Source organism: Rhinatrema bivittatum, chromosome 13 (assembly GCF_901001135.1).
Source record: "Rhinatrema bivittatum chromosome 13, aRhiBiv1.1, whole genome shotgun sequence".
Taxonomy (NCBI): Eukaryota; Metazoa; Chordata; class Amphibia; order Gymnophiona; family Rhinatrematidae; genus Rhinatrema; species Rhinatrema bivittatum.
The window spans coordinates 1,870,560-1,942,648 of NC_042627.1; the positions used below are offsets into that span (position 1 = coordinate 1,870,560).

General features: G+C 40.0%; 4 protein-coding genes and 1 pseudogene across 4 annotated transcripts in view; 3 read left to right on the top strand and 2 right to left on the bottom strand.

Annotated features, from left to right (window-relative positions):
* Positions 1–723, top strand: part of LOC115075272 (olfactory receptor 1020-like) — a 936-nt gene extending 213 nt beyond the window's left edge. The window contains exon 1 of the mRNA XM_029575566.1: positions 1–723. This exon is cut by the window's left edge and continues 213 nt beyond it. Within this exon, the coding sequence (XP_029431426.1) occupies positions 1–723 (723 nt within the window).
* A 5,826-nt stretch (positions 724–6,549) lies between these two features.
* Positions 6,550–7,424, top strand: LOC115075274 (annotated as a pseudogene).
* A 5,062-nt stretch (positions 7,425–12,486) lies between these two features.
* LOC115075276 (olfactory receptor 1052-like) lies at positions 12,487–39,320 on the bottom strand. The gene is made up of 3 exons (XM_029575568.1): positions 38,736–39,320; positions 25,820–25,830; positions 12,487–13,459 (listed from the first exon to the last, which is right to left on the bottom strand). Exons 1-3 carry the CDS (start codon positions 39,318–39,320, stop codon positions 12,487–12,489), a joined length of 1,569 nt encoding a protein of 522 aa, XP_029431428.1.
* A 16,489-nt stretch (positions 39,321–55,809) lies between these two features.
* LOC115075277 (olfactory receptor 1020-like) lies at positions 55,810–56,760 on the bottom strand. Its single transcript, XM_029575569.1, has one exon. It carries the CDS (start codon positions 56,758–56,760, stop codon positions 55,810–55,812), a length of 951 nt encoding a protein of 316 aa, XP_029431429.1.
* Positions 56,761–65,254: 8,494 nt separating this feature from the next.
* On the top strand, positions 65,255–71,499 carry LOC115075278 (olfactory receptor 1020-like). The gene is made up of 2 exons (XM_029575570.1): positions 65,255–65,621; positions 70,475–71,499. Exons 1-2 carry the CDS (start codon positions 65,255–65,257, stop codon positions 71,497–71,499), a joined length of 1,392 nt encoding a protein of 463 aa, XP_029431430.1.
* Positions 71,500–72,089: the final 590 nt, after the last annotated feature.

A 72,089-nucleotide genomic window follows, 5' to 3' on the forward strand; every position in this document is an offset into this window, starting at 1 on the left:
TGTTATTCAACGACCATCACTCCAAACACATTGGCCAGTTTCCTAGTAGAGGGAAAAAGCATCTCCCTGATTGGCTGTGCTACCCAGCTCTGCTGTTCTGCCATGCTGGCCACTGCAGAGTGTTTCCTGCTGGCGGTGATGGCCTATGATCGTTATGTGGCGATATGCAACCCCTTACTCTATACTGTGGTGATGACTAGAAGAGTGCGTATTCAGTTAATGACCAGTGTGTACATAGGTGGCTTGGTGCATTCATTGATACAAGCTGGTTCTGTATTCTCATTGTCATTTTGTGGTCCTAATGAAATTAATCATTTCTACTGTGATGCTCCTCCAATGTTAAAGCTGTCCTGTTCTTATACCTTTCTCAATGAAATTGTGCTGTCTATCTTTTCTTCTTTTGTTACTACTCTCCCCATGTTAGTGATCATTCTTTCCTACAGTCATATTATATCTGCTATCCTGAGAATCCATTCTGCAGAGGGGAGACGCAAAGCCTTCTCCACATGTACCTCCCACTTTGTCACAGTAACTTTATTTTTTGGGACAATTATCATCATGTATGTAATTCCCAACTCCAGTTTTTCCCAGAACAATGATCGGGTAGTGTCTTTAGTGTACACAGTGATAATCCCAATGGTAAATCCCATGATCTATAGCCTGAGGAACAATGATGTTAAAGAAGCCCTGAGAAAAATCATAGTGAAAAAATTGATTTTTTAAGTTGGTCATTTGCTAATTAGATTCCATTAACAAATAAATAAATAAATTGGAAAATATATATATATATATTAATGGACACAGCATATATCGTACAGAATTATCCATACAAAAATGCATGCACACATTTTCATGTACCATTCTTTTATATAAATAGTGTGTGAAAAAAAAATCTCCAGAAACATAGTATGAATGATTACTGTATCTTTCTGTTTAATATTAGCTAAAGGAAGTGTGGGCCTTTTCATAGTTGCATATGCTCCATCCTGAGATCCCCAATGCTAAATGACTTAAAATGTAAGGAACGCTTGGCATGGAGGATCTATGGTTTACCATTTCAATAGAGCTACAAAATGTACACAAGGCAGTAATCACTCTCCCCACTTTATGATATAGAAACATAGGGCATCTCACCTCCAATCACTCCTTTCCAACTTCCTAAAATAAAACTATGCATTTAATTCCATTCAATTCTCTTCCCCATCCCAAGATCCTTCCTCTGACCTGCCCCCATGACATCAAAGACTTGGACCCCCTAATCTCATAGTCCACGTCATCATAAAATATTTGCATGAGTAACCATCCCTTGATTGCCCCCCTCACCCTTCTGGAAAATTTACTTACCCATCTTTTTTACTCAACGCACAACTAAACTCTGGAATTTGTTGCCAGAGGATGTGGTTAGTGCAGTTAGTATAGCTGGGTTTAAAAAAGGATTGGATAAGTTCTTGGAGGAGAAGTCCATTACCTGCTATTAAGTTCACTTAGGGGCGGATTTTAAAAGCCCTGCACGCGTAAATCCTTCTGGATTTATGCGCGCAGGGCCCTCGCACACCGGCGCGCCTATTTTGCATAGGCCGCCGGTGCGCGTAAAGCCCCAGGACGCCCGTAAGTCCCGGGGCTTTCGAAAAGGGGCGGGAGGGGGCGTGTCCAGGGGTGTTCCCGAAAGGACGTGGCATTTCAGGGGCGTGCCGCTGCATTTCGGGGGCGGGCCTGGGGGCGTAGCGCCAGCCCGGGGGCATGGTCGAGGCCTCCGGAGCAGCCCCCGGGACTGGAGGACGGAGCAGGGCTGCCAGCTGGCACGCGAAAAGTTACGCCTGCTTTCAGCAGGCGTAACTTTGCCAACAAAGGTAGGGGGGGGTTTAGATAGGGCCGGGGGGGTGGATTAGGTAGGGGAAGTGAGGGGAAGGTGGGGGGAGGGCGAAGGAAAGTTCCCTCCGAGGCCGCTCCGAAATCGAAGCGGCCTCGGAGGGAACAGGCAGCGCGCACTGGGCTCGGCACGTGCAGGTTGCACAAATGTGCACCCCCTTGCGCGCGCCGACCCCGGATTTTATAAGATACGCGCGGCTACCCGCGTAGCTTATAAAATCCAGCGTACATTTGTTTGCGCCTGGTGAGCGAACAAATGTGCGCGATAGCGTATTTTTTAAAGATCTACCCCTTAGAGAATAGCCACTGCCATTAGCAATGGTTACATGGAATAGACTTAGTTTTTGGGTACTTGCCAGGTTCTTATGGCCTGGATTGGCCACTGTTGGAAACAGGATGCTAGGCTTGATGGACCCTTGGGCTGACCCAGTATGGCATTTTCTTATGTTCCCCTATGAGGGGAGATTGTACTTGCCAGGTTCTTATGACCTGGATTGGCCACTGTTGGAAACAGGATGCTGGGCTTGATGGACCCTTGGTCTGACCCAGTATGGCATTTTCTTATGTTCTTATGTTCTTATCCTGTAAACCTGTAAAAGTTCTGCAGCAGAAAGAAATGCAGATGTCACCTGCTAGCATTGCTGTTGATCTCAAAATTGCACCATCTAGTGGAGTTTCATAGTTATCACACTATTAAGGGAGGAAGGAATTTGCTACATTCTTTAAATGACAGGATAGGGGTCTTGCCACCGGCTTTATTATTTTCTGTCATAGAAGAGTGGTAGAAGAAGGGATTAGGGGCTAGAGACCCATATTGTTCGAGGTTGAGGGTTGAGGGGTCTGGAAGACCCCAAGCTCCCCTCTGTTAAATACTTATATTGCAGCATTGCTGGCATTCTATTATTTCATAAGACCCAAACGTAAATAGGATGATAATAACTAATAAGCTTATTATTACCCTTTTTTAAATATTTTGCATGTACATGTACACAAATTTTCACTTTGAAAGCAGAGCACAAAATTATTACAATTTGTTGGGACTTTCAAGCTTAAAATTATTAATTTAATAAAGTAACAATATGGGGGTAATTTTGCAACAGCTTACATAAATTTGCATAAGTTCCACCAGTTTCCAAAGAAAACATATGTGTGTAAGTTTGCTTTGAAAATGACCCTGTCAATGCTACCAAATACACAATTATACCTGATGTTTAGTGCAAAGAGATTTGCATGAATATTTACTTGCATACTTTTTTCCTAACATGTTTTATTGAAACAAATAAAAGAATACTACATGAAGTAGAAGACAAAACTATGGAGCAATGAGGAAAATATAGGACCAAATAACTCTAAGTACAAAAAACACATCAGTTAATTCCCAATGATAAACAGAGGAAAATTATAAAAATTCAAATATAAACACACAAATGGATATCACAAGGCCTACTAAAGAAGTCCCAAAACTACTATTTCCAAAACCCAAGAAAAGTAATCACATAGGGCCTGATTTTCAAAAGCATTTATATGCTTAAAACTGAGTTTTAGATGTGTATATGCACTTTATATGTGTTAATGGACTTTTGAAAATTGTTACAGTATATGCCATTTAGTTGTCTGTAGATTTTACCCACATTAAGTGCACTCTTTTGAAAATCACTTCGATAGTATCCTACATTTACAGGCGTATCTCCTTTAAAAATTCACCTGACAGCAAATAAATTCATTGTGAAAGAGAAAGATGAAAAACAAATAACCATGGAACAAGGGGCTAAAGAATCCACTGAGGCTTGACCTCTCCCTATAATTATCCAAAAAAGGCTTCCATATTTTCAAAGTATCCACATAAAAATCTCTGACTTGCTGTGTCAAATGCTTCATGGCATAAATGTGTCACAGATTTCAGAACCACAAAGTTAAGGAAGGTTTGGAAGAGGATTACTACTATAAAGCAATAAGGCTCTTATCCACAACTAACAAAGGAACCACCAACAGAAGTCTTAACTTATGACCTATCAATTTTAATGCAGGATAAAGGTGAACCGGTAGATGTAGTGTACTTGTATTTTCAGAAGGCGTTTGACAAAGTTCCTCATGAGAGGCTTCTAGGAAAAGTAAAAAGTCATGGGATAGGTTGGCGATGTCCTTTCGTGGATTGCAAACTGGCTAAAAGACAGGAAACAGAGAGTAGGATTAAATGGTAAATTTTCTCAGTGGAAGGGAGTGGGCAGTGGAGTGACTCAGGGATCTGTATTGGGACCCTTACTTTTCAATATATTTATAAATGATCTGGAAAGAAATACAACGAGTGAGGTAATCAAATTTGCAGATGATACAAAATTGTTCAGAGTAGTTAAATCACAAGTAGAATGTGATAAATTGCAGGAAAACCTTGTGAGAATGCAAAATTGGGCATCCAAATGGCAGATGAAATTTAATGTGGATAAGTGCAAGGTGATGCATATAGGGAAAAATAACCCATGCTATAATTACACAATGTTGGGTTCCATATTAGGAGCTACAACCCAAGAAAGAGATCTAGGCGTCATAGTGGATAACACATTGAAATCGTCGGTTCAGTGTGCTGCGGCAGTCAAAAAAGCAAACAGAATGTTGGGAATTATTAGAAAAGGAATGGTGAATAAAACGGAAAATATCATAATGCCTCTGTATCGCTCCATGGTGAGACCGCACCTTGAATACTGTGTACAATTCTGGTCGCCGCATCTCAAAAAAGATATAATTGCGATGGAGAAGGTACAGAGAAGGGCTACCAAAATGATAAGGGGAATGGAACAGCTCCCCTATGCGGAAAGACTAAAGAGGTTAGGACTTTTCAGCTTGGAGAAGAGACGGCTAAGAGGAGATATGATAGAGATATTTAAAATCATGAGAGGTCTAGAACGGGTAGATGTGAATCGGTTATTTACTCTTTCGGATAATAGAAAGACTAGGGGGCACTCCATGAAGTTAGCATGGGGCACATTTAAAACTAATCGGAGAAAGTTCTTTTTTACTCAACGCACAATTAAACTCTGGAATTTGTTGCCAGAGGATGTGGTTAGTGCAGTTAGTATAGCTGTGTTTAAAAAAGGATTGGATAAGTTCTTGGAGGAGAAGTCCATTACCTGCTATTAAGTTCACTTAGAGAATAGCCACTGCCATTAGCAACGGTAACATGGAATAGACTTAGTTTTTGGGTACTTGCCAGGTTCTTATGGCCTGGATTGGCCACTGTTGGAAACAGGATGCTGGGCTTGATGGACCCTTGGTCTGACCCAGTATGGCATGTTCTTATGTTCTTATGGAGCTTCACTTTAAAAATTCAGCATATCTAACAGAGTATTTGAGAGCAAATCAAGGGGATGGAACAAGTCTACCAAAAATGGAAAAATTAAATCTCCAGCAAAGAGGATCCCTTTTTATGTCTCTTTCTAAACAATCTCACCGGCATAAGATACTACCAATACAAAATTTGAAGCCCATTCTTCTGAGTATATATACAAGTTCCCTTTATTCATTCTAAAAAGTGTCTGCTTATTTTTCTTCATTAATTTGGAAAGAAATATTTCTTTCTCAAATACTTATAATGTGATCCCCTATCAATTAACAACCTATAAATGATAGATATCAGGTTTTTACTAGCAGGAGTATGCAAAATCAAAACTTTCAAGTTCCGAGGGCCCTCTATCACATAAAGTTTTAATCAGTTCTTGAAGAGCCCACCCCTTAATTTGCAAATATTGGAAGACCAGGGTACTGGTGAAATGAAATCTGTCTCTCTCTGTGTCCCAACACTGGAGGGGCTTTGTAAAGCCTGTTGCTACCTGTTGTTTCCTGTTAACCGAGGAGATGTTCCGAACGTTCCTCGGCATATAAAAACTGTTAAATAAATAAATAAATAAATACACGCATAACCCGAGAAAATCTGCTCCTGCATGCGCCAAACCTATTTTGCATAGGCTCGGCAGCACATGCAAGCCCCGGGACACGCATATGTCCCGGGGCTTGCAAAAAGGGGCGTTCCGGGGGCGGGGCCGGAGACAGGAGTAACATTCGAGATAAAGGTCAGGAGCGGGTTTTAGTTAGGGCTGGGGGACGGGTTAGATAGGGGAAGGGAGGGGAAGGTGGGGGGGCGGAAAGAAAGTTCCCTCCGAGACCACTCCGATTTCAGAGCGGCCTCGGAGGGAACGGGGAAAGCCATCGGGGCTCCCCTAGGGCTCGGTGCACGCAAGGTGCACAAGTGTGCACTCCCTTGTGTGCACCAACCCCAGATTTTATAACATGTGCGCGGGAGCACGCGGATGTTATAAAATCAGGTGTACATTTGTGTGCGCCGGGTTGCGCGAGCAAATCTACGCCCTTGCGCTGTTTTTAAAATCTGGCCCTTAGTGTTTGGGTACTTGCCAGGTTCTTATGGCCTGGATTGGCCACTGTTGGAAACAGGATGCTGGGCTTGATGGACCCTTCGTCTGACCCAGTATGGCAATTTCTTATGTTCTTTACTGCAACTATAGCAATTTTCAACTATTAGAGCTCATAGCCTATGTTTCTATCACCTGGTTCAAAATTAAATATTAAATAATAAATATTTGAATATCAAGTATTAAATGCATCATCAATAAAGTTCTGTGTCATCACCCATTCTCCAGATAATAAGATATGTATATTGAGAAACAAGTAATGGAAACATTAAACCATACTTCAGTGAATGAATTCCTCCTCATAGAATTTACCAATGATCCAGAGCTACAGAATATCCTCTTCCTGGTATTTTTTTGTTGTACATCATAATCCTAATTGGAAATATTGGCAACATTGAACTGATTAAGAGTAATCCTCAACTTCATAGTCCCATGTACTTTTTCCTTGGCAATTTGTCTTTTATAGATCTTGGTTTTTCATCTACCATTTCCCCCAAAATGGTCATAGACATTTTATCTGAGAGAAAAGTCATTTCTTTTCATGGATGTGTAACACAAACATACTTTTTTGTTGGCTATGGGAGTACAGAGTTATTTTTTGACGGCAGTGATGGCCTATGATCGTTATGTAGCAATATGCAATCTGCTGCTGTACACTGTCATTATGAGTAGGAGACTCTGCGTTCAGTTGGTGATTGGAGCATACAGTATTTAGGTGGCTTCCTACACTCAGCAACACATGTAGGCTTTATATTTTGATTTCCATTTTGTGGGTCCAATGTAATCAATCACTTTATGTGTGATTTGCATCCACTTTTAAGGCTCTCGTGCACAAATATTAATATTAATGAAATGGCACATTTTACGTTTGCTTCATTTGTAATTTTGAGCTCTCTTGTGATAGTTCTTGTTTCTTACACTTACGTTCTTATCACTATTGTGAGAATGGATTCTGCAGAGGGAAGATGCAAATCATCCTCTATCTGTGCCTCCCACTTCACTGTGGTCACTTTGTTTTATGGAATAATTCTTTTTATGTATATACGACCTAAATCAAATTACTCACAGGAACAAGACTGGCTGGTAACAGTAGTTTACGTAGTGATAATTCCAATGAGGTCAAAGGAGCTTTGAGAAGGAAACGTAGGAAATGATTTCATTGTACGAAATGCTATGCTAATAAATTCCAATTATACAATTAATTTAGCAATTGATATTATTTCTTATTCCTCAATCTTATCACCCAATCAGAGTTCTGATTCAGTGTATTACCTCATCTTAAAAGGTCTTTGGAACCCTAATAAAAATCCCCTGCTTTCTTTAGTACGACAGTATCTGTATTGTTTATTTATTTTAAAAAATTATATACCTCATAACCAAATAGTTCAAGGTGCTTTAAAGAATAAAAACATACTGAAAATCAAAATACAATAACATAACAAGAATGAGCAGCAACCAGTAAATCTATGTGAATGGCATAAAAGTGACAATCAATAGTTTCCTCATGTGAAATCCCTAAATACTTCATTAATTAGGAAAGCTTTCAAATGTTTCTTTAATGATTTGTAACAAGGTTTCCCTGTGCAATGACTCTGGTAATCTGTTTCACAATAGTGATTTGCAGATGCAAAATTCTCTCTCATATGTCTACATGCCTATTGCCTAATATTTTTATGACTGAGTACTTCAAGAAAGCACTGATCATTGGATTGCATATTTCTTAAAAGGTGATAGATTCTCAGCAGGGAGCTAATGCAAGCTGATACATCTGAGTTCAGAGGTTTATGGATCATTAATAAAACTGAACATAAAAGTATAAGACTTGCCTTACTGGGTCAGACCAAAATTCCATCAAGCCCGGTATCCTTTGACTTGAGCTTTCCACTGAATGGGTAACCAAAGCAATGAGTATAATATTTATGTATTTATTTTATATACCAGCTTTCGATCCGAGATATCACATCGGTTTACATTCAGGTACTGTAGGCATGGGAGTAAAATGATCAAACCTAGTAATATCATTAAGAATTCTGACTGCTGAGTTTTGTATAATCTGAAGAGCTTTCATTGTGGATTGATGAAATATGGATTGCAGTTTAAAAAATTCTGTAGGATTAGATATTTCAGTAAGGAATGATATTTTTAACTGCTCTATTCTCTATTTAAATCCAGATGTAATTATTTCCTGTTAATCCATTTTCCATGCGGAAAGGTGGGCTGAGAAACATTAAACAGTATAAAGTCTATCAAGATTCCTGCATCCCTTAGAAATAAAAATAAAGCATCCCATGCTCCACAAAAGACAAAGAACAATTCAGAAGGCAAATTTAGGATGAGGGAGGGAAACTACATGCTTGGAGAGTAATTTTCAAAGAAGTAAAATAATGCACAGAGGCGATTTTTGTGTGCTGCAAAGAAGTGTTCTCAGGCTGGAATTGAGGAGGGAAATCATTTATGTGCACATTTCTTTTTTTTTAAGTTCAATTTGTTTATTGAGAAAAATAACAAGAACACATAAAAAATTAGCAAACAGAAACAGCGACAACTGTGCCAATACAAAGGAGTCAATAGACACTAATAACAACGTGAAGAAAAATGTATCTGCCAAAAGAAATGTGTCAAGGTAAATTAAGGTGTGTTTCTTTTTTTAATTTATTATTTATTAATTTATATCATTTGTTACAATGAAACAATCCAAGAAAAAAAAGAATATACACAAAAAAATTAAACTTGCAATATACCAAAAAATATATCCATAAATTCAATCGTATTAGCCCACGTCTAGAGGGAGGAGAGAGAGAACAAAATTCATAGGTGAGTCAGTTAACTTATTGTACAGCCACATTATATCCTTCGAGCCCAAACTAAGGTATAATAAAATGTTCACTAAGAGGGGTCATTTTACAAAGCGATCACTAAATGGGGGCGGAGTCAGTGCGGCATCAAGACTGGAACAGGAGGAGTTGGGGCGGCACCGGATCGGATGCCACAAAGACATCGTGGACAGTGAAAAGGTAAGAACCCTTTCTGCTGCCAATTTTGCTCCCAATAGCCCCACCTTTTATGATGCAATCACTGCCGGTTTTCACAGGCCCGCCCCCCTGTACCGCGCAATTCAAAGAGCCCGGTGGTATTGGAGAATCCAGGCCTAAGTCTTATCTCTTAGAAAGAGATCTAACCGCAAAGGATCCAGAAATACAAATGTGTTATTCTGATAAGTTATTAAACATTTACATGGAAATTTAAGGAAAAAAACTAGCACCAATACCTAGAGCTTTGTTTCAAAGAAAGGAAGTGTTTCCGATGGGCTCGGGTAGCCCTGGAAATATCTGGAAAGATCTGAATTTTTTGTCCAGAAAAAAACTAAGGGGCGGATTTTAAGAGCCCTGCTCGCCTAAATCCGCCCAAATCCGGGCGGATTTAGGCGAGCAAGGCTCTGCGCGCCGGTGAGTCTATTTTACATAGGCCTACCGGCGCGCGCAGAGCCCCGGGACTCGCGTAAGTCCCGGGGTTTTCTGAGGGGGGCGTGTCAGGGGCGGGCAAGAATGGATTTTTAAATTAAAATCCGAAGAACCTGATGGTTTGAATTCCAAGATTGAATGGAACAGCCTTATTCATTGAATTATTTTCATTCACAATATCATCGCTCAGTATGTTAATTTATCCACATTAAGAAAACAGAAATATGGCGGTTATTAAAAGAATTCAATATTAAAGATCTTTATTGACAAGCAGTAAGTATTACCTTGCAGCAATATGTATGGCAGTAACAGTATAGCATAACGTCAGCACGTTGCTAACTTGCATTTGAAAGCACCCATTGGTGGTTTTTTAAGCCAATCAATAGCTTAAATCTAGCGCGGCCATTTTTTGAAAACAATTTCAGTCTGAAACCCGACTGCAGTAGAAGAAGTTTCTCTCCAAAAATTGTAAGTAAATTCAAGTTTGTTTCAATGCAACAACTGGTTTTAAAAAGAAACATCATTTTTTCATTCATGTGTTTAACTTTAGAGTCCGCCCTGAAGCAGCGTGTTTTGCGAAACGCCGGCCGCGTTGGCGGCGGTTATTAGACCCTCTGGGTCTCAGTTACGGCAGAGCAGAGTGAAAGAATAATCTGCAACGCATGTGATAATCAAAATTTAAGATAAGTGTTCTGCCGTTTACAAATATTGTCGGGACACAAGATTGTATGAGAGACGGAGTGAATTATACCGCCCGTCCTATATTTAACTGCAAGACTGAAATTTGATTTCTTTAATTTGCATTACACAATTGGCTGCAGAAAAGCTTATATTGATCTTTGAGACACAATGACATTGGACCAGTTCTAAATAATTTTATCAGTCAACACTGTGTTCTATTTATACAGAGACTTTTGAGTTCTACAAATTGTTACAAAGTCATTGAATAGTAACAATTGTTACTTTTTTGAGACGTCTGAGTCCTTTCAAACAGCACAGCACAGCACAGCCGTCGATTCAGCAAAGCGCTACAAAGTTGCTGAATAGTAACAAAACATTACTTTTTTGAGACGTTTGAGTTCTTCAAACAGCACAGCACAGCTGTTGATTTAGCTGTGTGAACGATTTGTCATTTCATTAAAATTAATTACAACAAAGTATATAGGACATCAATTAAAAGTCAAAAAAAGTTGAAGGACATTAATTAAGAGTGACAAATATATTTTCTACTCTTATCACTTAGGAAATCAAGTTCAAGAATTTTTTCAAGAAATATAATATGAATTAAGCTTGATTTCAAGCAAATTCAGAACATCAAAATTGAACACAAGTCACAGTGTTGTTTAACTAGTGCCAATAGACATTTGTTCCAATTTTATAAAAAAGCAAAAATTAATAAATTAATATGTAAGTACGTTACTACAGTTAATAATTAAAAGATTTTTATTAAAATTCACCAAATCACAATTAGAGATTACAAGACCGATGATTGGACCAATTGGCCATTAGAAGTTTCTGTTAATTCAGATCTCTTGCCAATACTGAGGTCTTATCTCTACATTAACAATCTTGTTTTAAATAATACATTACAGTCACAGCATTATTTATTGATTCCAGAGATTAAATTATTATTTTCTTGCAGCCTATATTGATATTAGACATAAACATTTTTCTGACTTTGTAGTTCCTGCATCTCTTTGAAGGTCATTTATCATATGCATTAGGGCCTAACTCACACGATAATCCCGTAACACACATGATAAATACCACAGTGCAAATTGCGTATGCAAATTCAAATTAAATATTTGAGTGGGAGGAGTTTGGGTGGAGTAAATGGAAATGAGGGAAAGTTAACGTTGCATGAGATAAAGTAACGCCGGACATAACTACACGTTTTTCCTGTACATTATGCCTGCCTTAGCTGTGCATTATCGGCTGAAATGGAATTTATCGCAAATGCCGGTTTGGGAAGAGAGGAGAGGGGGAGAGAGAGAGAGGGAGAAAGGAGAAGGAGAGAGAGAGCCTGTGTGGGGGTTCATTTATGATTGAACTATTTATAGCACTGTAAGAGGGGCGTTAGGAACTCAGGGTGAGGTTTCTGGGATGGGGTGGGTTTTGGGGGGCGGTGTTACATGCACAGTCATAGGTACAAACATTTAATGTGATTTGAAGAGATGAAAAGTAAAAGAAGAGTAGATTTGTACACTTTACTCTCTATCTAGTTTGACTGGTTGATTGCAAAACTGCCCCCCAAAACCCACCCCATCCCAGGAACCTCACCCCTAGTTACTAGTGGTCCCTCTTACAGTGCAATAAATAGTTGACTTTTTCTGTGCACTTCTACAGAGTCTCTCCATCTCTCTCTTTCTCCATCTCTCTCTCTCTCCCTTCCTCCCCGAATGTGATAAAAGCCTAATCTGAGTGTGATAACTTTAATGCATGTTGTGGGAAACTACCTAGTATCTGGTACTATGAAAACCATGTCCCTTTTTTTATTACAGGTGATATTTTTACTATTTATTTATAGCAAAATGTTGAATCTAGGTCTCAGTCTGTTATACTTGATTCCAGCATTGGGAGGTATTTACTCTTTTGTACTTGTACATTATTTAGACAGTCATGAAATCTCTCTAAATTGAGAACATTGCCTATCAGATATCTTTCATGAGAACAAAATTCAGTAGGATAAATAAAATATATATTTATAGCGTGGTACATGAGAGCTACATAGAGAGCTATCGCTGGTGATCATAAACGCACACAACATGACAGCAAATACTTAAATGTGAGAACATCTTTCTACATATGGCTTTCCTCAATGCTGTTTTAATCTCCTGGTTCCTAAGACTATAAATCAGGGGATTTAACATGGGAATCACGACTGCATAGAAGAGCGAGAGGATTTTGTCCTGCTCCTGGGAATAACTGGAACTGGGCCGCAGGTACATGATCAGAATTGTCCCATAGAACAAGGTGACACAGACAAAGTGGGAAGCACAGGTGGAGAAGGCTTTGCGTCTTCCCTCTGCAGAGCGGATCTTTAGGATTGCGATGATTATATGGGTGTATGAAAAGATAATTATAGTAACAGCCGTCATCGTGACAGACCCTGCAAAAGTGAACAGCACCACTTCATTAACAGAGGTGTCAGTGCAGGACAGCAGAAAGAGTGGAGGGAAATCACAGGCAAAATGATTGATAACATTGGGCCCACAGAAAGACAAGCGAAATATACAACCAGTTTCTATTACCGAATGAGCAAAACCAGTAATATAGGCAGCGAGTGCCAGCCTAATACAGAGTCCTCTTGTCATGATGACTGTATACAGCAATGGGTTGCATATCGCCACATACCGGTCATATGCCATGACGGCCAGCAGGAGGCACTCTGTGCTTGCCAAGGCAGAATAAAAGTACAACTGTGTAATGCATCCTGTGTAAGAGATGGTTTTCTCCTCCACAAGGAAGTTAAAAAGCATTTTAGGTGAAATAACTGAAGAATAACAGATGTCAAGGAAGGACAAGTGACTGAGGAAAAAATACATAGGAGTTTGAAGGTGAGAATCCAGTTTAATTATGGTAAATATGCCAATATTTCCCAGCATGGTGCAGCTATAGACCAGCAGAAAGAGCAGAAAGAGCAGAACCTGGAGCTGTGGATCATGGGTGAACCCCAAGAGAAGAAATGAGCTCACTGTGTGATTCGATCTTGCCATTTATATAGTATTTGTTATTGAACAGAGTACAAAAGGAAAAGATTGGAAGAAGCCATGTTTTAGTTTGTAAATATCTAGGTTCATCTTGACTTAGGGATATGTTGCCACTGATTTTTGTGAATGCAGCGTTCATTCATGAATGGATCTGTACACAGCTGATTGAATAATTGAATGATTCAGTTGAAAGCTGAACGATATCAGCCATCCAGTCCACTGAATTCAGTTTGCCTTTGCTACCTGCATTTGGGTTACTACATGCCTGTCATGAATTAGAGGTGAAACAGATGTTCTGCAGCACTTAGTGTAATCCTCAAGGAATCTTCAGAGGGTTTTCTCACTGCTGTCTCCCTGTGTTAACAAAAAAACGAAGAGGTTTTTCAGGTCATAAGGTTTCACTATAATAAATAGCATTTAAACAAGCAACTTTCAGAAGTACCTGTAGAGATGGAGCGCTATTTTTATGCAACACTTTGCCCTGATTTCCAAAGAGAAATGTATGCATATGCTTTCCCTTTGAAAATTCCATCGGGAAAATGCCCACAGTGATTTGAACAGGCTTTATCTGTGATTACTTTCTCCAGTGGAAATTATATGCATAAATCTGAAAATGCAATCTGGGTGCAAATTTTACCCACATGTGCTTTTAACCAGGTAAGAGGAGGGCAATTTTCAGATGACCAACTTCTGCAGATAAATCGAAATTTTCCTGCAGAAATGTTTTTTGAAAATTGCCCTCTAAAGTATAAATGTAAATTTGATACTAGAATAATCATGCACTGAAGCTGCTGTTCTGCACTTCTGCCTCAATAACAGTGAGTTTAAATAAACAAATAATATATTCTTGTGTCATTTCATAGTGTTCTTCACTAACTTGATGCATGAGCTCTATACACTTAGCTGCTGGCACTGTTTATGATGAATTTACTCACAATGAAGAGGACCAAGCTACATGAAAATCCCCTATCCAGATAACTATGGATTTGATTGTAACCAAGCTAGAGGCCTGCTTTATAAAGGAGGAATATCAAATGTTTCTAAATAAAATGAAAAACAGAAGCAATTCATTATAATTTTTTCAGAGCAAAACATAGGGAAGATATCTTTATAACATTGCAGGTAAGTTATACAGCAGTTACATGCATAAGTCACACCAACTTTCAAAGCAACTTATGGGCCTAACTTTAGCATGTGAATTTACCCACAGGGATAATAACTTTCAAACTAGTGTGCATGGTGGCATATGATATGCATGCTTTTGATAACATTTGTATATCTCTACCCTGCAAGATTTGCATGCAGTTAGCCTTCTGTGCAAATACATGCAATGCATTGAAACCACATATAGCAATGCAATGAGTGCATGGAATGTTTTAAAGATTCACTCCATACTTTTAAAATTATACATATATGTGTAAATCCAAACTCTGCCCCAAGTCTGTCCTCTGGAATGACTCATTATTTTCAGCAAACAAAAGTGCACAAAATCTGTTTATGTGTATACTTTAAAGCACACAAACTCCTGGCAATTTTATAACAAGCCATTTATGTTCATAAACTCATATTTTATACAAATGACTTTGAAAATTCACCCCTTAAAACATAAAAATGGGTAGTTATAATACATATTTTCTGAGAGCATTTTTAAAAAGTGTATAAGCCAAAAAAAGTTAATCAGCTCATGGCACCTATGATATGACTGTCTTAAATGATAGGTAGGTCAGCCGTAAGCTGTAAGAAATCCTTTTCCCTGAAATTGAGGTAAATTGGAATCTAGAAATTCTTCCTCTTGCTCTTCTACTTCTCCATTCCATCCTCCAAAGCCATATTTCTTTCCATTGATGAGCATATTTGGAACCTGTGAGCTGGCCTCAGCAAGATCCTTGTTACGCCCCTGCCCGCGGACCTCACCCCGTGGGCAGTCCCTCACCTTTTCCCAGTTCAGGGCCGATGCTGCTGCTTCCCTCGTGGCCTGGATCGCAAAAGAGCCGTGCTTCCCTGCATCTTCACAGCCTTGCCGCCTCTGCTGCCGCTACTGCCGCTCCTTCCTGCGTGGCTGGAGCTGCGCCACTGACTCCTCCTATGGGAGAATTCCCCGCCAGGATTCCCCTCCTCTGCGGCCCAAGTGCCGCCGCCGAAGTTCCTCTTCGCGGCAGGGAGCCATCTGTGCCGGTCATCTATTGCTCCTTCCATGTGATAGGGGCAGACCAATGGCATCGGTAGCTCCTGTCACATGGTACGGGCAAAGGGCCACCGGCGCCATTTTGTTTCCTGGCAGCCGACGGCCCGAGTAAGGGAGATCACTCCCAGGACCCCCGCTGGAACACCATGGATTGTAGGCAAGTTTTTGGGGGGTCCGGATGGTGAGGGGTTGTAATAAACTAAATTTTTAGGCTTTGGGGTGGGTTTTTTGTTTTTGAAGAAAATCGCCGAACAAAAGAAAAACCGACCCTTTGGAAAACGAAGTTTTCCATGGGTCGTCCAAGCCAAAGCCCGAGCCGACATGCAAAAACTAAACACATCTCTAGTAATAATTAGTGAATCCTAGAAATCACTGCAGCACTTTAAGGCCCACAGGCTGTGGCCAGTCTTGGATTCCTCTGAGTTTTTCAGGATCCATTGAGAATCCCCGTTGGAAAATTATATACCCAAGGAAGGGCAGTCTGGATTTTTCGAATAGGCACTTATCCAATTTTGCAAACAGATGATTTTCTCAGAGATGTTGAAGAACTGTACGTACATCAGTGCGGTGTGTAGCCAGATCCTTGGAAAAGACAAGGATGTCATCAAGGTATGCCACAAACGTTACATATAATAGATCTCTAAAAATTTCATTAATCATCCATTGGAATACTGCGGGTGCATTACAGAGGCCAAAGGGCATCACTAAATATTTGTAATGCCTGTCTCTGGTGTTGAAAGCTGTCTTCCAGATGTCATCAGGGCGAATGCGCACCAAATTGTAAGTTCCACGTAGATCCAACATGGTGAATATGTAGGCTCCGTGTACTTGGTAAAATGGTTCAGAGATTAAGGGTAAAGGATATTTATATTTGCGGGTTATTGCATTTAAGCAGCGGTAATCGATACTTGGCCTTAGAGATCCGTCTTTATTCGTAATGAAGAAGAATCCTGCACCGGCAGGGGATGTAGAGGGACAAATTAACCCTTTTGTGAGGTTCTCTTGGATGTACTTCATCATGGCCTTGGTCTCTGGTACAGACAGGGGATAAATACGCCCTCGGAGGGGCATGGTCCCATGCAGGAATTCAATGGGGCAGTCAAACCTCCAAAGAGCTGGTAGAAGGTCCACTTTTTGCTTAAGGTATAAATAGTGCTGCGTCATCAGCAATAGCGTAACAGAGCACTGAGTGAGAGCGGCAATTGGCTGCATTAGAAAAATGCTTAGCTCTGATACGTTGCATTCTTGTCTCCTTGCCAACCTGTCTGATCCACTCTATAACAGGGCTGTGAGGTCACTTATGACTCACAGGAAAGGGCTGGTTTTTGCTATGGTTACTCCCACATGGCCTTCTCCTATTTGAAACAGCTGCTAAGAAAAAAATCACTGCAAACCAAAAGAATGAAATATGATATGTTTTATCCGTGGGGGATCGCGATGCATTTCGCGAACCCACGAATACAACTAATAGTAACTTATGCATTGCGGATTGCCCATGCGTTGGAAAATGAATGCACACCCCTATTAAATATATTTGGGAGTGATATTGTGGAGGGATTAGAAGGGCATTTTTCCTTTTTGTGGTTCATAAGATTTGCGACAGAGAGGATACTTTTGAAGGGGTAGAGAGAAAAGTGATTTAAATATGTTGACGAGTGATCGAAGATTTGGCAGCTGTGATTCAATGCAAGAAGTGCAGAATCATGCACCAGGAGCGCAGTAATCCAAAACAGCTGTATGTGATGTGAGGCAAAAGACTATCATGCATGGATCACTAGAGAGACCTTGCGGTGATTGTGTCTGGCAATCTGAAGACACTGAAGTAATGTGATAAAGATGCTGGACTGCATAGAGAGAGGTATAACTAGCAGGAAAAGGGAAGTGATAATGCCCTTCTACAGATACTTGGTAAGACCTCATCTGACGTATTGTGTTTAGTTCTGGAGACCGTATCTCAAAAAGGATAGAGAAAGGATGGAAATGATTCAGAGGAAGAAAACCAAAATTGTGTGGGGTCTGTTTCACAAGACTTAATAGAGAGGATGAAGGATATAAATATGTATTCCCTGGAGGAGACGAGATGCAAGGGAGATATGATACAGACCTTAAGACACCTGTCAGTTATTAACGATGCACAAACTTCAAACCTTTAGAAATATGGGTCAGAAGATGAAGCTCCGGAGGTACAACTCAGAATCAATATCAGGAAATATTTCTTTACAACCTCATGAGAGACTCTAGGAGAAATTATAAAGTCATGGGATAGGAGGCAATGTTCTATTTTGGATTGAAAACTGGTTAAAAGATAGAAAACAGAGAATAGGGCTAAATGGTCAATTTTCTCAGGGTGGCAAGGTAAATAGTAGAGTGCCCCAGGGATCTGTACTGGTCCCGCTGCTTTTTAATATATTTATAAATGACCTAGAGAAGAACCACAAGTGAGATAATCAAATTTTCTGGTGATACAAAATTATTCAAAATTGCAAGAGGATCTTGCAAAACTGGGAGACTCAGCATCCAAATGACAGATGACATTTAATGTGGACAAGTGCAAAGTGATGTATGTAGGGAAGAACAACCCAAATTAAAGCTACACAATGCAAGGTTCCACATTGAGGGTCACCACTTAGAAAAAGGATCTACATGGATAATATGTTGAAATTGTCTACTCAGTGTGCAGGAGTGGCCAAGATAGTAAACAGAATGTTATAAATTATTAGAAAAGGAATGGAGAATTTAAAACAGAGAATATCAAAATGCTTCTATATTGCTTCATGGTATAACTCCCCCTTGAGTATTGTGTGCTGTTCTGGTCACCACATCTCAAACAAGTTATAGCAGAATTCGGAAAGGTACAGAGAAGGGTGACCAAAATGATAAAGAGGATGGAACAGCTCCCCTATGAGGAAAGACTAAAGAAGTTAGGTCTGCTCATTTTGGAGAAGAGATGGCTGAAGGGAGATAAGACAGAGGTCTATAAAATAATGAGTGGAGTGGAATGGGTAAATGTGAATTGGTTGTTTACTCTTTCAAAATGTTCAAAGACTAAGGAACATTCAATAAAGTTACTTGGTAATACATTTAAGACAAATAGGAGAAAACATGTTTCTACTCAAATCATAATTAAACTTGAATTCATTGTTGATGAATGTGGTGAAAGCTGTTAGTGTAGCGAAGATTAAAAAAAGCTTCGACAAGTTTCTGGATGAAAAGACCTTAAACCATTTTTAAGATGGATTTTGGGAAATTTATTTATTTATTTATTTGAAGTTCGTTATATACCGCTATTCGTTTAGTAACATCATGTCGGTTCACATTCAACAATGTTTAGCAGGGAAATCCACAGGGATAAGCAGAGTGGAATCTATTTACTTTTTGGGATCCTGCCAAATACTTGGGACCTGGATTGGCCACTGTGGGAAACAAGATACTGGGCTTGATGGACCTTTGCTCTGAGCAAATATGGTAAATCTTATGTTCTTTGTTTCTTCATTTGAAACTAAATAAATCTATGCAGGTTGCCTACCAAATGAATGAACAAACCAAACTGAAAACTTTTCCTGTGTGCATCCCTATAAAATGATTTTTTCATCTCCACACAACATTCGAACATCACATGATGATATCTAAGCTATCACCTATTATGGCACCAACGTTAACCCTCTCTCCTTTAAATGATGATGAAGTGATGAATCACTCCCCAATGAATGTTTTAAACATCCCGCAGCCCATGTTTTAAAATTCTTTAAACTAATGTAATTATCCTAAAGGTGCTAACAATAAACCCTGGTTGTTTATCTTAAAAATTGCTGTATTGAAAATAGTTTTCATCACCATTACTTTCTTTACAAATATCATCTAAGATATGATCAAACACATAACCTTAGTTTCAAAGTCTTGCTCATAACATTTACAGATTAAGTCATTCAACAGAGAAAAGTTTAACTTCCAAATTTTCTCTGAAATTTTCAAATTTCTGAATTTTGTTTTTCATCATCTTCTTTCAATGTATCTAACCCTTTTTTAAATTTTTCCCTGCCTATCTTGTCTGCATAGCTTTACTGTAGACATTGTCATTCTGGAGCTTCGTTCCTTGTATTCTTTCTTACATTTTTCCTCAAGATCTTGGATGATTGACGGCGGGGAGGAGCCAAGATGGCAGCAGGACGCTAACACTGCTCTGCTCGGCTCTTTCTTTTTCCTCAGTTTGATTGTTTCTATGCCGGCGAAAAGGAAGGGGAAAGTCAAAATCTTTCCTTCGGATCCCCCTATGCTTACCGGGCAACAGACCATTCATCAATGTTTGTCGACAGCTACAGTTAGGCCAGGAGGTCCGGCTGTCGAGGAGAGCGGAGGAGAGCTCCCCTCAGCCTCGGAGGAAGTATTCCCGAGCCCATTAGATGTCAGGCTTCCACCGCAGGAGTGAGAACGCCCGCAGCAGTGACCAGACACAGTCCCGGAGAGGTTGCTTCTGCACTGTGTCCCAAAGGAGCGACGGCAGGGAGTGGACTTGCTCCAGGAATGCTGGAAATCTCAAGCGGAGACCCGTGTAGGCCTCTGGCTGAAGGAATATCTGCCAGGGAGGAGAAGGTGAGAGGCTGCGGGCAGCCCAGATATCATTCACTATGATCCAGAAACCAGCAACAGTAACACTTGAATTAATACGGGATTTGGTTAAAAATATGGGAAATGCTGTAACTGACTGTTCTTTGAAGATCTCAGTGTTATCTCAGCAATTGGAAAGTTTCTAAAAAATAATCAAGTGGAAATTCAAGAGAATCAAGAAAAATGTACCCATATAGAAGAAGAACTGAGTGTGATTAAAGGGGTGCAAAGTTCCCTTATTCAGGATGGTGACACCCTGAATAGAAGAATTGAATATGTGGAAAATAGACTGAGGCATTTGAATTTACGCTTTTTAAACTTTCCAAAGGTGGTGGGGGAATTACCGTGAATTACTTTGAGGAGGTATTTCTTGGAAATACTAGAATTTTCTTCAGGCCAGACCCTCTCTCCCCCGGATAAGGTGTATTTCCTACCAATTGGCGTAAAACCTCAAGTGCAGATACAAGCTGTGGATTTGGAAGATCTCACTGATTATTTGGAGTCCCCAGATTATGAAATCTCGGAGAGAGCTACACTACTGGTCACCTTTCTGACTGACAGTGACTTCAGCACAGTCATGAAGAAATACTTTAAAAAATCTAATAGTCTGTTTATGGGTCAACCAGTAAGAATCTTCCCTGACCTATCCAAGATGACCCAAGAAAGCAGAAAAGGTTTCCTAGCCCTACGGCAGGAAACCCTGACCATAGGAGCCTCTTTTTTCTTAAGATATCCAGCTAAATGCTTGGTTAAGTTGAGAGGAGATAATTTTGTTGTCACTGCTCTGGAACAGTTAAGAAAGTTTATTGATTCAAGGAAACTGGGAACAGCAAATAGGATCAATGTAAGGACATAATAATGTGTAATATGTAGCTGTTTATGCTATGCAATTTCTTATATTGTGTTTCCTTTATGCTCCTTAAATATGGCCTCCTCCCCAATAGTTTGGGGTCTAATGGATATATAAGATGTATTGAGAAAGTGTATTTCTTCTTTTATTTTTAGTAATTTCCTATTTGATTGCCTATGAGATGTATCATGTTTCTTAAGCAAAGGTTAATCTTTGTGATATATTTTGAAATTAATCTATATAATTAAAAATGTTAAATAGTTTGTACGTCATGGCTAATCTCGCCAACCGCTTAACCGAATGCGTTCAAATTTGCACACAACATTCACTTCCCATACGGGAAGGATCTTATACACTTACATTACATATAGGTCACATCTGTGACAGGTAATACAAGTTTAAAAATTGCTTACACAAAACAGCGACATCTGGTGGCCGTCGGCACAAGCGCAACCTCTTACACCTTTCACACACACTCACACACCACACCCAACCCCCACACAGGGCTATTGTCTTTCATTCACACTCCTTTATAACACACAGAAATCCACACTCATCACACCACACACCCCCACCCACACGCCTGCCAATGTCACTTACTTCACCCACCCTCCCAAAACACACCAAAACACGAATTCCTGGCTGCTACATTGGGAAGCCACGCATTTCACACACCCTCCGATTTTAAATTAAAGTACCCTCTTCTACCCACCCACGCACTGCACTCCGATCACACACTACACCTGAAACAAGTCCGTGCTTCTCCGCCGGCACCACAGGAACGGTCCGGGACACATCGCATTCAGAAGGGCCGTCGGATGCCAGCAACCAAAATGGCGCCGGCGGACCTTACCCTTACCATGCTATACGGAGACAACAATGACGTCGGTACACCATGTGACATAGTAAGGGCAAGAGCCCGTCGGCGCCATATCCTCAGCGGACATTTGCCCTTACTATGCTATACGGAGACAACAATGACGTCGGTACACCATGTGACATAGTAAGGGCAGGAGCCCGTCGGCGCCATATCCTCAGCGGACATTTGCCCTTACTAGGTCAGGAATCCTGACGCATCCCTTTCACCGGTGAAGTTTTGCGAGATGGCAGCCGGCGGAACAAACCCTAGCACACACCCTCGCCACCGGCTGGCAGTTTACACAGGTAGCCGGGGAGGAGTATGGGGGGGGGGGGACCGTTCTCATTTTCCGCCGTGCGTTTTTCACAGGGGGGGGGGCACTCATTCTCCACATCTCTCGAGAGGGGGGCTGTAGCGTGGGTTGCTCTATTTCGCCGGGTTGGGGGGGGGGGGCCAGGAAGGCGTGCTTGCATATTTAAATTATTCTTTGCTGGTGCTGTTCATTTGGGGTAAAAAAAAAAAAAACAAAACACACAAACTATAACCTTTACTGATCTCTGAAAGCTAGCGGATTAGCCCTCCAAAAGAAACTTCTCTACAGACACATTACTAGGTGGATTAGGCACTCCCCTATTTTTATCCCTAAGGATCACAGCCTCCCACTGACTGACCACATTTATACACACCAATTCATTTCTTATCTGTCAGCGTCGTAACTGCTTTTTAATACCTTAAAAAGGCATTACTTTTTACCCTGTGCATTTCTCGTGCTCTTCGGACATTACAGTCCCATTTCCCATGATCCTTTGACACACCATTCATACATCTCTTGCAATTCACCAAATTGATGCCTCGCAGAAAATCTAACTTACGTCGGCGTACTCACCCTGCGCTAGCGGCACAACGCCTTAGAACTAGGTGCACGGAGGAGGAACGGGCAGAAAAAAAACAGCACAACAAGGAAAGAACAGCTGTAGGAAGACAGCAGGAAGCAGCCGAGCAACGTGCATCCAGACTGCTAGAGGCACGCTTGCGATCACGGCAAGCACGTTCTGCTGCTCACAATCTCCTTCGTTCACAACACCATGCCCATGAAACGCTGACAGTGGCTGAAATCCCTCTAACACCGACAGCACCTCAACGTCAGCCATGGATCCCACATCAACTGGCCAAACATTATAATCGACTTGCTTTCCGATACAACCGACATCAGGATTATACTTTCATATGGCATGTTCTCATTGGCTCTATGACACACGTGTGTCCATACTGCAAGGCTATGAAATTTTTGGGAGAAACAAAGGGGATGTGTTGCTATCAAAAATTTAAGGACCAATATCATAGAAGCTACAATCTTGACAGGACCTTTCAAAGGTGAAGATGTACTCATTCCTCACATCCCTATCATTCCAACAGATATGCCATTTCAATTTAAAAGATTGCAATTCCCAATTAGATTGGCATTTTCAATAACCATCAACAAAGCTCAAGGACAATCTTTACACCTCTGCGGTTTACATCTACAAACCGATTGCTTCTCACATGGACAATTGTATGTTGCATGTTTACGAGTAGGCAAACCTGACAATTTGTATATCTGCACTAACGATGGAACAATAAAAAATGTCCTATACCCACAAGCATTGCAAAATTAAACATATTACAGATATCCCCTGGCTCTGTTCTGTTTTTTCAACTTAACCAGGCTCAGCGACAGCAACGCGTGGCAGGGTACAGCTAGTAAAAAATAAAGGGAAAAAAGGGAAAAAAAAGATCTTGGATGATTAATTCTAGTTTCATCTCCACCTTTCCTCCTTCTTCAGCACTAATGATAAAAATAGGACTGAATGCAATCTCTTCTATATTTTATATTCTCTTTTCTCAGCTGCAGCACAAATTCCCTGATTTTTCAGCTCTTGCTTATTATAAGATAAGAGAAATCATTGCACAATTACACTTTATTTCTTTCGAACACAGATGATTTTAGCGGTCTCCTTTTCTGATTATTTGTATTTTGTCAGTGAAGCAATGAAACACACTACAGACACCTTAGACTGACTACTAATGATCATCTTTAGGTTTCAGAGTTTGGGAGTTCAGTCTCACCCAATATTATTATATTTTTTAACATTTATTGTTTATGGAACATGTTATATACCACTAATTGTATCCTTACCTGCTCTGAGTAGAAATCTTTCCACTTGGAACAAGCAGATGCACAGATAGTTCAATTCCTGCAAGCATTCATATATTCTAAGTGACCTTTGGGACTTCATCCCTGACGTGCTTCAAAGCTCTAGATGCCAAATTAACAAATAAGCAAGTCAAATGTATTTATAAAATATTATCACTCTGCACATAGAGCTGAAGTATGGCATTAAAAAATACTCAGAGACTTTAATCTGAATTTTCAAGGCAGAGTTGCATGCTTACATGTTATAATGTTACATGTTGCATGCTTACATGTTATAATGTCCGGGCTGGCGCGTGCAAGGGGGGTAGATTTGCCCAGTTTACGCGCGGTGACCAGATCGGGCCTTCCCCAGGTCCCTCCCAGTCCACGTCAATTAAGGAGCAGACTGGGAGGGAACTTTCCCACCCCCCTACCTACCCTCCCTCTTCCCCGACCCCTTTGAAAGACCTACCTTTTTGGTTTTTTCTTGTTTTTGAACTTACACTAGCCCTGAGAGCCAAAGCCTGTGACTGTTTTACAAAGCTATGAGGTTAACAAAAGCAAAAGAAATATATAAGGTGAAACCTTGTTATTGGATTAACAATACTTTTCTTGAGTAGCTTTTGAGAGCTAATTCTCTCTTCTTCAGAATTGAAATTCTGTTAGCAGTGGCCAATCCAACAGTGGATTGGCCACTGTTGGAAACAGGATGCTGGGCTTGATGGACCCTTGGTCTGACCCAGTATGGCATGTTCTTATGTTCTTATGTTTCTTATGAAATCAACAAAAGATGACATTACCAAGAGATACAGAAGAGTGTGGCTATTATCAGAAAAGGCATTCCATTGATAGTATTAAAGGGAAGGACTGGAGGTAAAGGTGTGAGGGTTGTGTGTGAGTGTGATTATAAGGTGACAAGGACTATAATTTTACCATACAAAAGTGTGATAAGAAAACTAAGTCTTTGTAACTCATACAAAAAAAAAAATGTATCAAAGTGTCTGATCGCCAATCCAGTCTTGTATTCTTGATTGAAATTTTTCTTTGAATATCCTGATCATTGACGCAATCTAAAGTTCTCTCACAATAAAATTATACAGCTTGCCACATCCTTCAAGAGAGAGGCGAGGGTACGGGCCTGTCCTGAGTGGCCTGCTACATGGGAATCATAGGCCCAAAAAAGCATTTTATTATGGAGTCTGCATGGAATAAGCGTCTTCCCAGGAGGAACGGGAGTGGTGATCCCAAGCAATACCCTGTTCAGATCGATGATATGTCGAATTTTCAGTGGTGAAGGACCGTGAGAGGGCGTCTGCCCTGAGGTTTTTGTCGGTGGGTCAGAAACGCAGCACAAAGTCACTGAAAAGCTTTGTCACTCTGATGTATGTATAAAGTGTCAGACTTTCAGGGGCACATACCTTCATAGCTTATGGGAGTGTGACAAGCTGATTTTATTTTGGGGAGAGGTATTAGACAGACTGGGACAGATCTTGCAAACTCAAATACCCATGGACCTTAAATTATGTCTGTTATACATTCCCCCGGCTTCTCTCACACATTTATCGGACTATGATCACCGGTTCTTGCATAAAGCTCTGCTGATTGCACTGCAAACAATAATGTCCCTGTGGATTAAACAAGACCGCCCTACAGGTAGTCATTGGCAGGCCCTACTGGAGACTGTACTTCAGCATGAACTGATGACAGCACGTACTCAGACAAAGGAAGCACAGATGGCTTGTCTTACGATGTGGCATAAATTCTGGTGGTCCCTCTCAGCTTCCAAGAGAGATTTACTCCTTGGAGTTACAAACGACCAATACCGGGACTCTGCTGGGAGTTCAGTGGCTTCGTAGGTATAAATGGAGAGTCTTTTATCTTCTTATCTCCTGCTGTAGAAGGGGGGGGGGGGGTATGGGGATTTAGGTTTTTTTTTCAGTTTTAGTTTTGTGTTAAGGTTGTTAATGCTTTCATGTTTAAGAAAGTTCAGATGTTATAATATTGAGGAGGGATATGATAGAAGTCTTTAAGATCATAAGAGGTCTTGAATGAGTAGATGTGAATCGGTTATTTACACTTTTGAATAATAGAAGGACTAGGGGGCATTAGAGATGTGCATCATTTTTTGTGTTCATGTCGTTCTTCGTTTTTCGGCCGCCATGGAAAATGTCGGGTTTTTTGGTTCGGGTCTTTTTCTTCGCGAAATATCGATTTTTAGTTAGCGTGCGCTAACTCCCCGTTAGTGCGCGCTAACTCCTGTTAGTGCGTACTAACAAAAACTGTTAGATTTTGTTACTTTTTGTTACTTTTTGTTACTTTTTGTTAGTGCGCACTAACGGGAGTTTGTGTGCACTAACGGGGAGTTAGCGCGCACTGACTCCCGTTAGTGCGCACTAATCGGAAAAATGAATTTTTGCGAAAAAATGGGAAAATCCTGATTTTTTTCGGGCTCCCTGAAACATGCCGAATTGGACAATTTCGTTGCAATTTTCCAATTCGGCAAAAACGAATGCACATGTCTAGGGGGCATTCCATGAAGTTAGCAAGTAGCACATTTAAGACTAATCCGAGAAAATTCTTTTTCACGCAACATACAATTAAGCTCTGGAATTTGTTGCTAGAGGATGTGGTTAGTGCATTTAGTGTAGCTGGGTTCAAAAAAGGTTTGGATAAATTCTTGGAGGAGAAGTCCATTAACGGTTATTAATCAAGTTTACTTAGGGAATAGCCACTGCTATTAATTGCATCAGTAGCATGGGATCTTCTTAGTGTTTGGATAATTGCCAGGTTCTTGTGGCCTGGTTTGGCCTCTGTTGGAAACAGGATGCTGGACTTGATGGATCCTTGGTCTGACCCAGCATGGCAATTTCTTATGTTCTTATGTTCTTTACTGCAACTATAGCAATTTTCAACTATTAGAGCTCATAGCCTATGTTTCTATCACCTGTTTCAAAATTAAATATTAAACAATAAATATCTAACATTTCATCTAAATTTCATCTAACATTTCCCCCAAAATGGTCATAGATATTTTATCTGAGAGAAAATCATTTCTTTTCATGGATGTGTAACACAAACATACTTTTTTGTTGGCTATGGGAGTACAGAGTTTTTTTTTTGATGGCAGTGATGGCCTATGATTGTTATGTAGCAATATGCAATCTGCTGCTGTACACTGTCATTATGAGTAGGAGACTCTGCATTCAGTTGGTGATTGGAGCATACAGTATTTAGGTGGCTTCCTACACTCAGCAACACATGTAGGCTTTATATTTTGATTTCCATTTTGTGGGTCCAATGTAATCAATCACTTCATGTGTGATTTGCATCCACTTTTAAGGTTCTCGTGCACAAATATTAATATTAATGAAATGGCACGTTTTATAATTGCTTCATTTGTAATTTTGAACTCTCTTGTGATAGCTCTTGTTTCTTACACTTACGGGCGGATTTTAAATGCCCTGGGCGCGTAAATCCAGCAGGATTTACGCGCGCAGGGCCCTCGCGCGCCGGCAGCCTATTTTGCATAGGCTGCCGGCGCACGCAGAGCCCTGGGACGCGCGTAAGTCCCGGGGCTTCCTGAAAGGGGTGTGTAGGGGGGGCATCGCCGAATGACGCGGCATTTCGGGGGCGTGACGCGGCATTTGGGGGGCGGGCTCGGGGGCGTGGCGCCGGCCCAGGAGCATGGTCGAGGCCTCCGGACCAGCCACCGGGTCGGATGATGGCGCGCCAGCAGTCTGCTGGCGCGCGTTGATTTACGTCTGCTGTTGGCAGGCGTAAATCGTGAAATAAAGGTAGGGGGGGGGGGTTTAGATAGGGCCGGGGGGGGGTGGGTTAGGCAGGGGAAGGGAGGGGAAGCGAAAAGAAAGTTCCCTCCGAGGCCGCTCCGATTTCGGAGCGGCCTCGGAGGGAACGGAGGCAGGCTGCGCGGCTCAGCGCGCGCAGGCTGCCCAAAATCGGCAGCCTGCGCGCGCCGATCCCGGATTTTATAAGATACGTTTGGCTACGCGCGTATCTTATAAAATCCAGCGTACTTTTGTTTGCGCCTGGTGCGCGAACAAAAGTACGCGATCGCACTATTTTTTAAAATCTACCCCTTACATTCTTACCACTATTGGAGAATGGATTCTGCAGAGGGAAGATGCAAATCCTTCTCCACCTGTGCCTCCCACTTCACTGCGGTCACTTTATTTTATGGAACAATTCTTTTTATGTATATACGACCTAAATCAAGTTATGCACAGGAACAAGACTGGCTGGTAACAGTAGTTTACGTAGTGATAATTCCTTTGGTGAATCCCTTAATGTACATCCTGAGAAACAATGAGGTCAAAGGAGCTTTGAGAAGGAAATGTAGGAAATTATTTCATTGTACGAAATGCTATGCTAATAAATTCCAGTTATACAATTAATTTAGCAATTGATATTATTTCTCATTCTCTCAATTACAAGCTTTGATGCCACATAAATAAGAAACACATCACCCAGTCAGAGTTCTGATTCAGTGGATTACCTCATCTTAAAAGGTCTTTGGAACCCTAATAAAAATCCCCTGCTTTCTTTAGTACGACAGTATCTGTATTGTTTATTTATTGTAAAAAATTATATACCTCATAACCAAATAGTTCAAGGTGCTTTAAAGAATAAAAGCATACTGAAAATCAAAATACAGTAACATAACAAGAATGAGCAACAACCAGTAAATCTATGTCAATGGCATAAAAGTGACAATCAATAGTTTCCTCATGTGAAATCCCTAAATACTTCATTAATTAGGAAAGCTTTCAAATGTTTCTTTAATGATTTGTAACAAGGTTTCCCTGTGCTATAACTCTGGTAATCTGTTTCACAATAGTGGATTTGCAGATGCAAAATTCTCTCTCATATGTCTACATGCCTATTGCCTAATATTTTTATGACTGAGTACTTCAAGAAAGCACTGATCATTGGATTGCATATTTCTTAAAAGGTGAAAGATTCTCAGCAGGGAGCTAATGCAAGCTGATACATCTGAGTTCAGAGGTTTATGGATCATTAATAAAACTGAACATAAAAGTAAGAACATAAGAACATAAGAAATTGCCATACTGGGTCAGACCAAGGGTCCATCAAGCCCAGCATCCTGTTTCCAACAGTGGCCAAACCAGGCTACAAGTACCTGGCAAGTACCCAAAAACTGCTAGTAATAGCAGAGGCTATTCCCTAAGTCAACTTGTTTAATAGCAGGCATTGGACTCCTCCAAGAACTTATCCAAACCTTTTATAAACCCAGCCTCACTAACTGCCCTAACCACATCCTCTGGCAATGAATTCCAGAGCTTAGTTGTGCATTGAGTGAAAAAGAATTTTCTCCGATTAGTCTTAAATGTGCTACTTGCTAACTTCATGGAGTGCCCCCTACTCCTTCTATTATCCGAAAGTGTAAATAACAGATTCACATTTACCTGTTTTAGACCTCTCATGATTTGAAAAAACCTCTATCATATCTTCCCTCAGCCGTCTCTTCTCCAAGCTGAAAAGTCCTAACCTCTTTAGTCTTTCCTCATAGGGGAGCTGTTCCATCCCCTTTATCATTTTGGTCGCACTTCTCTGTACCTTCTCCATTGCAACTATATCTGGATCAGCCCCTTGGTGCCTTACTTTTGCTGGCAGTATTATATTTAATGTGCTGCTAGTCTTTCTGGGAATATTTAATGACAACAAATTGTTACTGAGCTTATAATCTTTGTATTACTGTGCTTCCTGTAAAAGAAAGAAATTATTTTGCTAGATCTATTTGTATTATAAATATTATATATTTTCATCAATAAAATTCCTATGCATAAAATATTTCTTTTGGAAATGGTAATGAATTAATGAGAAAGATGGTTCTGTTTTCTTTAGGCTTTTGAATATATATTTCCCTTGCCTTACTGGGTCAGACCAAAATTCCATCAAGCCCGGTATCCTTTGACTTGAGCTTTCCGCTGAATGAGTAACCAAAGCAATGAGTATAATATTTATTTATTTATTTTATATACCAGCTTCGATCCGAGATATCACATCGGTTTACATTCAGGTACTGTAGGTATGGGAGTAAAATGATCAAACCTAGTAATCTCATTAAGAATTCTGACTGCTGAGTTTTGTATAATCTGAAGAGCTTTCATTGTGGATTGATGAAATATGGATTGCAGTTTAAAAAATTCTGTAGGATTAGATATTTCAGTAAGGAATGATATTTTTAACTGCTCTATTCTCTATTTAAATCCAGATGTAATTATTTGCTGTTAATCCATTTTCCATGCGGAAAGGTGGGCTGAGAAACATTAAACAGTATAAAGTCTACCAAGAATCCTGCATCCCTTAGAAATAAAAATAAAGCATCCCATGCTCCACAAAAGACAAAGAACAATTCAGAAGACAAATTTAGGATGAGGGAGGGAAACTACATGCTTGGAGAGTAATTTTCAAAGAAGTAAAATAATGCACAGAGGCGATTTTTGTGTGCTGCAAAGAAGTGTTCTCAGGCTGGAATTGAGGAGGGAAATCATTTATGTGCACATTTCTTTTTTTTTAAGTTCAATTTGTTTATTGAGAAAAATAACAAGAACACATAAAAAATTAGCAAACAGAAACAACGACAACTGTGCCAATACAAAGGAGTCAATAGACACTAATAACAACGTGAAGAAAAATGTATCTGCCAAAAGAAATGTGTCAAGGTAAATTAAGGTGTGTTTCTTTTTTTAATTTATTATTTATTAATTTATATCATTTGTTACAATGAAACAATCAAAGAAAAAAAGGAAAATATACAAAAAAATTAAACTTGCAATATACCCAAAAATATATCCATAAATTCAATCGTATTAGCCCACGTCTAGAGGGAGGAGAGATTACAAAATTCATAGGTGAGTCAGGTAACTTATTGTACAGCCACATTATATCCTTCGAGCCTAAACTAAGGTATAATAAAATGTTCACTAAGGGGGTCATTTTACAAAGCGATCACTAAATGGGGGCGGAGTCAGTGCGGCATCAAGACTGGAACAGGAGGAGTTGGGGCGGCACCGGATCGGATGCCACAAAGACATCGTGGACAGTGAAAAGGTAAGAACCCTTTCTGTTGCCAATTTCACGCCCAATAGCCCCACCTTTTATGATGCAATCACTGCCGGTTTTCACAGGCCCGCCCCCCTGTACCGCGCAATTCAAAGAGCCCGGTGGTATTGGAGAATCCAGGCCTAAGTCTTAACTCTTAGAAAGAGATCTAACCGCAAAGGATCCAGAAATACAAATGTGTTATTCTGATAAGTTATTAAACATTTACATGGAAATTTAAGGAAAAAAACTAGCACCAATATCTAGAGCTTTGTTTCAAAGAAAGGAAGTGTTTCCAAGGGGCTTGGGTAGCCCTGGAAATATCTGGAAAGATCTGAATTTTTTGTCTAGAAAAAGCTAAATCTTTACATGAAAGTATTAATAAAAAAAAACCAGATCTTTATCCTGCTTCAATGAAAAAGAAACCAACAAAGTAGCTCCAGTTAAGATATTGTCTAAAGAATCTTCTAGAAAACTGGAAATGCCAGGATTTTCCAAAACATCCATTTCCCCTTCCTGAGTAGGTATCGCTTTCTTATTAGGAAGATAATATAGTTAGATAAAACAGGAACCTTAACTTCATCAAAAGATAATACTTCACAAATATACTTTCTAAATAATTCTCTAGGCAAAAGTAATCCAGAGATAGGAAAATTTAAAAAGCGTAGAATACATGATCTCATTTCATTTTCCCACAGCTCAGTCTGATTATGAAGAATAAGATTATCCTTAATAAAGAATGTACATGCAATTTGCAAAGGAGCAAACTCTGAGTTAAACCTAGAAATTGAGCCCTCTACACTTTTAATCCTATTATCTTGATCTTCCATCTTAGCTCTCGTTTCTACTGAAAAAATATGAATCTGAGACATTGAATTAGACATCTTTTATCTAAGTTAGCAAACAATCTCCACACATCTAAAAGGGTAACATTTTCTGCTTCTTCAATTCCCTCAACTAGTTCACTTATAGAGGGAATTATTGAGGGAAAAGGTACACTGGGGGGGTACCCTCTGAGGCCACAATGCTAAAGAGCTTGGCCTCATCTGATTTTCCACCCCATAACTCCCAATAACCAGTGGAGGTTGGGAGGCTACCACTGGGGTGTCAGAAATATTCCTAAACACAGTCAAATCTTTGCAACGTGACACTGCAGCAGGTTGAAGGGGTGGCTGAGAGGACCCAGGACTCAAAGATATCCCCGAGGGTGAATGAACCCCCATACAGACCCTAATGGATGACTCACCAATACGAGTAATGTGGTCATCCATGGGTCCATGCCTTACTGACGAGGAAGATACAGGAGAGGAGGTCCAGGCTTTAGATTTCCTTTTTCTACTCATTTTGCGCCCAGGGGCATGCAGCCAAAGCCGCGCGCCAGCAGCTGCGTGCCACAGGGCCCTGAGTTTAAAGGTGTTCCGGGTGCTCCTTGATGATATCAATAGGGCTCGACTGGGGGATGAAGCCTCTCCTCCTCTCTCAGGTTGTTGGCACCGGCGGAAGCGATGATTCAGCCCGAGCATCCTTCCAGCTCACAAGTCCTTCCTCTCCTTCCCCAAACTAAGGTGTGTTTCTAATGTTCTCCACATGGAGGTACAAATCACCAGCCAATTTTACTTTACATCCACAGCATTTTCTTATTGATAATATAAACAGACAGTATGCCTCAGAAAATGTATATTCAGGAGATAACTATTCTTCCAATTAGACAGTACAAGATTTAATGCAATAGTCAAAGGAAAGGCCAGTAACCTCTTGTGAGGTAGATTTAAGTGAAAATCATGTCTCAAAGATTATACCATCAACTCTTTGTGAGTTTGGAGTGTTCGAAGGTTAGGATTTCCACAAGAAGATAAGAACATAAGAAAATGCCATACTGGGTCAGACCAAGGGTCCATCAAGCCCAGCATCCTGTTTCCAACAGTGGCCAATCCAGGCCATAAGAACCTGGCAAGTACTCAAAAATTAAGTCTATTCCATGTTACCATTGCTAATGTCAGTGGCTATTCTCTAAGGGGCAGATTTTTAAAAAATACGCGAGTGCGCTGGATTTTATAAGATACACGCGTAGCCGCGCGTATCTTATAAAATCCGGGGTCGGCGCGCGCAAGGGGGTGCACATTTGTGCAACCTGCGCGCGCCGAGCCCAGCGCGGCCTGCCTGTTCCCTCCGAGGCCGCTCCAATTTCGGAGCGGCCTCGGAGGGAACTTTTCTTCGCCCTCCCCCCCACCTTCCCCTCCCTTCCCCTACCTAACCCACCCCCCCGGCCCTATCTAAACCCCCCCCCTTACCTTTGTCGGCAAAGTTATGCCTGCTTTCAGCAGGCGTAACTTTGAGCGCATCGCTGGACCAGCCCCGCTCCGTCCTCCGGTCCCGGGAGCTGGTCCGGAGGCCTCGACCACGCCCCCGGGCCGGTGCCAAGTCCCCCGGGCCCGCCCCTGAAACGCCGCGGCACGCCCCGGAAATGCCGCGTCGTTTCGGGAATGCCCCCGGACACGCCCCCTCCCTCCCCTTTTTGAAAGCCCCAGGACTTACGCGCATCCCGGGGCTTTACGCGTGCCGGCGGCCTATGCAAAATAGGCCGCCGGCACGCGCGGGCCTTTTAAAATCCGCCCCTAAGTGAACTTAATAGCAGGTAATGGACTTCTCCTCCAAGAACTTATCCAATCCTTTTTTAAACACAGCTATACTAACTGCACTAACCACATCCTCTGGCAACAAATTCCAGAGTTTAATTGTGCATTGAGTGAAAAAGAACTTTCTCCGATTAGTTTTAAATGTGCCCCATGCTAACTTCATGGAGTGCCCCCTAGTCTTTCTACTATCTGAAAGAGTAAATAACCAATTCACATCTACCCGTTCTAGACCTCTCATGATTTTAAACACCTCTATCATATCCCCCCTCAGTCGTCTCTTCTCCAAGCTGAAAAGTCCTAACCTCTTTAGTCTTTCCTCATAGGGGAGTTGTTCCATTCCCCTTATCATTTTGGTAGCCCTTCTCTGTACCTTCTCCATCACAATTATATCTTTTTGAGATGCGGCGACCAGAATTGTACACAGTATTCAAGGTGCGGTCTCACCATGGAGCGATACAGAGGCATTATGACATTTTCCGTTTTATTCACCATTCCCTTTCTAATAATTCCCAACATTCTGTTTGCTTTTTTGACTGCCGCAGCACACTGAACCGACGATTTCAATGTGTTATCCACTATGACACCTAGATCTCTTTCTTGGGTGGTAGCACCTAATATGGAACCCAACATTGTGTAATTATAGCATGGGTTATTTTTCCCTATATGCATCACCTTGCACTTATCCACATTAAATTTCATCTGCCATTTGGATGCCCAATTTTCCAGTCTCACAAGGTCTTCCTGCAATTTATCACAATCTGCTTGTGATTTAACTACTCTGAACAATTTTGTGTCATCTGCAAATTTGATTACCTCACTCGTCGCATTTCTTTCCAGATCATTTATAAATATATTGAAAAGTAAGGGTCCCAAAACAGATCCCTGAGGCACTCCACTGTCCACTCCCTTCCACTAAGAAAATTGTCCATTTAATCCTACTCTCTGTATATATATATACATAAGATTATGTATATATATATATTATGTATATATGTATATATTATGTATATATGTATATATAGCTGCTTATAAACAGAAGCAAGAGAAAGAACAGGTATCATACTAAGTACACAATTGATTTAGGGAGATAAAACCATCTTGATTGTGTCCAGTGGTCCCCACCAGGAAAAATGTAGTGGGGACCATTGTTCACATGCTGTCTGTGTGATATATTTTAGTACATCCTCATACTTAGATCTAAATCAGATTAAAATGTGATGCCTTAGTATTTTAGACCATGAGAGGATAGGCAGATGTGGTAATGCTCAAGGTCAACAGAAAGAACAAGCCTGTTTAGAGGTAAGGCCTCTGATTTTTGCTAGTTAACATTATAGCTTGAAAAAATAGAAAAGTCAGACATGAGTTGAAGAAGAGCTGGAAGAGAAGATGTGGAATCAGAGAGGTACAACAACACATTGTCTGCATAAGATGAAAGTTTACATTCTACATTTTGGTATTCAACTCCTTTTATATCTACATTCTGTCTTATTACAATCAAAATGCGTTCCAAAGCTAGGTTGAAAAGCAAAGGAAATAAGGGACATCCTTGTCTAGTTCATCTGTGTAATGTAAAGTGAAGCCAACAAAGAGTTATTGATGAATATTCTAGCACATGGAGAAGAATAAAAAAGATGAGTTGCATTTACAAAGGTTTCCCCTATACCAAATCCCTGAATTATGTGAAACATATAAGATCGTTCTACTCAATTGAATGCTTTGTCTACATCCAGAGATAGAGCTGTAATTGGATCTCAAAGCAATTTAGAGTCATGGATAATATCATGAAAGAGACTAGCATTATGTGATATATTCCTCTTCTTTAAAAACTCCATTTGATAAGGATTCAGTAGGATTGCAATCACAGAATTTAACCATATTGCTAGCAGCTTAGCAAATATCTTATAGTCCTAACAGAGTATGAAAATAGGTCAGTAATTGAAGACCAAAAAAAATCTCTGCCTGGTTTGGCTCATTACAGTTATTCTTGTTTCAGTAAAATGAGTGTCATACATTCCTTCTGACATATCAGAGAAATATTTTATACAAGTAAGGAAGAATAATCTCAGCACAGTACAATAAAATTTGATGGGGAAACAACTGAATTCAGAGATTTCAGCATAGCGAGAGATCTCATTGCTTGGTGTATTTCCATTGAAGTAACTGGGGAGTCCAACAAGGCTTTATCTTCAGCTGAAAGTGTGGGATGAGACTAATTAACCAAGAAGGATTCAAAGGGAATAGAAGATGAGGGGGTTTCAGACTGATAAAAATAAGAACAGTAGGCTCTACATTGATCCATTATGGCAGTGTCCTGCTTACAAAAGTGGAATCAGATGTATGAAGAGCCTGTATATGTTGATGATGTGAATTCTGTATGAGATAGTTTGCTAGTTAATCTTCCAATTATATTATTGTCAAAATAATATCTAGGTTTCTGAAAAAAAAGGGCATGTCCTGCATTTTCACTCAACAGGTTATTATAATCGTATTTGTGAAGAAAGGCTAAAAAAGTAACCTTCCAGAGGAGATGTGGGCTGTTTCCAAGGTTGCAATTTTGCCTTCTAATTGTTGGATCTTAGCTAATCTCTCATTATTTTTAAAGACAGAATAACTGATTATATGATCTTGCATGACAGGTTTAAACACCTGCCAAATGGATTGCACAAAGATGTCAGTTGTACTATTCATAGTAAAATAGTCACTAATTTTAGATTTGACTTAATTGATGAAGCGCTCATCTCTATGAAGGCCAGTGTTGAATCACCAGCCTTTGCATTTAGGGTCTTCTGTTGACCAATCTAGCAACATAGCAATGGCAGCATGATCCAAGAAGAATCAGAGTGATGTTAGCATTCTCCACATGGGATATTACTGAAGATTAAAAAGTAGTCAGTATGCTTTTAGGAAACATTTAAAGGCAATTTATTTCAGTTTGCCACTGTTAGGAACTGTGTGTATATAGAAATAAGACTTTGAGTTATTTTGTGGATGATATAACTTGCTATTTGTTTGTAAGTATTAAAATTGTAAATCTGCAAAGATCACTTATCTGATCTGAAAAGGTGACAGTACTGGTTCCTGGGCATCTAATCACTAGTTTCTTCCCACCCACCCTCCTTTCCTCCCACCCATCCCCAGTCTGGCTAAGCCCTAACTTAGGATACTAAGCATTTTGATGACTGAACCCTAACACCTGCGATAATGCCATAAAGCATGCAATAAATAACACATCATGAGATGCATATGCAAATTTTTAACATTAAGTCAAAAGGAAGGAGTTTGGGTTGAGTTTTGTCCAAATATTAGACTTTCATAAGACGCTTGTCAGCACTTTTTCAAACAAAGATATGAATCAGAATTTCAGAACAAATATAATTTTAATATTTCATATCTTTGGAAGCACATATGCCAACCTTGCAAGACAGGTAGAGCATCAATGTGTCTTGTAATCTCTGGTACACGCTGTTATTTTATACTTTCAACTATACATAGAAAATGCTTGTGAGAGGATCCTTCACCAATATTACAGTGTCACAACCTAATCTCCTCTACCCTGAGAAAACTCCTCCCACCATAAAAAGTTCCTTTGTCTTAGCATTACTTTGAAATATTCTGTTTTCTTGTGATCTTCTGTGTTTTGTAAATAGATATATTTATGTTTTGTAAATAGATTGGTCTGTTTTCTGTAGTTGGTTCCAAGCCTTTAATTAGTCTTGACCTCCGGGAATCTCCAGTTCACCTGGCTTCTGTCAGTCCACCTGCTTCTTTCAATGAGATAGGAATCTGTGAGAACCAAGCTTATATTATGGTTTCTGTGAGAACCAAGCTTATATTATGGTCCTTGTATTATGGTTTAAATATTGCCATTGATGTTCTCCTGGCCTTTAATTATAGGCTTTGCAGAGCCTACAGGTTTCCCAGATCTTCCACATTCTTGAGTCTGAGGTGGTCAGAAGTTCACTGTATCTCAGCAGTTTCAGTGTGAATCAGCCTGCTGAGGATTCTGGGACTGGCTAAATGAGCCAAAGTTCTGAACCATTATATCAGTTTATGAAAATGAGGGGTGTTTAACGTTGCGTGCAATATCGTAATGCACGTTTTAACACTGGAAATAACTATACCTTTTTTCCTGGTGCTGTGCTGTGCGATATGCCCAAACCAGGATTTGTGATAAAAATCACACATTCTATTTCAGAGAGGGAGGGGGGAAGGGAGAGAGAGAGAGAGAGAAAGAGAAAGAGAGAGAAAGAGAAAGAGAGAGAGAGGGAGAGAAAGAGAGAGAGAAAGGGAGAGAGAGAGAGAAAGAGAGAAAAACAGAAAGAGAAAGTGAAAGAGTGAGAGAGAGAAAAAAACAGCCTCTGTGGAGGCCCATGAATTCTGAACTTTTTATATTACATTGCTTATCAGACTTCTTTTGTGAGAACAAAATTCAGTAGGATAAATAAAATATATATTTATAGCGTGGTACATGAGAGCTACATAGAGAGCTATCGCTGGTGATCATAAACGCACACAACATGACAGCAGATACTTAAATGTGAGAACATCTTTCTACATATGGCTTTCCTCAGTGCTGTTTTAATCTCCTGGTTCCTAAGACTATAAATCAGGGGATTTAACATGGGAATCACGACTGCATAGAAGAGCGAGAGGATTTTGTCCTGCTCCTGGGAATAACTGGAACTGGGCCGCAGGTACATGATCAGAATTGTCCCATAGAACAAGGTGACACAGACAAAGTGGGAAGCACAGGTGGAGAAGGCTTTGCGTCTTCCCTCTGCAGAGCGGATCTTTAGGATTGCGATGATTATATGGGTGTATGAAAAGATAATTATAGTAACAGCCGTCATCGTGACAGACCCTGCAAAAGTGAACAGCACCACTTCATTAACAGAGGTGTCAGTGCAGGACAGCAGAAAGAGTGGAGGGAAATCACAGGCAAAATTATTGATAACATTGGGCCCACAGAAAGACAAGCGAAATATACAACCAGTTTCTATTACCGAATGAGCAAAACCAGTAATATAGGCAGCGACTGCCAGCCTAATACAGAGTCCTCTTGTCATGATGGCTGTATACAGCAATGGGTTGCATATCGCCACATACCGGTCATATGCCATGACGGCCAGCAGGAGGCACTCTGTGCTTCCCAAGGCAGAATAAAAGTACAGCTGTGTAATGCATCCTGTGTAAGAGATGGTTTTTTCCTCCACAAGGAAGTTAAAAAGCATTTTAGGTGAAATAACTGAAGTATAACAGATGTCAAGGAAGGACAAGTGACTGAGGAAAAAATACATAGGAGTTTGAAGGTGAGAATCCAGTTTAATTATGGTAACTATGCCAATATTTCCCAGCATGGTGCAGCTATAGACCAGCAGAAAGAGCAGAAACAGCAGAACCTGGAGCTGTGGATCATGGGTGAACCCCAAGAGAAGAAATGAGCTCACTGTGTGATTCGATCTTGCCATTTATATAGTATTTGTTATTGAACAGAGTACAAAAGGAAAAGATTGGAAGAAGCCATGTTTTAGTTTGTAAATATCTAGGTTCATCTTGACTTAGGGATATGTTGCCACTGATTTTTGTGAATGCAGCGTTCATTCATGAATGGATCTGATACACAGCTGATTGAATAATTGAATGATTCAGTTGAAAGCTGAACGATATCAGCCGTCCAGTCCACTGAATTCAGTTTGCCTTTGCTACCTGCATTTGGGTTACTACATGCCTGTCATGATATAGAGGTGAAACAGATGTTCTGCAGCACTTAGTGTAATCCTCAAGGAATCTTCAGAGGGTTTTCTCACTGCTGTCTCCCTGTGTTAACAAAAAAACGAAGAGGTTTTTCAGGTCATAAGGTTTCACTATAATAAATAGCATTTAAACAAGCAGCTTTCAGAAGTACCTGTAGAGATGGAGCGCTATTTTTACACACGCACTTTGCACTGATTTCCAAAGAGAAATGTATGCATATGCTTTCCCTTTGAAAATTCCATCGGGAAAATGCCCACAGTGATTTGAACAGGCTTTATCTGTGATTACTTTCTCCACTGGAAATGATATGCATACATCTGAAAATGCAATCTGGGTGCAAAATTTACCCACATGTGCTTTTAACCAGGTAAGAGCAGGGCAATTTTCAGATGACCAACTTCTGCAGATAAATCAAAATTTACCTGCAGCAATGGTTTTTGAAAATTGCCCTCTAAAGTATAAATGTAAATTTGATACTAGAATAATCATGCACTGAAGCTGCTGTTCTGCACTTCTGCCTCAATAACAGTGAGTTTAAATAAACAGATAATATATTCTTGTGTCATTTCATAGTGTTCTTCACTAACTTGATGCATGAGCTCTATACACTTAGCTGCTGGCACTGTTTATGATGAATTTACTCACAATGAAGAGGACCAAGCTACATGAAAATCACCTATCCAGATAAATATGGATTTGATTGTAACCCAGCTAGAGGCCTGCTAGGGATGTGCATCCATTTCCAACGAATGTGCAATCTGCAACTTATAGATCCCTATTCGTTGCATTCGTGGGTCTGCGAAATGCATGGCGAACCCCCACGAATGCAACATATCATTAGTTTTATTCTTTTGGTTCGTGGTGTTTTTTTGATGAAATAGAAGGCCATGTGAAAGTATCCACCAGAGGTGGATTGACCTATCGGGCCATCGGTCTTCCCCTGGTGGGCCAGAGTAGCTGTTTCTTTGTAGGTGAAGACTGACCAGCTATCCAAAGTGGGCATGACTGAGGAGACCCAGCCTGCACCCAAGGGGACACTGCCCCAGGAAGCTCCTCCCGAGGAATTTGCTATAATTTGTTAAGAAAGGACAGAGAGGACAGGAAAAGATGAGGTGTAGATCTTTAGATCAAAAACAATATACAAGCAACTGAAATGCAATGGAAGTAGGGTAGGGAAGAAGCATCACGGGCTGTCCTGAACAAAGAAGATGTTACTTCCATTTACAGTGGCGTGTCTACAGGCGTCTGACTCAGACAGAAAAACTAGACAAGAGTTCTGGTCAAAAACATCCAAAAGATGGGAAAGAAGGAAGAAATGCTGCTTGTTGGAGATTTTAATCTGCTGGATGTGGATTGGAGTATCCCTACCGCTGAATCTGCAAGAAGTAATGAAATGGTGGATGCTCTTCAAGGGGGTCTGTTCAAACAAATGGTAATGAAATACATGAGAAGGGTGTAATACCTGAGAATGTCTCTAGTGTGCGGGTAGGTGCCCACCTGGGCAACAGTGATCATCAGACAGTATGGTTTGATACTGTAAATAGGACTTAGAGGTCACACAAGGATCCAAGGGCTGAATTTAAAAAAATACAGACTTTGTCAAACCTGGAGGAAGAAGTAGAAAACGGAGAAAATGAGTGAGGCAGAATAACAATGGGACAAATTCAAATTAGTTATTACAAAGGCAACAAATCTATATGTTAGAAAAGTAAACAAAAGTAAGAGAAAAATAAAAAGATCTGGTTTTCAAAGGAGGTGGCTGAAAAAAATAATGGCAAAATGTTCAGTATTCAAGAAGTACAAAAATTAAATGGATCCTAAAATAAGGAACACATAGAAGAATACCTGGTGGAATTGAAGGAGATGAAGTATGTAAAGCAAAAGGTGAAAAGGAAGAAAGGATTAGCAAAGAGGTAAAGTGAAGTGAGAAAGCATTTTTCAGATTATATCAGAGAAAAGAGGAAGGCCTGAGGTGGCGTAGTAAATTTGAAAGGTGACAATGTGTGGACAAAGAGGAAGAAACAACAAAAAATATTAAACAAATAGTATTCACTAAAGAAGACCCTGGAGAGAGACCTTTGCCCATGAATAGGAGTGGAGTAGATGCAGCCCCGTTTACAGAAGACAATGCATGGGAAGAGCTAAGAAACCTGAAAGTGGACAAGGCCATGGGACCAGATGAGGTACATCCTAGGATACTAAGGAAGCTCAGAGATGAGCTGGCAGGTCTACTGATAGACCTGTTTAATAGATCCCTGGAAACGGGAGTGAAGCCGTGTGATTTGAGAAGAACGGTTGTAGTCCCATTTCACAAGAGTGGTAGCAGAGAGGAGGCTGAAAACTACAAGCTGGTTAGCTTCACCTCGGTGATAGGAAAATTAATGGAGACTCTGCTGAAGGAAAGGATAGTGAACTATTTCCAATCCAGTGTGGTACTGGACCTGAGTTAGCATGGAATCACCACTGGAAGTTCCTGCCAGATCATTTTAATTTACTTTTTTCATTGGGTGTCTAGAGAACTGGATCAGGAAAGAGTGTTCAATGTAATTTACTTGGATTTCAGCAAAACATTTTATATGGTCCTGCATAAGAGGCTTGTGAATAAAATGAGAAGCTTGGTGAGGTGTGGGCACCAAAATGGTGGAATGGATTACTAATTGGTTGACTTGACAGGCAACAATGTGTAATGGTAAATGGAGCCTGCTCTTATGAGAGAATGGTGTTAAGAGGAGTGCCTCAAGGATCAGTTTTGGGACAGGTTCTGTTAAATATCTTTGGGAGCGACATTGTGGAGAGATTAGAAGGAAATTTTTCCTTTTTGTCATTGATAAGATTTGCCACAGAGTGGATACATTTGAAGGAGTAGAGAGAATGAAAAGTGATTTAAATATGTTGATGAGTGATTGAAGGTTTGGCAGCTGTGATTCAATGCAAGAAGTGCAGAATCATGCACCAGGAGCGCAGTAATCCAAAACAGCTGTATGTGATGTGAGGCAAAAGACTATCATGCATGGACCACTAGAGGGACCTTGCGGTGATTGTGTCAGGCAATCTGAAGACACTGAAGTAATGTGATAAAGATGCTGGACAGCCTAGAGAGAGGTATAACTAGCAGGAAAAGGAAAGTGATAATGCCCTTCTACAGATACTTGGTAAGACCTCATCTGACGTATTGTGTTTAGTTCTGGAGACCGTATCTCAAAAAGGATAGAGACAGGATGGAAATGATTCAGAGGAAGAAAAACAAAATGGTGTGGGGTCTGTTTCTCAAGACTTAAAAAGAGAGGATGAAGGATATAAATATGCATACCCTGGAGGAGAATATATGCAAGGGAGATATGATATAGACCTTCAGACACTTGACAATTATTAATGATGCACAAAATCAGGTACAACTCAGAACCAATATCAGGAAATATTTCTTTACAGACAGATGTGGATGTCTGGAATGCCCTCCCAGAAGAGGTGGTGAAGGTGAGAACAATTAATGAATTGTAAAGAGAATAGGACAAACACTGTGGATCCCTTCAGGTTTAAAGAAAGGGATGGTCTAACATTTCTGCATGGGAGTAAACTGCATGGAGTAGCAGTTGCTAACATAAGCATGTTGCTAGGTTGATGAGATGGACTATTTGGTCTTTATCTGCTGTCTTTGTTATTTTACAATGTTACTATGATATATTTTAATGGGACAAAGTCAACATGTATTTAGCCTCACCAATTTGCTATATTTTTTAAAGGTGTGAATAAACATATAAGAACATAGGACATGCCATACTGGGTCAGACCAAGGGTCCATCAAGCCCAGCATCCTGTTTCCAACAGTGGCTAATCCAGGCCATAAGAACCTGGCAAGTACCCACAAACTAAGTCTATTCCATGTTACCGTTGCTAGAAATAGCAGTGGCTAATTTCTAAGTCAACTTAATAGACTTCTCCTCCAAGAACTTATCCAATCCTTTTTTAAACACAGCTATACTAACTGCACTAACCACATCCTCTGGCAACAAATTCCAGAGTTTAATTGTGAGTTGAGTGAAAAAGAACTTTATCCAAATCGTTTTAAATTTGCTACATGCTAACTTCATGGAGTGCCCCGTAGTCTTTCTATTATCCGAAAGAGTAAATAACCGATTCACATCTACCCGTTCTAGACCTCTCATGATTTTAAACACCTCTATCATATCCCCTCTCAGCTGTCTCTTCTCCAAGCTGAAAAATCCTAACCTCTTTAGTCTTTCCTCATAGGGGAGCTGTTCCATTCCCCTTATCATTTTGGTAGCCCTTCTCTGTACCTTCTCCATCGCAACTATATCTTTTTTGAGATGCGGCGACCAGAATTGTACACAGTATTCAAGGTGCGGTCTCACCATGGAGCAATACTGAAGCATTATGACATTTTCCATTTTATTCACCATTCCTTTTCTAATTCCCAACATTCTGTTTGCTTTCTTGACTGCCGCAGCACACTGAACCGACGATTTCAATGTGTTATCCACTATGATGCCTAGATCTCTTTCTTGGGTGGTAACTCCTAATATGGAACCCAACATTGTGTAACTATAGCATGGATTATTTTTCCCTATATGCATTATCTTGCACTTATCCTCATTAAATTTCATCTGCCATTTGGATGCCCAATTTTCCAGTCTCGGAACGTCTTCCTGCAATTTATCACAATCTGCTTGTGATTTAACTACTCTGAACAATTTTGTATCATCTGCAAATTTGATTACCTCACTCTTCATATTTCTTTCCAGATCATTTATAAATATATTGAAAAGTAAGGGTCCCAATACAGATCCCTGAGGCACTCCATTACCCACTCCCTTCCACTGAGAAAAGTGTCCATTTAATCCTACTTTCTGTTTCCTGTCTTTAAGCCAGTTTGTAATCCACGAAAAGACATAGCCACCTATAGCATGACTCTACTTTTCCTATAAGCCTCTCATGAGGAACTTTGTCAAATGCCTTCTGAAAATCCAAATATACCACATCTACCAGTTTACCTTTATCCACATGTTTGTTTATTAACTCCTTCAATAATGTGAAGCAGATTTGTGAGGCAAGTCTTGCCTTGGGTAAAGCCATGCTGACTTTGTTCCATTAAACCATGCCTTTCTATATGTTCTGAGATTTTGATATTTAGAACACTTTCCACTATTTTTCCTTGCACTGAAGTCAGGCTAACTGGTCTGTAGTTTCCCAAATCGCCCCTGGAACCCTTTTTAAATATTGGGGTTACATTAGCCACCCTCCAGGTACAATGGATGATTTTAATGATAGATTACAAATTTTTACTAATAGGTCTGAAATTTCATTTTTAAGTTCCTTCAGAGCCCTGGGGTGTATACCATTTGGTGCAGGTGATTTACTACTCTTCAGTTTTCCAATCAGGCCTACCACATCTTCTAGTTTACCGTGATTTGGTTCTGTCCATCTGAATCATTACCTATGAAAAACTTCTCTGATATGGGTATCTCCCCAACATCCTCTTCAGTAAACACTGAAGCAAAAAAAATCATTTACTCTTTCCACGATGGCCTTATCTTCTCTAATTGCCCCTTTAACCCCTCTATCATCTAACAGTCCAACTGACTCCCTTACAGGCTTTCTGCTTTGGATATATTTTAAAAAGTTTTTACTGTGAGTTTTTGCCTCTATGGCCAACTGATTATCTAATTCTCTCTTAGCCTGGATAAAGGTGAGCCAGTTGATATAGTAGATCTGGATTTTTAGAAAGTGTTTAACAAAGTACCTCAAGAAAGACTCTTGGAGAAATTATAAAGTCATGGGATAGGAGGTAATGTTCTATTTTGGAATGAGATAGAAAACAGAGAATAGGGCTAAATGGTCAATTTTCTCAATGTGGCAAGGTAAATAGTAGAGTGCCCCAGGGATCTCTACTGGGATCGTTGCTTTTTAGTATATTTATAAATGACCTAGAGAAGAACCACAAGTGAGATAATCAAATTTTCTGGTGATACAAAATTATTCAAAGTTGTTGAATCACAAGAGGATTAAGAGAAATTGCAAGAGGATCTTGCAAAACTGGGAGACTGAGCATCCAAATGGCAGATGACACTTAATGTGGATAAGTGCAAAGTGATATATGTAGGGAAGAACAACCCAAATTAAAGCTACGCAATGCAAGGTTCCACATTGAGGGTCATCACCTAGGAAAAGGATCTTCATGGATAATATGTTGAAATTGTCTGTTCAGTGTGCAGGAGTGGCCAAGATAGGAAATAAAAATTATTAGAAAAGGAATGGAGAATTTAAAACAGAGAATATCAAAATGCTTCTGTATTGCTTCATGGTATAACTCCCCTTTGAGTATTGTGTGCAGTTCTGGTCATCACGTCTCAAAAAAGATATAGCAGAATTAGGAAAGGTACAGAGAAGGGTGACCAAAATGATAAAGAGGATGGAGCGAGAGGCTCCCCTATGAGGAAAGGGTAAAGAAGTTAGGTCTGCTCGTTTTGGAGAAGAGATGGCTGAAGGGAGATATGATAGAGGTCTATAAAATAATGAGTGGAGTGGAATGGGTAAATGTGAATTGGTTGTTTACTCTTTCAAAACGTTCAAAGACTAAGGAACATTCAATAAAGTTACTTGGTAATACATTTAAGACAAATAGGAGAAAATATGTTTCTACTCAAATCATAATTAAACTTGAATTCATTGTTGATGAATGTGGTGAAAGCTGTTAGTGTAGTGAGGATTAAAAAAAGCTTCGACGAGTTTCTGGACAAAAAGACCATAAACCATTTTTAAGATGGATTTTTGGAAATCCACAGGGATAAGCAGAGTGGAATCTATTTACTTTTTGGGATCCTGCCAAATACTTGGTACCTGGGATGGCCACTGTGGGAAACAAGATACTGGGCTTGATAGACATTTGCTCTGACCAAATATGGTAAATCTTATGTTCTTTGTTTCTTCATTTGAAACTAAATAAATCTATGCAGGTTGCCTACCAAATAAATGAACAAACCAAACTGAAAACGTTTCCTGTGTTCATCCCTATAAAATGATTTTTCATCTCCACACAACATTCGAACATCACATGATGATATCTAAGATGTCACCTATTATGGCACCAAAGTTAACCCTCTCTCCTTTAAATGTTGATGAAGTGATAAATCACTCCCCAATGAATGTTTTAAACATCCCACAGCCCATGTTTTAAAATTCTTTAAACTAATGTAATTATCCTAAAGGTGCTAACAATAAACCCATTCTCCCCCTGGTTGTTTATCTTAAAAATTGCTGTATTAAAAAAAATAGTTTTCATCACCATTACTTTCTTTACAAATATCATTTAAGATATAATCAAACACATAACCTTAGTTTCAAAGTCTTGCTCATAACATTTACAGATTAGGTCATTCAACAGAGTAAAGTTTACCTTTCAAATGTTCTCTGAAATTTTCAAATCTCTGAATTTTGTTTTTCATCATCTTCTTTCAATGTATCTTACTCTTTTTTTTTTTCACTTTTCCCTGCCTATCTTGTCTGCATAGCTTTACTATAGACATTGTCATTCTGGAGCTTCGTTCCTTGTATTCTTTCTTACATTTTTCCTCAAGATCTTGGATGATTGACAGTGGGGAGGAGCCAAGATGGCGGCAGGACGCTAACACTGCTCTGCTCGGCTCTTTCTTTTTCCTCAGTTTGATTGTTTCTATGCCGGCGAAAAGAAAGGGGAAAGTCAAAATCTTTCTTTTGGATCCCCCTATGCTTACCGGGCAATAGACCATTCATCAATGTTTGTCGACAGCTACAGTTAGGCCAGGAGGTCCGGCTGTCGAGGAGAGCGGAGGAGAGCTCCCCTCAGCCTCGGAGGAAGTATCCCCGAGCCCGTTAGATGTCAGGCTTCCACCGCAGGAGTGAGAACACCCGCAGCAGTGACCAGACAGAGTCCCGGAGAGGTTGCTTCTCCACTATGTCCCAAAGGAGCGACGGCAGGGAGTGGACTTGCTCCAGGAATGCTGGAAATCTCAAGCGGAGACCCGTGTAGGCCTCTGGCTGAAGGAATATCTGCCGGGGAGGAGAAGGTGAGAGGCTGCGGGCAGGCCAGATATCCTTCACTATGATCCAGAAACCAGCAACAGTGACACTTGAATCAATACGGGATTTGGTTAAAAATATGGGAAATGCTGTAACTGACTGTTCTTTGAAGATCTCAGTGTTATCTCAGCAATTGGAAAGTTTCTAAAAATAATCAAGTGGAAATTCAAGAGAATCAAGAAAAATGTACCCGTATAGAAGAAGAACTGAGTGTGATTAAAGGGGTGCAAAGTTCCCTTATTCAGGATGGTGACACCCTGAATAGAAGAATTGAATATGTGGAAAATAGACTGAGGCATTTGAATTTACGCTTTTTAAACTTTCCAAAGGTGGTGGGGGAATTACCGTGAATTACTTTGAGGAGGTATTTCTTGGAAATACTAGAATTTTCTTCAGGCCAGACCCTCTCTCCCCCGGATAAGGTTTATTTCCTACCAATTGGCGTAAAACCTCAAGTGCAGATACAAGCTGTGGATTTGGAAGATCTCACTGATTATTTGGAGTCCCCAGATTATGAAATCTCGGAGAGAGCTACACTACTGGTCACCTTTCTGACTGACAGTGACTTCAGCACAGTCATGAAGAAATACTTTAAAAAATCTAATAGTCTGTTTATGGGTCAACCAGTAAGAATCTTCCCTGACCTATCCAAGATGACCCAAGAAAGCAGAAAAGGTTTCCTAGCCCTACGGCAGGAAACCCTGACCATAGGAGCCTCTTTTTTCTTAAGATATCCAGCTAAATGCTTGGTTAAGTTGAGAGGAGATAATTTTGTTGTCACTGCTCTGGAACAGTTAAGAAAGTCTATTGATTCAAGGAAACTGGGAACAGCAAATAGGATCAATGTATGGACATAATAATGTGTAATATGTAGCTGTTTATGCTATGCAATTTCTTGTATTGTGTTTCCTTTGTGCTCCTTAAATATGGCCTCCTCCCCAATAGTTTGGGGTCTAATGGATACATAAGATGTATTGAGAAAGTGTATTTCTTCTTTTATTTTTAGTAATTTCCTATTTGATTGCCTATGAGATGTATCATGTTTCTTAAGCAAAGGTTAATCTTTGTGATATATTTTGAAATAAATAAAAAATAAAGGAAAAAAAGGAAAAAAAAAAGATCTTGGATGATTAGTTCTAGTTTCAGCTCAACCTTTCCTCCTTCTTCAGCACTAATGATAAAAATAGGACTGAATGCAATCTCTTCTATATTTTATATTCTCTTTTCTCAGCTGCAGCACAAATTCCCTGATTTTTCAGCTCTTGCTTATTATAAGATAAGAGAAATCATTGCACAATTACACTTTATTTCTTTGGAACACAGATGATTTTAGTGGTCTCCTTTTCTGATTATTTGTACTTTGTCAGTGAAGCAATGAAACACACTACAGATACCTTAGACTGACTACTAATGATCATCGTTTAGGTTTCAGAGTTTGGGAGTTCAGTCTCACCCAATATTATTATATTTTTTAACATTTATTGTTTATGGAACATATTGTATACCACTAATTGAATCCTTACCTGCTCTGAGTAGAAACCTTTCCACTTGGAAGAAGCAGATGCACAGATAGTTCAATTCCTGCAAGCATTCATATATTCTAAGTGACCTTTGGGACTTCATCCCTGAAGTGCTTCAAAGCTCTCGATGCCAAATTAACAAATAAGCAAGTCAAATGTATTTATAAAATATTATCACTCTGCACATAGAGCTGAAGTATGGCATTAAAAAATACTCAGAGACTTTAATCTGAATTTTCAAGGCAGAGTTGCATGCTTACATGTTATAATGTTACATGTTGCATGCTTACATGTTATAATGTCTGGGCTGGCGCGTGCAAGGGGGTAGATTTGCCCAGTTTACGCGCGGTGACCAGATCGGGCCTTCCCCAGGTCCCTCCCAGTCCACTTCAATTAAGGAGCAGACTGGGAGGGAACTTTCCCACCCCCCTACCTACCCTCCCTCTTCCCCGACCCCTTTGAAAGACCTACCTTTTTGGTTTTTTCTTGTTTTTGAACTTACACCAGCCCCTGAGAGCCAAAGCCTGTGACTGTTTTACAAAGCTATGAGGTTAACAAAAGCAAAATAAATATATAAGGTGAAACCTTGTTATTGGATTAACAATACTTTTCTTGAGTAGCTTTTGAGAGCTAATTCTCTCTTCTTCAGAATTGAAATGAACAAAAGATGACATTACCAAGAGATACAGAAGAGGGTGGCTGATATAAATGAATCACAAAAGGCGTTCCATTGATAGTATTAAAGGGAAGGACTGGAGGTAAAGGTGTGAGGGTTGTGTGTGAGTGTGAGTGTGATTAAAAGGTGACAAGGACTATAATTTTACCATACATAAGTGTGATAAGAAAACTAAGTCTTTGTTAAATGGGTTTTTTTTGTATAAGTTACAAAGTGTCTGATCGTCAATCCAGTCTTGTATTCTTGATTAAAATTTTCCTTTGTATATCCTGATCATTGACGCAATCTAAAGTTCTCTCACGATAAAATTATTCAGCTTGCCACATCCTTCAGCTGCCCTCACCCAGGGCCAGCAGGACGTTTAGGCATACTAGCTGGTTGGCAAGGGCGCTGGGTGTAAGTGTGGTGCCACAGTCCAATGCAAGGACGGTGTTTTTGCAATGTAAGGAGGCTGGAGAGATGTGTGATGACATAGTGAGGGCAAAGGTAGTGCCGGCGCCATTTTGAATATTGGCAATACGGCCCGCATGCAGGAGGTCGCTCCTGGACCCCCGCTGGACTTTTGGCAAGACCCTGGGGGTCCAGCGCGGGTCCGGGAGTGATCTCCTGCACTCGTGACGGCGGCGGCACTACCTTTGCCCTGTCATATGATAAGGGCAAAGGGCCATCGGTGCCATTTCTATTAACGCAGCCGTGACTAGAGAGCGGGAGATCGCGCCGGGACCCCCCACTGGACCCCAGGTAATTTAAAACATTTTGGGGGGGTTCAGGAGGGTGGGGGATTTGTTTTAAAGGGTCGGGGTGGGTTTTATGGTTGTTTTGGTGTGCCGGTTTTCCCGCCCTCCCCCGATTTACGATTTTTTGACGATAAATAGGGGGAATTGCTATTGTATCGTGGCTCTAACGATTTTTGATGATTTAAAATATATCTGACGATTGTTTTAAATCGTCAAAAAATGATTCACATCCCTAATAAAAAGCAAAGCAAATGGTGTTCTCCCAAGGAAGAGCAGCAAGAGAAGAACAGAAAACTCCTTACTGTGGAGCTTCAGAAGTGGCTGGTGTTGTCTTCTCCAGAGGGCATATTCTTTGCTAACTATTGGAAGAATGGGCATGTATATGAGATGGGCACTATCTAGCTAGTGTTTACTTCCTTAAGCTGTCAAGTGGAATAGATGTTGAAATTCTTAACTAGAGGTGATGTAACTATGTTTTCACTCTGTTGGTAACCAATAAGTTGTATAGCTTTGTTCATGTCATAGGGCAGCTATACCAAACCATTGGCCTCTTCCAGTGTGAAGATATATCACTTCTGACCAAACAATGGGCCTTGCCTCTAGGTTATCACATAATTCTGAATAATGTTATTATCACATAACTCTTTAGTCAGAAGCCTACTTGAAAAGTTAAATAATCACTTGGTGTGGTTAATCTATAATGATCATTAACTTTCTGCTGCAGGTTCCAAACCAAGACCATGAACATTTAACTCTTGTCTGGTATTAGGTAGAGTAACACAATGACACCATAACACTGAGTTCCTTATACTGCCACATAAAAGACAGGCATTTCATTAGCTTTTTTAGGTATCAGAGAAAAAAATATACAGTGTACTTAAGATCTAAAGAACATAAGAAATTGCCATACTGGGTCAGACCAAGGGTCCATTAAATCCAGCATCCTGTTTCCAACAGTGGCCTATCCAGGCCATAAGAACCTGGCTAGTACCCAAACACTGAGATCCCATGCTACTGCTGCCAGTAATAGCAATGGCTATTCCTCTAGTCAACCCAATCAATAGCAGTCAATGGACCTCTCCTCCAAGAACTTATCCAAACCTTTTTTTAAACCCAGCTACACTAACAGCACTAACCACATCTTCTGGTATCAAATTTCAGCGCTTAATTGTGTGTTGAGTGAAAAAGAACATCCTCCAATTAGTTTTAAATGTGCTACTTGCAAAGTACCCCCCAGTCCTTCTATTATCTGAAAGAGTAAATAACCGATTCACATCTACCCATTCTAGACCTCTTATGATTTTAAAGATGTCTATTATATCTCCCCCTCATCCATAACTTCTCCAAGCTGAATAGCCCTAACCTCTATAGTCTTTCCTCATAGGGGAGCTGTTCCATCCCCTTTACCATTTTGGTTGCCCTTCTCTGTACCTTCTCCAGTGCAACTATATATTTTTTGAGATTTGGTGGCCAGAATTGTACACATTATTCAAGGTGCAGTCTCTCCATGGAGTGATACAGAGGAATTATGATATTTTTTGTTACATTTACCATTCCCTTCCTAATAATTCCTAACATTTGGCTTGCTTTTTTTTACTTCCACAGCACACTGATCTGATGATTTAAACATATTATCCACTTTGATGACTTGATCTTTTTCCTGGATGTTAACTCCTTATATGGAACCTAACATCATGTAACTACAGCAAGGGTTATTTTTCCCTATATGCAATACTTTGCACTTGTCCACTTTAAATTGCATCTGTCATTTGGATGCCCAATCTTTCAGTCTCATAAGGTCCTCCTGCAATTTATCACAATCTGCTTGTAATTTAACTACTCTGAATAATTATGCATCATCAGCAAATTTGATTACCTCACTCCTCATATTCCTTTGCAGATTATTTATAAATATATTGAAAAGCACTGGTCCAACTATAGATCCCTGAGGCACTCTATAGTTCACCCTTTTCTACTAAGAAAATTGACCATTTAATCCTACTCTCTGTTTCCCTTCCTTTAACTAGTTTGTAATCCATGAAAGGACATTGCCTTATATCCCATAACTTTTTAGTTTTCTTAGAATCCTCTCATGAGGGACTTTGACAAATGCCTTCTGAAAATTCAAATACACTACATCTACTGTTTCACCTTTATCCACATGTTTATTAACTCCTTCAAAAAACTGAAGCAGATTTGAATTCTGTTATTGAATTTATAGCCACCAAAACAGGCTATGCTGTCCCCTGCTTTCTAGAAGAAATCACCTCTCTTTCAAGGGTTGTTAATAATTGTATGGCTTTATAAATTCTTCTAGCTGGAAATGGAGGTATTTACAATATATTTTATTCTACTTTTATTGACAACACTGGGTAAATTCAATACTCTATCTCTACCCTTCAGGATGGGATTGGGATATGCTGGGTATAGGCTCCTGGTTTGTAGGCCTTAGTAAGAAGATTGCCTATTTTACAATAGGCAATCTTTATACTAGAAATGTGCATTTATACTAGAAATGTGCATTCATTTGCAATGAAATAGGAAATAAAGGTGATATTTCCTATTTTGTTGCATTTTTTGGGGGGGCTGACAAAACGAAAGGAAAACCCACAAAATTTCATGTGGTTTTCCTATCATTTTTTTGGGGAGGGGAGAAAGGGCACATAAAAATACCCAAACCCACCCCAACCCTTCACATTTAATTAATTGCAAACCCCCACATCCTGACCCCCCAAGACTTGCCTGGCCCTCCCCCCACCCAAGACTTGACAAATGTCCCTGGTGGTCCAGCAGGGACCTGGGAGTGATATCCCCCTCTCGGGCCATCAGCTGCCAGTAATCAAAATGGTGCCGGTGGCTCTTTGCCCTTACCATGTGACATGGGATACCGGTGCCATTGGTCGGCCCCTGTCACATGGTAGGAGCAATGGTTGGCTGCACCATCTTAAAAAATGGAGCAGGCCATCCATTGCTCCTACCATGTGACAGGGGCCGGCCAATGGCACTGGTAGCCCCTGTCACATGGTAAGGGCAAAGAGCCACCCGGGACCCCCACTGGACCACCAGAGACTTTTGGCAAGTCTTGGGGGTTCAGGATGGTGGGGGTTTGCAATTAATTAAATTTGAAGGGTTGGGCGGGTTTGGGGAGGGGGTTTCGGGGAGCCAAAGAAAATCGGCCCGTACCACGGGAAAATGAAATTTCGGCCGAATCATCTCTACTTTGTACTACTCATGTTGCACTGTGCATGTTAGTTTACATCTTAGACAGGATATGACAGTATACATCAAAGCATGTTTGTGGTGAGCTAAACTGAATGCCTTGCCTGGAATTAGCAAAAAGTGAGAAGCATAACAAGTGCCACTTGTACTCTTGATTCTAGCAGGTGTCTAGAAAGTGCAGCAGGGTCCATTGTACTGAGAAAGCGATAGATGCAGAGTCATGTCTGATATCATAGATGTAGTCCTCCTTTTTCAAGTGGTGAGAGACTTCTTCCATACATACACCTGTTAAAGGCCGGGCATCTCTGCTTCTGATGTCCCAAGCTGGGAAGAAGTCTGTATTGGAAGTGGATCTGTGCTTTGATCTTGTGGGGGGGGGGGGGGGGGGGGGTTTGGGGCACTTGCCAGGTATTTGTAGCCTGGATTGGCCACTGTTGGAAACAGGATGCTGGGCTTGATGGACCCTTGGTCTGACCCAGCATGGCAATTTCTTATGTTCTTACAGTTTAACAGACTCTTAGCATCTTTCGCTATCTATGACTTCTCAATTCCCATGTGGTTTTTGTATACTTTATTTCATGCTTTTTATATACAGCAAGCTGAGCAAGGTGGCTCAGAACATACAAAAAATAAAACATTAAAAACAGTATTCATACAATTAAAAATAAAAAACAACATTCTAGCAAAGACACTGCCAATCATTAATTAATATTCAAAGACAACCATGTCTTCACCTTCTTTCTAAAAGCCACATAAAATAGTCTCCAATCTAATATTCAGCAGTGCTGAAATCCAAATAGACAGACCTACACCGAGAACATCTTTTTCTAAGATCCTCCTTTTTAACCTTTTTCACTCTCGTTATCTCAAACAGCAATCCTTCTGCAGAATGCAGATTTCATTTTGGTAAATGCCTCTGAACCTGATTAATTACACTTACCTTTACACTTGCATGTTACCGAGAATTAATTGTTCTATAAGCGTTGCACTATGCCACTTTTGTTCTGTGCTGTATAAATATTGGACCTTTCTTCTGTATTGTCAGAATTATTTTCAGTAAGACTCTGTCTGCCTTCTCCTTTGTCTATAAAGCTTTACACTGACAATGAAAGTCTTACAGATATTACTGAGTGTGATCCTTGACTTACACCCAGGTAAGGGAGACGCACTCAGGCACTGCCTGCCTCCATCCTTAGAAGGGTCAGGTCCATTTTTATCCCACAGGACTTACTAGAATATGTGAATGAAACTAAAGGAAATTTAGTTATTTTAGTTAATTTGATGTAATATACTGCCTTTAAAATAACGTAATCAAAGTGTTATTTCTTCCTTATTTACACAGCGTAGATTATAGAAGTCATAACTTGTAGTGTCAAGATCATGGCAACAATTGCCCTAAAGATGAATTTTAAAAACCCTATGCGTGCCAAAGCTGGGAGTTACGCTTGTGTTTTGGGCCGGTGTGCAAGATACAGATTTTCAGCCATGCCCGAGTGCACACATATCTTCCTGTACACACACAGATCATAAAGGCAAAGAAAGGGATGGGGTGTGGGTAGGGTGAGGGTGGGGCATGAGTGGTCCAGGTCTGAAGTGTGAAGTCTGAGCATATCATGCACATACACGTGGCAGGGGTTCCCTAGTTCCTAACTTTATTTCTGCTGTGGATCGCTTGTACGTTTTAAAATAAAAAATCATGACTACTCAGTGGGGTTTGAAGGGTCAGGGCTAATTGGGTAAAGGGGAGGCTATCTAGCTAGGGGTTAGGAAATCCTATCCTTTACTGGGGCAAATTGGGAATGAATTAGAGAGATGGGTATTTCCATCAGCATATGAGCCTAGCAAAATCCCCCCCCCCCCCCCCCCCGTACGTGGTAGAGATGGCATTTATTTATAACACATATGCTGTAAAATGCCACATCCATTGGCGTGAGCCGGCATAGGCACAAACATGAACACCCACATGGCTGTTTAAAAGTTACCGACGCCATACTGAAGACAAAACGTTTTTAAGTGCATGTTTGACATCCTTGTTCCTCAGGCTGTAGATCAGGGGGTTTAACATGGAAATCACCACAGTGTAAAAAATAGAAATCACTTTATCCTGTTCCTTTGAATAGCTTGAACTGGGCCTAAGATACATGAAGAAAATTGTGCCAAAATACAATGTGACACAAGTCAAGTGGGAGGCACATGTGGAGAAAGCTTTGTGTCTTCCTACTGCAGACTGGATTCTCAAGATAGTAACAAGAATGTAAACATACGAGACTAAGATAACCAGAACAGCACTAATAGTAAGGAATCCAGCAAGGACAAATAGCAGCAGTTCATTAATTGAGGTGTCAGTGCAGGAGAGAATTAAAAGAGGGGGGAAATCACAAGCAAAATGATTAATCTCATTAGATGAACAGAACAACAATCGAAAGGTGCAACCTGTCTGTATCAGGGAATGCAAGAACCCTCCACCATATGCAATTACTAACAACTGAATACAGAGCTTCTTAGTCATGATGACAGTATAACGCAGTGGGTTACATATCGCCACATAACGATCATACGCCATCACTGCCAATAGGAGGCATTCAGTGCTTCCAAAGCCACAATAAAAAAACAACTGTATTGCACACCCAAGGAAAGAAATAGTTTTTCTCTCTCTTAGAAAGTTAGCTAACATATTGGGGGTGATAGTTGATGAGTAACAAAGATCTACAAAGGACAGATAAGTAAGAAAAAAGTACATGGGTGTATGGAGACAAGGATTAATCCTGATTACTGTAATGATTCCCCCATTTGCCAGTAAGGTGATGATATAAATAAGTAAGAACAGCATGAAGAGTATCATCTGAAGATGTGGATCATTGGTCAGTCCAAGGAGAACAAACTCACTTACAGTGCTGAGGTTTGTCTTCTCCATGTAAATAATATTCATGGTTTGCCTCTAGTAATGGTGGAGATTGCAATTAATGCATCCCATAACACATAAATATTACTCCAATAACATCTGAGTCTTTTCAATGCAAGTTTAGAGCACCGTTGTTTTATAGATTTTCATCATACCAGAACCGGGAAGCAAATTTGCTCTAAAGCTTTATGGGAAAGTAGCAACCATCATCTGAAGTCAAAGAGCTCCCAAAACGCAGATGTTCTCTTGCAGAAGTGATACTTTTGCTTCAATATTTCTACACAGATGAAATGAAAAAGAATTATTCTTGTGGGAGTCAGCAGTATAACATATACAGAACACATTTTAAAAGGTCACTCAGATGGCTATTTTTTTCTGGAATTTCAGTCACTTCTGACCAAATTTCTAGCTGAAAATCTTCCTAAATCTAGTCTGACAAATGTTATCAGGCAAAATTTTAGAATAATAATTTGTGCAATCACAGTAGTGTGGTCAAATTTAGCACAAACAATCCATGCTGTCCTGCTAGAGACCTAGTCCCAAGCTTTTTGATTAGCTAAATCTGAGTGTCTTGCAATTTAAGGCACACACTTAGTTGGTCAGAAGAGACAACTGAGTAGATATATATGATGAACTTCAAATAAGCTAGATAAATCTTTTTGAAAATCCACCAAATATTGTAGTTTTGTATGTACAGCATAAACTAATTATGTAGATATATGTACAATCTAATGAAAACAATGAACACTCATGTATATTCTATAAATAACAAAAGTATAAAAATTAAATTTATTTAAATGTCACATATTCATACATATAACAATACCTTGTAGAAAATAATCAGATTTTCGCTGACTTGAAAGCTGTCTTGTTAGCAGAAATCCTCGTTCCCCAGCAAAAAGCCTTTCATTTCACCAATATTGGTTTCCTCAGGGGAGATCATATATAAATTAAGGATTCAGAGAACTACAAAATTGGGATTCAATATCTATGCTCACTAAATAAAGCCATTATGTAATAATGTAAAGCCAACTATTTAAACTAATAACTGGAAGGGGGACAATAAGTAAATCTGCAGCTCTAACACTAAACTTTCAAAAGGGAATTTACGATAAAATGAGGAAAATCGTTAGAAAAAAACTCAAAGGTGCAACTGCAAAGGTTAAAAGTATTCAACACATAGGCATTTAAAAATACAATCCTAGAAGTGCAGTCCAGATGTATTCCACGCATTAAGAAAGGTGGAAGGAAGGCAAAATGATAACCGTCATTGTTAAAATGTGAAACAGGCTATTTTAGCCAAAAAAAATCCTTCAAAAATTGGAAGAAGGATCCATCTGAAGAAAATAGGATAAAACATAAGCATTGGCAAGTTAAGTGTAAAACATTGAAAAGAAAGGCGAAATGAAGTTGGCCATAGAGGCAAAAACTCATAATACAAAACTTTTTAAAATATATCCGAAGCAAGAAACCATTAGATGACCGAGGGGTTAAAGGGGCTCTTAGGGAAGATAAAGCCATTGCAGAAAGATTACATTAATTTTTTCCTTCCATGTTTACTAATGAGGATGTTGGGGAGATACCAGTTCTGGAGATGGTTTTCAAGGGTGATGAGTCAGAAAAACTGAACATGGATTTACCCAAGGGAAATCTTGCCTAACAAACATGCATCATTTTTTTGAAGGGGTTAATAAACATGTGGATAAAAGTGAACTGGTAGATGTAGTGTATTTGGATTTTCAGACCTGTGGCTCGGCCCCCTCACCTCTTTCAAAGTAATCCAGGGCCTGGTCCCTCATCTCTGGCAGCTGTGGGCTGCCGGCTCTGACCTCAGGCTACCGCTGGTGCCTGCAGCTCTGCCACTGCTCCCGGCACTCCATGCCCATTATATTTGACTCAAGATACCTTCTCAGAGGTTTGCACCAAGGTATATTGGACCTTTTCCAATCATTTGTCGTGTTGGACCAGTAACCTATCAACTCCGGCTGCCGCCTACATTGGGAATCCACAATACGTTCCACATATCACTATTAAAACCTGTGGTCCTGAGAATCAAAATGGCTATAACAGGAGAGGTTGTGTGCTGAGGAGCTCCCACTTTTAATGAATTACCGCAGTCCAGAAATGCCCCATATGAAAAGAAAGGGAAGAATACTGATGGAAACCCTGACCACTCCGATACAAGCTCTTTCTCAATCAAATATTGAGAACTTCTTCACACCGATGGCAATCTCAACCCGGAAGGAATGCCCGCTGTGGCGGTTGGCAGGGAACATATGCCAATGCTGCTGGACACACAAATATCGTTGAGCCCCGGGGCTCCCATAATGCTTTCTCCTCCATGATTCAGGCCGATGCTGGATTCGGGACTGGTCACTCAACCAAAGTTGCCGAGTGAGTCGCAGCTCCTCGGGAGGAATCTTGTGGAGGCAGAATGAATCGCACAAGTTGCCGTAGGAAATGGTTCCCTAACCCACACAGCGCAGCAAGCACTGGGGCCGAGTGAGGGTAAAGATCCGGAGCCGACCTCAACAACTGTTATACAACTGAGGTAAGAAGGAATGGCAGCGCACCGAGATATGGGACTGGAACGCTGTCAAGAAGATGCAGTAAGCACGGTTTCCACTGCCTCTTTAACAGCGATTACCTTTCAAAATGTTACTTTGGAAACCGTATGGAAGGCTCTTATCTCTCTAGAATTCTCTATAGTAACGTTATCAAAAATTATGATGGACACACAACAATGTATTTGCCAAATGGATCCACTATTAACAACACATTCGAATAAAATACAGGATTTGGAAAATTGTCTATCACAGATGCAAGTTACACAGAATACCTTAGACAAGGAGAATTGCTGAATTCAGGAAAAATTGAAAATTTGGAGAACGAAATAAGATCAAAGAATTTAAGAGTATTACATTTTCCACATATTGCTTTAATTTCACCGCTGGAGCAATTTAAGAAGAATGTAGTGGAAATATTGCAATTATCAAGAGAATCAATTCCATCTATTACTAAGATTTATTTTGTAAAAACAGAGAAAAAGGAGGGACAATATAATCAAGTTCCAAATTTAGAAGCAGGAAATCTCACAAAATTTCTGGAGCAAACTTCAAAAGAGCAGGTTGATTATTGCGGGACGTTGTTGGTTAGCTTCTCATCAGTCTCAGACAGAGATTTGATCCTTAAACTGTTTCTTCGTAATAGAGAGAAAATGTACTTAGGATATAAGATATGGATTTTTCCAGATTTGACGAAAATCACTCAACAGAGAAAAATATTTTTGGCTATGTGTCAAGAGGCAAGGGACATAGGAGCCCAGATTACCATACATTTCCCCAGTAAACGTGTTCTTAAGTTTAATAACATGAGATATGTTTTCTTTGATCCCTTGCAGTTGAGAGTGTTTCTTGATACACATTCCCACCAGTGTTACTTAAATCATGTTATGGGAAATTGTATATTATTTCCATCCCTCTCTCTGATCTTTTTTGAGTAAGAATCCTTTTGTAGTTGCTCCTAAATTTAAATTGATTCTCTTGTTACTTTATAACATGTAGACTTAATGTTGGGTAAATAGAATGTAAGAATATTTCCTTTTGAGCCTTGTAATAATGCAAGTCATGATATACCTATTAGTGATGATTGTATTGAAAAAAAAATTGTTTTATGACCCATTCAATGATATGCATTTACTGCTATCTAAGATTTGTTTCAAAATGCATAAATTAAAAAAAAAAACCTGTGGTCCTATCCTGGCCTTCACAAAAAGCTCCAGCACCTTCTCCGCTGGTCACGGAGACCACTTATCAGGTCCACAAAGTTCTTGATGTCCACCGTCAGTTTGCTTGCTCTGTTTTAAAAAAATGCAACTTTTTTGCACAGGGAAGTCATTTTCGTTGTCCAAAGTACAAAGGAACAGGAAAGGTAATTTCAAAAGGAACTTCAGCTGTCAAAGTAGCGCGTTACCCACAGAAATGACACTTTGGGAAATTGTGTGTATGGTGCACAGTCAATATCCTGTGCATACACACTGTATGCGCGCACTTTTACAAACACGGGGAGAGGCGTTCTGGAGGTGCAGTCTGAGAAGGGGTGGAGCTTACGTTCATGCAAGTAAATCTTTTTGGCAAAACTACGTTCATCAAATAGCAGCTGGTGAATGTATATAGTTCTGCTGGGATAATTTTCAAAGAGAACTTATATGAGTATGTTCACTTGGAAAATTGGTTTAACTTGGGCACATAACAACCCCCAAATTTGTGAGATCAACTATAAAATTACCCTTAAAATATAGAGGCAAAATCTGCAGAAAGTTCTGTGGGACATTTTCATAAAATGCTAAATTTAAGGATCTGAGAATCCTAACAATTTGCTATTTCAGAAGTGCATGAGCAGGCTTGCCGAGCTTTCATCCTTTTTTGATAGGCTGTTATCGCCCGACAACGTTGTAATGCATGTGATAACGGCCTATTGCAAATCGTGTATGCAAATGAAATATTTATTATTAAGCAGCAAGGGTGTAGGTAGATTAGGAGCTGCCAGTTCTGTGTGCGATAAACTATCGCACACTAGCGCGGGCAATTACATAGAAAAGAACACATTTCCTGTGCAATTGTAGGACACAAAATGTTCAAAATGCCTATAACTTAGGTATTTGCTCATTTGCCTTCCCATACCCCTTTCATTTGCTATAATTATAGCGAAATGATGAATATAAGTCTAAGTTATAGGCATTTTGAACATTATGTCCGGCGTTGCTGTAAAGGATGACATCGAGACTTCATGTCCTGTTCAAAAGAGATCATATATTAAGAGTTTTCTGACTCCTGAAGAAGCAGCCGTAAGGCTGCGAAACACGGCCGCTGTCGAGTCGGCACCCCATCTGATTTTTTAATACAAGTTCATACACTGTCAAACATATAAATTGAACGGACCGGAGTGTGTGAGATTCAAAATATATACTGTTTCATCCCGCTAGAGTGTTTGAGGCAAATGTACCGTGGGATATTTGAAGTACGTTGCATATTGTGAATTTATACAGTTATATACATTAACATCAATTGAAGTAACATCGGAGAATGTGATTTGAACAAACACAGGCTGCAAATGATAGATAAGACCGGACGGCTCAATGTGGTTACATTGTGCACGTCGACAAAGGCTTGCTGATGCAGTTCTGTTCTTCAAAAAATTTAGATATTTCTTTGAGCAGACGGTGTGGATTAGACATTTTTAGGCGATCCCTTTTGTTTATATTGGTTAGTTTCGACAGGTTCGTGAATTTTTGCTCTTTGTGTTTTTGCTACAATTACATACAACATTTTAAGGAAACATCTTAAAACTAATAATCAGAAATAACTTATTACATACCTTTGAAGTCCAGCTTTTTATTGCTATAGAAGGATCAGACTGACAGCCCACAAGAATGAATTTCATAGATATGCAATAAATTTAGTTTACTATTTCATTTAAGGTAGGCCCAGATTTTGTTAGATTTGGGATTGCAGTTTATCTGCCGCAGGTAAAAATTTGCTGTTTAAGCATCATATCAGTGCTACAGGTCAGGCCTTCCCATCTGTATTTAGATTTGCTCCAAACTTACATCTCTCCCTAATGTTGAAACTGAAATGGACACACCCAAAAATTTACATTTACCAGCTCCACGTTTCTTTGTAAAATAAGAAATCAAGCCTGGTGTTAAATGCTTGATCTGATAACTCAAATACATCTCCATTTACTTTGTAAGATTTCTGTCTTACCTGAAGAATGAAAAAAATAAGTAGCTTTCTTGTCTCTGTCGCTCTCAAACGTGCAACATAAATAGTATTTATTTAACTGTATAGTTTAATGACCTTTGGGGCACTATCCCAAAAGGCCGGAGTTGATCACGGTTTTAGTCCTGAGGCAAATAAGCAATTATAAGCACTAACAACACCCTGGGTGGAATATAACATATCATCAACACTTAAACTGATATGAATGTCAATCAATCGTCAAAACATTTAGCATAAGATTTTTATTTTGGAATTGTTGAAATTCTTTACCCTCAGAAAACAAAAGTACTTCTAGTACTGGGTAGATGAGTACATGCTAAGAGTGTGCAGTCAGAAGACGGAGGCTAGGCTCTGGCTGAATATTCAGGAACTTTATTAAGTCACAATAGAAAAATAACTCTTTGCAGCTTACAAAGCAAAAACCAACATAACAAATAGGCTCTCAGTGTGGCTCTTTCCTAAGGTTGTTCCTGTTCTCTCCTGGACCTTTCCAGGGACCTCCTCATGGACCAGGATTCCCTGTTGAGGGGTTTAAGGTTCATCAGGCCACATCTCTCTATCCAGTCACTTAAGATATTCTGGGGTTTTCTTGTATATACCCATTCACAAAGGGATTTTCTATATGTTTTTGAGATTTAAATCTCACATTTGTACAATGACCAGTGGAGACCTACCAATGGTCAATGGTCCCCAGCAAATTAAAGAAAAATCTGTCATGCTCCCCTCCTTGTTCTCTTGCTTATTATTCTGTCTTCCCCATCTTCACCTCCCTTCACGTGTCTTCTTACTCCTCCCCACTTCCCTTTTAGAGAATTGCAAGCTTTAGAAATATGGCTTGATGGAAATGTGTTGAATTTTTTCAAAAGTTCTGAGATATCTGATGAAATCCAACAAACCTGAACCAGGCTGGACAATTTGTTCAATTTCTGAGTTTGGCAAATCCACAGGCTGCATGAGGATCCACTACAGTATTTTATAACATATATCTGGTCCACTCAATTATAAATTCTCAGCCGAATTTTAAATCAGCCATGTGCGTAAAAATCGCCACTTATGCATGTGGCTGGGCCCTGTGTGCGCTGTGCCATGCTCGTAAGTGGCGATACATGCATAAGAGATGGGCCCTGAGAAAGGAGTGAGGGGGGGGCATGTTCTGGGTGGTGAGGGGCGGGACAGAGGCCAGCCGGGGCAGCGGTCATTAGCCACTGTCCTGGGGAAGTGCGCACAGGCAGTCGGCCGGCGTGCAGAAATTACTTCCTCTCCCAAGGAGCAGCAATAAAGTTAAAAAATTCATGCAAGGTAGGTTAGCTTTAAGGGGTGGGGAGGAGAGGGGAAGGGGAAGGAAGGTTAGGGTTAGGGAAGATCCCTCCCAGTCCGCTTCTTAATTGTAGCCGACTGGAAGGGAACTGGGGAAGGCCCGATTGCGTTGCTACGTGGAAATTGCAAAACTTCACCTCCCCTTGCCCGCTCCACCTGTACATGTGCGTATGGTTTATAAAGTCCAGTGCACATGTGCGTGTGGCCAGTAGATTTTATAACATGCATGCGCTGGCTTGCGCATGTTATAAAATTGGCGCGTCCATGTGCGCATACCAGGAACTACACACACATGGACGCATGTGCGTATGTTTGAAAATCTACCCCTATGCGTATGCTTACCTACATGTCAATATAAACAATGCATTGAAAGCACATATTTGTCCTACCTATTTTATAAACATACATGCATTGCATATATTTTATGTGTGCAAAAAAAATAGCTTGCTGTCATACACTCATGATTTAAATACAGAAGTCAGTAAGTTTTAATACATGCATGTGTAATTGAAATCACTAGTTTGATGATATCTCCACCAGTACACCCAGTCCTTCACTAGTTCATCAAGACTCTCCTAGCTCTTCACCTGAAGTCCCCCCAGTTGTTGAGACCTCCCTCCCAACCAATAGCAGACAACAGATGAGTCTGATAATTAGCATTTGCCTTCCTCACCTCTGCAGCACAAGCCTCCGGGAGACTTCCACTTCTGTCTTTATCCCTGGTCTACGGAGTCCCTTGTGCTTGCTCCGTCCATGCCAAAGACTCTACCAGAATCTGCGCCATCCCAGCATGGTCCATGACCAACCACTGGCGGCTGTGTAGGGCGCGCCTCGGTGCAGGCCTCTACAGCTTCTGAGACATGCTCTGTTCATTGTTCCACATCTTGTCTAGAGACTCTTCAGGTCCAGCGTGGTCCGTGACCAGTCCCACGGGTGGACTGTGTAGGGCGCGCTGCATCGCAGTCTCAACCCAGTACTTGCCTGAGTCTCCTGTATACCTTGAATCCTGCCTGAGTCTCCTGTATACCTTGAATCTTACCTGAGTCTTCTGATTACCTTGAACCTTGCCTGAGTCTACGTCTACAGTACCTTGCTCCGGATTCTTCAGTACCTCGTTCCTTCCTGCGCTGGTCCTGCGCGCCTAATGATTAGACAGCTGTTCTTGACAGGAGGGCTGAAACAATTAGATGAGGATCAAGTTTCACCTTGCACTGCTACCTCTCTCACCCCTTGGAAAGCTTGGAAGAAGGTACTAGCGGGTGACCGTAGATTTATGTATTCTACTTCAATTAGAGGATGTGCGGAATTCCCGGTTGGGAAAGAAGGGAAAGTGTTTAAAGACTGGGAAGTAAAGGGGTTGATTACATTGGGACAGGTCTGGCACAATCAAGGGGTGATGTCCTTTGAAGACTTGCGAGATAAATATGTGGATCAGTAATGCTTACATTCAGTTAAAACATTTTTTATTGTCTAAAGAGGTGCGAGCAGATATGAACAAAGGGAAAACCCTAATGGAAGGTTATTGTGACAAAGCTCATTTGTTAAAAGGTGTAATATCGAAACTTGACACTATTCTTAATGGGGCTTTACAACACCCAGTGGGACATGTGAAAGCAAGGGAAAAAGGCCTGGGAGTTTCCCTGACGGAAGGAGAGTGGGATGCACGTTTCTTGGCGGTAAGCCGCAGCTCTCTTGCTGCAGAAATAGTGGAACGCAGCTACAACGTTTTGTTTAGGTGGTACTTAACTCCATACAAACTTCATAAAATGGGGCTAAAGAAGGACAACTTATGTTGGAAAAAATGTGGGATGGTAGGTGATTTTTATCACATGTGGTGGACATGCCCCGTTATTCAGCAGCTATGGGAGCAGGTGGAGAAGTCGCTTAATGATTTATTACACGTAAACATGAGATGGACTGCGTGGGGGGGGGGGGGGCCTTATTGCACGCTTCAGTGGGTGATATGTCCTCCTTACAGCAACATTTCCTCAGAGCTGTGGCACATGCTGGGGGGGGGGGGGGGAGATTGCGAAACACCGGAAAGAGGATCGTGCACCTTCTTTGTCCTCGGTTCTTCAGAGACTGAAATGGAGTCACTGGCCTCGCGGAGATACAACATGCTACGATTTAATAACATACGGCAAACCTTTCAACAATGGATTTGTTCCAATCAATGTTAAGTGGATTCTTCGGAGATAGGTGGGATGAGAGGGATGGGAAGGGGGGGGGGGAACGAGGAATACCACGATTATATGGTTATACTGTTTGATGCATAGCAGAAGACAGGAGGCTCATTTGCTTATTGCTATTGTTACCGTACCTATTGTTATTGCACCTGAACTGATTTGCATAACGTGTACCTAGGTTATATGATATAAAACCCTATGTATGTTTCATAAGATCATGCATGGAGATACAACAGATTGGCTGAATACAACTATTAAACTGCATGTACCCCAACGAGAACTAAGGTCATCTAATAAAGGATTACTATCGGTACCTACTGTTAGATCGGCACATTTGAGCGAAGGGAGAGAAAGGGCCATTTCAATTGCAGGGCCGAAGCTCTGGAATAATTTGCCATTGGAACTTAGAATGCAGGATAACCTGGAGAAATTCAAGAAAGACTTGAAAACATGGTGCTTTCAGCAGGCATGTGGAATTAATGCTCAGGATGATATATGAGTCTGCAGTCCAATAGATGATTCTATCTTTTATCTTCTTAACTATACTTATGTTATTTTAGTTTTATTTTACGAGTGGATTTTAGCTATCTTATTATTTTTATTGAAGTTTTTATTGTATTTATTCTGTTTTCCAACAGTTATTTAATAGTTTGTATTATGTAAACCGTAAAGATAGAACCTTGTGTTCCGTGTAACGGTATTTAAGAATTGCATAAATAAATAAATAAATAAATGATGTTCTTGTACTAAAGAAAACAGATATGTAACATTGAGATGACTGTTGTATTTTATTGGTAACCATTTTACAATAAACAGATAATTACAAAAAAAAGAATAATCCAATTAACTGGCTGTCCCTAAATACTCTGCTCAGCTGATCCTTTGATATTTGGCAGACTGCAGGGAGTCAGTCCTGTAGGTTGCAGAGTACTTAATATATACAGACACCGCTAGCGGTATTCACAGGTGCATTGCTGCAAAAAAAGAACTTCTTCCTAGCACAGGTAAGAAATACATTCCTGGGATTAGATAGCAGCAGGGAACATGTCAGTTTCTAAATATGATCACAGCTTATTGACTGGATGGTGTGAATGAATAGCACAGGGCCACTCTCTGTGATGTACCTGCACTGTGAATAAATGAAGCAGATCTGCCCGCATTGTTTTCACTGTGTGTGATTGTGTCAGAGCTTTAAATTCACTAGAAAAGAGGTTTCCAAACCTGATCTTCAAAAAACTCCTCATCAGTGTAACCAAATGTTCAATCTAACCTGTTATACTATAATGTAACATCACACTGGCTAGGTTTTGCTACAATCCAGGTTCTGCTGAATCTCATTCACACAGAACAGATCTCTGGTACCTTGTAACAACCTCTTACCAGGATTGGGGCAGGGGGTAGGGGGCAAAATCCTAAATCCATCCCTGGTCACATGCTGTTGTAAAACAGATTTCTTAATTTGAAATGATAATCAGCCTAAAGAAGAAGAGACAATCTGTACAGAATGCAGACATTTATACTTATATGCAGCTCACCCTATGCATTGCTGGCAGGGTTATTCCTTCCTTCCCAGTTCAGCTTTACCACAGGGGCATTTACTGTCTCAATTAGACATCAGAAGTGAGTCTTTCTTTCTCACCTCACTCTTCAATTGCTCTGTTCTCAGGGATGTCTCCTCTTACAGTTTTGGATTGGACGGCTTCGTTTCATTACAGAGGCTGCAGTCTTCCTCCTCTTTACAAATGCGCTATAGTTAATCCCTTTTGATAGACAAAGTTTGTGCTCTCTTGTCCTTTGTAGATGACTCCCAAATTTCCCGCTCCCTGTGCCTTCTTTCACAACAGTAGAACAGCTTCCTGTTGTACATTTCTCTTTTTATTCCTGATTATATCTCATAAGATCATAAGAAATTATATTCTGATTCAGACCAAGGTCCATCGATCTCAGTATCCTGTCTTTGATAGTGGCCAGTCTGGGTCACAAATACATGGCAGATCCCCAAAGAAGATTTATATCCTTTTACTCACACATATATCTACCTGTCTAATAATATGTTAAGGACTTTTCCTTCAGGAACTTGTGCAATCATCTTTTGAACTCCTCTATTCTAATCGGCTTGACTACGTCCTCCTTCAACAGATTCCTCAGTTTCACTGGGCATTAAGTGAAAAAAGTGCTCTCGCTAATTTGTTTTAAATCTGCTGGTTGCTAGTTTCATGGCGTGCTCCTTTTGTTAGTATTATTTGAAAGGGTAAATAACCGTCCTTTATTTCTCCATTCCACCTCATTCAATGATAATATAATCTTCTATCATGTCCCCTCTCAGCTGTCTCTTTTCCAAGCTGAACAGCCCCAACCTGCATAGCCTCCCTTCCCTGGGGAGTCCTTCTATCCCCTTTATCATATTTATTGCCCTCCTCTGTACCTTGTTTATTTCTGCTATGTCTTTATTGAGATGGGGAGATCAGAAATGCACACACAAAACTCAAGATGTGCTCTCACCATGGATCAAAACAGAGGCAATATAGTAACATAGTAACAACGGCATAAAAAGACCTTCTGGTCCATCCAATCTATCCATCATGTTTCTTTTGGTAGTAACCATTTCCCTCTTCAGGTCTCTGTCTCTGTTTAAGGCTAATAACCATCACTACATGCTGGTTACCCCAACGCCTAGATATCATAATGCCTCTTTATTGCTCCATGGTGAGAACATACCTTGAATATTGTATGCAATTCTGGTCACCACATCTCAAAAGAGATATATATATATATATTTATTTTTATTTAGATTTATATTCCGCTTTATATAGTTGCACAGGAGAAATTACAGAGAAGGGCGATCAAAATGATAAAGGGGATGGAACAGTTCCTCTATGAGGAAAGGTTAAAGAGGTTAGGCCTGTTCAGCTTGGAGAAGAGACGACTGAGGGGGAATATGATAGAGGTCTACAAAATCATGAAAGGACTTGAACAGGTAAATGTAAATTGGTTATTTGCTCTCTCAGACAATAAAAGGACTAGGAGGCAATCCATAAAGTTAGCAAGTAGCTCATTTAAAACAAATCTGAGAAGATTATTTTTACTCAAGGCATAATTAAGCTCTGGAATTAATTTTCTAGAGGATTTGCTTATGGCAGTTAGTGTAACAGGGTTTAAAAAAGGGTTGGATATGTTCCTGGAGGAGAAGTCCATAAATTGCAATTAACCAATAAGGAATAGCAACTTAAGATCTATATAATGCATGCATACTTTTCAGGTACTTGTGTCTTGGATTGACTAGTGTTGGAAAAAGGATGCTGGGCTTGATAGACCCTTGGTCTGATGCAGTATAGCATGTTATATGTTCTTATGTTCTTAGGTTAAGCATATTAATATTTAAAGTCAGGCAATGGTGCTTCAACATGCTTTGTTTTTGGTCTTGGTCATTCTTCTTCCAGTCTGTATGTATTAGTTTTTCAAACCCCATCACATATTGTTCTTTTGGATTACTGTGCCCCAGAGTCATGACTGTACTTCTTGGAATTGAATCCCAGCTGCCAATTCTTTGACAATTCAAGTTTTCTTGAATCACTTTTCATTTTCTCTACTCCTTCAGGCACATCCACTCTGTTGCAGATCTTAGTATTATCCACAAATAGCCAAACTTTACCTTCTATTTCTTCTGCAATATCACTCAAAAATATATTGAACTAATCCCAAACCCGATCCCTGTGGCACTTGTTAATAGACCTGAACTTCCCCTGCCTAGTTTCCTCTCCAGAGATAGTCAGTGATGAGACAGACTTTCAGTTTCATAAGCATAACATTTATTAAGTAGCTTAAAGATCTTACAAAAGCTGGCAGGCTCTGTTCATTTCATTGCAAGCATACAAAAATCAAGATAGTGGAAACCAAAGGGACGAGAAGATTGTGTTTCCTTCAGGGAGTAAACATTGAGCCCATCTTACAGAATATACTGTTTGTGAGCAATGCCAATTTACTCAACGTTTTAAATTTGAATTACTGTTTTTATACACTGTTAAAACATGGCTCTCATACGCTTGACCCCTCCCCTTGCTCATCCCCTATGTCATCAGGTAACTTTCCTTCATGCATCTCTCAACCATCATACATTCTGCTTATGTTAGTACTTTGTTTCTTGTTTAACTTTCTTGTTTAACTTTCTTGTTTTGAACAGGTTTGACCCCCATTGTTCCCCACACTACTTAAGGTTAGAACACACTTTATGACTATCAGAGAGCTCCTAAATGCCACTCCATCTTCAAAACTTTTCACTGATAAAATCAAAGCATTGCCCTTAGTCAGTACATACTGAGTTTTTCTTTTACCTTATTCACAGCCTCGGATTCTGACTCCAGATTTTCTGAATTATTTACAGAAACTTATAAAATATGAATTTATTTCCAAAGGTTTACATTAATTTTGATTTTCTGCTTTTTGCTTTTCTCACAACAGACATCCAGCTTCTAAGTGGAGAAATGAGAGGAAGAAATGTAACCTCGGTGGCAGAGTTCATCTTGCTAGGATTTACTGAACTTCACAATCTACAGAGTTTCCTCTTCTCAATGTTTTTGGTCATATATATTCTCACTCTAATTGGAAACATCAGCATCATCATGATAATTAAGATCACTCACCAACTTCACACACCCATGTATTTTTTTATCAGTAACTTATCATTTATAGATGTGTGTTACTCCACAACCATCAGCCCCCAAACTTTGGTGAACTTACTATTGAAGACAAACAACATCTCTTTCCTTGGGTGTGTTATGCAGATGTACTTTTTTGTTACCCTGGCAATTGCAGAGTGTTTTCTTCTTGCAGTGATGGCCTGTGATCGTTATGTGGCCATCTGTAACCCATTACTTTATCCTATTGTTATGAACAGGAGAGTGTGTATCTTACTGGCAACCAGTGTATACACAATTAGTTTTGTATTTTCTGCAATACAAACAAATAATGTCTTCTCCATGTCATTTTGTGGTCCCAATCAGATTGATAATTTCTATTGTGATTGCCCTCCACTGATAAAGCTCTCTTGCTCTGATATCTTTATAAATGAGTTAGTGATGTCTACCATTTCTACTTTAGTTGTCACAGTTAGTATTACGTCAGTATTGCTTTCATATACGTGTATTATCTCTACTATACTTAAAATCCGCTCAGCAGAGGGAAGACGCAAAACATTCTCCACCTGTGCCTCCCATTTCATTGGAGTGACTTTATTCTTTGGGACTCTTGTTGTCATTTATGTAATTCCTAGTTCTCATTACTCATTAAACATAAATCGAATGCTTTCTGTAGTTTATACAATGATAATTCCTATGGTAAATCCAATTATCTACAGCCTAAGGAACAATGATATCAAGCAAGCATTGAAAAAAGCATGGAGAGAAATGCCTCTCTCAAGCAATGAATTTTCCTTTTATGATTATATTAAAGCAAAAGGGAATAAATTGAAGAATTATTTTTATTGACTGAAGGTATTTTTTAAATTGTTTTCTATACAATTAGGCAAGGATCATAGATAGGTACCAGGTGTGTGGGAGGCAACACAAAGCATTATAAGTTTGATTATAGAGGTATGAAATAGATCACTGGTAAAAGGGAGATGTATAAAATTCTCTGAGATCTCATAATATTATCTATAAAAAGAATTCATAAAGGCAAAAGTTTAATAGTACAAATCAAGGCAAAAGCAAACTAAATTTTTACATTCCTTTGCCAGTACAGAAAAAATGGGAAATAGCATGGAAAATTATGTAGCAGGTATGCGCTGATACACAGATATATATATAAATGCCAAAGCCCTCACTGACTCATTCACTCATCACTAATTCTCCCACTTTCCGTGTATCTACAAGGCTGAAACTTGGCTCCATCATTCCCTGTCATGTCCTTGGAAAAACTAACCACTTCTCACTTTCCTATATTCGATGGTTTGTTCCAGCCATCAAATGCAACACCCTGCCAGGGTCACATCGGGGTCACCAAAAAAATGGAGCCGAAAAGGAATACTCAACACTACTTGCTACATGTATACAATAGAGTGGCAAAAGCGAGGTCT

Excerpts from the sequence above, each read along its gene's own strand:
- LOC115075276 (XM_029575568.1), bottom strand. The coding sequence starts at position 39,320 with ATGGCAAGATCGAATCACACAGTGAGCTCATTTCTTCTCTTGGGGTTC.
- LOC115075277 (XM_029575569.1), bottom strand. The coding sequence starts at position 56,760 with ATGAATATTATTTACATGGAGAAGACAAACCTCAGCACTGTAAGTGAG.
- LOC115075278 (XM_029575570.1), top strand. The coding sequence starts at position 65,255 with ATGTGGATCAGTAATGCTTACATTCAGTTAAAACATTTTTTATTGTCT. Across the intron at positions 65,622-70,474 it reads GCTAAAGAAGGACAACTTAT|ACATCCAGCTTCTAAGTGGA; the intron begins GTTGGAAAAAAT and ends TTCTCACAACAG.